Raw genomic sequence first — 59381 nt, 5'->3', positions numbered from 1 at the left:
TTTAAGCCCACTGTTTGATTAAATGGGTAAGACACACAAATACTCAAGAGGGCCCTCCACGCTGTGTTAAAAATGAAATGACAGTGAGTGCCTGTGTGACTGGTGCACGTTGTCTCTCCTCCCTGCTGCAGCGAACATGCACAGCAAGTGTTTATCGCGCTGTCTGTACTGAAGCTGCAACATAATTACAGCCATTTTGTTTCTTACTTGTTTCTGACTCAATAGTTCTGTTACCGAAATACCTCATTTGTTTAGGAAAATCATTCCCTATTCCCTCAACCCTTGCTCTCTTTACGTGGAAAAATTATTTTTGACCAATGGGGTCTACCTATAACCTATCATAATCTCATCAATAAATTGGTTATAACAAACTCTACATATTGACAGCAAAATGGATGCGAGGCTGAAAAAGAATCGAACGCCAAAAGTCGATCTGTGAAACATTTGACTTAGTTGTAGAAACTACTGGAGATCAAGAAAAAGGAGGTATAGGAGCAAGCGTTGCATTGTATTGTGTGTCCAAACAGTTGATGTTAGATTCCAATATAATTATTTTCTGACCATTTGGAACAGTGTAACAACACTAAATAAATAAGTGTACCATAGTCTGTTCCAACGAAGAATATTATATACTCTATAACTTTATTCAGCAGATAACATTATATCATTCGTGAATTGCTTAATTTTTGCCTAATTTTTAACTCCCGTTGTTATTTAATTTAAAAACTAAAATGTTTAAACTCGGGTATGGAGCGAGCTGCGTCTTTATTATGTGTGACAAACAGGTGCTGTTAGATTACAATATAATTTTTCTGCTGTTTGATCTGTAAACAACACTAGATAAATTATAATTAATACCATCTGTTCTAACCCAAAACAATTTTATGCTTTATTACAGCATAGCTGGATTAAAAACAGCCGACCTGTGGGGTTGCTTTACCCGACATTTTGCCGTTGCATGAGGCTTGGTGCTCATGGAAGTCAGTAGGCTATTAAATAACACTCAACAGGCAACCGGGTTCTGTCTTATTTCTTTGGAAATACATTCCTCAAATATTTAAACACCTACTCATTCAAGGGTTTTTATTTCATTTTTTCTCTTTTCTACATGAAGATGGCCCTATTTGTAAAAACCAATCCATATTATGCAAGAACAACTCAAAATAAGCAAAGAGACATGAAGGATCTTTAAACATAAGGTCTTTAAACATGAAGTTCAGTCAGTCGGAACATTTCAAAACTTTAAGTTTCTTCAAGTGCATTCGCAAAAACCATCAAGCCCTTGATAAACTGTCTCTCATGAGGACACGCCACAGATGAAACCCAAGTTACACTCTGCTGCGGGATAGGTTCGTTAAGTTACCAGCCTCAGAAATTGCAGTCAAATAAATGCTTCACATGTTCAAGTAACAGACATCTCTACATCCTGTTCAAGGGACTGTGTGAATCGGCCTTCCGGTCGTTGCTGCAAAAAACCACTACTAAAACACCAATAAAATATCTTGCTTGGACCAAAAAACACAAGCAATGACATTAGACTGGTTTAAATTGTCCTTTGGTCTGGAGTCCCAAATTTGAGATTTTTGGTTTCCAACCGCTGTGTCTTTGTGAACCTCGGTGTGGGTGAGGCGGATGATCTCCGCATGTGTATTTCCCACCATAAAGCATGGAGGAGGAGGTGTTGTGGTGTGGGGGGTGCTTTGCTGGTACACTGTCTGTGATTTATTTAGAATTCACCTCCCTTAACCACATCTACCACACATTCTACGATCGCCATCCCATCTGGTTTACTTAGTGACTATCATTTGTTTTTCAACAGGACTATACCTAACCCTCCAGGCTGTGTCCGCGCTATTTTACCAAGGGGTGATGGGTGCTGCATCAATACCTCCCTCCACAATCCCCCCACCTCAGCCAATTGAGATGGTTTGGGATGAGTCGGACGGAGAGTGGAGAAAAGCAGCCAACAAGTGCTCACATATGCTGAACTCCTTCAAGACTGTTGAAAAAGCATTCCAGGTGAGGCTGGTTGAGAGAATGCCAAGAGTGTACAAACTGTCATCAAGGCAAAGGGTGGCTATTTGAAGAATGTCAAATATAAAATCCATTTTGATTTGTTTAACGCTTTTTGGTTACTACATGATTCCATATGTGTTATTTCATAGTTTTGATGTCTTCACTATTATTCTACAATGTAGAAAATATAAAAATAAAAAAAACATTGAAGGTAGGTGTTCTAACTTTTTCGTTAGTTATATATATTTCCGCACATTTAGAGTTAAGCTATTGATGATTATTGGGGCTGCATTTAGTGGTTAAGTTGTGCCATAACCGGTCCTTTCTTATCCCCACCATGGTGAAAAAATCTGTCGATGTGTCCCTTGAGCAAGGCACTTAACTCTAATTACTCCTGTAAGTCGCTCTGATAGAGTTTCTGCTAAATACCAAATGTTTATACTTAGTTAGTTGGGGTTTCCTCTCCTCAATTTTCTTAGACAATTAGGCTAAGGCAAGGGCTGTTTCCTCTTCTCTCTACTGCTGCCTCCATCGCATTGTTCTCAATCCCAATATGCTGGTTAACTTTGCTATTATTCACGTAACAGGAAAAGCGCCAATTCTATGCCCTGAAGATTTTTCAGAACTACGGACAGCGACGTATCCAATCCTGGAGAACGTTTGTTATAAAATAATATTCATTTATTAGTTTTTCACTATTATTTTTACATAATATATCTATATCATTTCACATCACATGTCAAGTGATAGGCGGTGCCATCCCCTTGGCCTCCCAATGTTATCCCACTGAGCGGCGTAATCAACATTCTTGTCCCTTAATTTTTTAAATTTTGCGACTGCTCGATTAAAGAAAATATTGGTCCACCAACCCTTTCAACCAACAATCAGCCAGTCGACTAAATGGGTCAGCCCTGTTGACATGCTTAAGTACATGGTGTGTGTGCAGGTGTCTGTACATACAGTATGTTCTGTGTTCTGATGAAGTGTGTTTACATGTGCATCCTCTGTCCCACCCGCCTTCTTCCTGCTCCCTGTGAGGAGTTTGTATCGGAGGGTCTGGGGGTCCTGGACCCTGATGGCAGAGGGGGCTACGGGGGGGCTGCTCGGCCCCACATCCTGCCAGCAAGGGCCCTCTTCCTCACCTCCTACCGCATCATCTTCAGGGGCTCCCCCCATGACCCACTATAAATCATCCAGCTAGCATTTAATTATATCTGTCCCTGTTGAGAGAGTGCACTTTGGAATTCCCAATGTAGTTCACTATATGGGTATCATTTTGAATGCCCTGTTTAATTGTTGTGTGGATGAGGTACATTAGCATAGAAGTGTATGTTGAGGTGTTGTCCTGTGTGTGGGGCAGTGGGCGGCGTATCGACTTCCCAGTGTCCACCTTGACAAGAAGATTAGCATCCAGACCACTGCACAAACATGCAGGAGGATGCAGCTCCGCTCGCATCCTTCCAGGTAACACACACACACCTACTCCTGATGATGTGGATGATAATGAATGAAGGTACAAATTATTGATTTTGATGCTACAGGCTTTTCCATTATTCATTTCTCGTGGAGGGGACTGTGGATCTGTCTCCGTTAGATCGTTAGTCGCGATATCTCAGACAGCACTGGGCCGATTTTGACTAAGCTTGGGTGAATGATTCTTGCCATAACTTTACAACTTGCCCAGTTGGCTATTATTACTTAAATATGTTGGTCACACGTGCCTCTGCATCATTCTGGGCGACGACATGTTTACTGTTCCCTTGTCTCTCGTATAAGTACACAGTCATATTTCTTAGATGCTAAATAAATCTAACATAGTTTGTCTAATATGTGAGTGTTCCTCCTTTCCCAACCAGTATAAGATTGCTAGAACATGTATAACAGATTCACGAGAACCCAGAATTACTGATCGTTGTGACTTTGGAGAGATTAAAGGAATGAATATGCTCCAGACTCTTCCCTCATCCCCTAATACATTTCTTGGGGTTATTCGAGTACCTATTTATTTGATTTGAAGGAAAAAAAAGGCAACCGTGCACATGTTTTTGGTCTTTCACAATTCATGTAGTGCTGTAAAAATGTTATGGTTCATTCCTATCTTTTTAGTAACCGACATAACCCTTTATTGGGGGGGGGATCACTTGGCCTCCTGGGCCTGTGTGTGCGAGCTGGGTGTGTGTGGCGAGTGGTGTGTGTTTGTGTGTGAGCGGGCTGGGTGTGTGTTTGTGTGTGGGCGAGCTATGTGTGCGAATGTGTTGCTAAGCCTGCCAGAGGGCTGTGTCTACGTCTGGGGTCGTTATTAGCCTTCATTGAGGCTGCAGGCTGCTGGGGATCCACAGGAGGGGGAGGGGGGCTAGTCTCCTCTCTTCTCATCGGAACTGGTGGGATGTTGGGGGAGGGATGGATGGGGGTGGAGGGACTCCGGGTCGGGCAGTCAATGGACGGACCTCACTCTGGAAAGACATTCTGTGTGAAATATGTGAACATTCCGTACTTTCTGTTTCCGATTTGCAATTATTAGTATTTGCCTCCCTGCAAGAAAAAAATTAAACAGAATTTTTGGCCTTCACAGATGTGCGTATCTGCAGAGCCATTTAGATTTATGAATGCATTATTATTTTCCACCATTCCATGAAGTCCATTTTTTAATCTGGGGCAATGGCTCACATGTTCCCTGATGCTTCCTGTGTCCTCTTCAGTTGATCAAGTGGCATTTGATGGGGAGGTGAGCTCAGAGATGGTGGAGATCTTCAGGAAACACATCCAGAGAATCCGCTACCCTCAGTCCATCTTCGCACATTCGCTTCCACTTGCGGGCCAGACCCTCCCCCAACTCATCCTTCCCAAACAGAAGGAGAGAACACGTTTCAGGTCAGTCCCACCTCTCTCTACCTCTACCTCACTGTTCTACCTCAAAGTTGTTTTAGATGGCAAATCCCATTTGTGTTGAAAGGTTCCTGTAATAACTCCCACAACCGGCCCCCTGAAAGTGTTGAGAAATCTTCCTTATCTGATGCTGGAATCAACTATATTATGTTATGGTCTCCTCATCCTCCTCCTTCAGACCCTGTCCAAGACCATTGTGAGAGGAGCCAAGAGAGCTGGGATGATCACCATGGGCCGTCAGAGTCGACCACGCTGAAGAAGAGCGACAGAGAGTCGATACCTGGCCCGGATATACATCTCGGTATGCAACTATGTTAAACTCCTACAAGGAGAAGAGGGGGGGGGGTTTTGACAAGCTGGAGTCTACCTGACCAGTTACCTGACCTTGGCTCTCTCTCTCTCTCTCTCTCCTCTCTCTCCCCTCTCTCTCTCTCTCTCTCTCTCTCTCTCTCTCTCTCTCTCTCTCTCTCTCTCTCTCTCTCTCTCTCTCTCTCTCTCTCTCTCTCTCTCTCTCTCTCTCTCTCTCTCTCTCTCTCTCTCTCTCTCTCTCTCTCTCTCTCTCTCTCTCTCTCTCTCTCTCTCTCTCTCTCTCTCTCTCTCTCTCTCTCTCTCTCTCTCTCTCTCTCTCTCTCTCTCTCTCTCTCTCTCTCTCTCTCTCTCTCTCTCTCTCTCTCTCTCTCTCTCTCTCTCTCTCTCTCTCTCTCTCTCTCTCTCTCTCTCTCTCTCTCTCTCTCTCTCTCTCTCTCTCTCTCTCTCTCTCTCTCTCTCTCTCTCTCTCTCTCTCTCTCTCTCTCTCTCTCTCTCTCTCTCTCTCTCTCTCTCTCTCTCTCTCTCTCTCTCTCTCTCTCTCTCTCTCTCTCTCTCTCTCTCTCTCTCTCTCTCTCTCTCTCTCTCTCTCTCTCTCTCTCTCTCTCTCTCTCTCTCTCTCTCTCTCTCTCTCTCTCTCTCTCTCTCTCTCTCTCTCTCTCTCTCTCTCTCTCTCTCTCTCTCTCTCTCTCTCTCTCTCTCTCTCTCTCTCTCTCTCTCTCTCTCTCTCTCTCTCTCTCTCTCTCTCTCTCTCTCTCTCTCTCTCTCTCTCTCTCTCTCTCTCTCTCTCTCTCTCTCTCTCTCTCTCTCTCTCTCTCTCTCTCTCTCTCTCTCTCTCTCTCTCTCTCTCTCTCTCTCTCTCTCTCTCTCTCTCTCTCTCTCTCTCTCTCTCTCTCTCTCTCTCTCTCTCTCTCTCTCTCTCTCTCTCTCTCTCTCTCTCTCTCTCTCTCTCTCTCTCTCTCTCTCTCTCTCTCTCTCTCTCTCTCTCTCTCTCTCTCTCTCTCTCTCTCTCTCTCTCTCTCTCTCTCTCTCTCTCTCTCTCTCTCTCTCTCTCTCTCTCTCTCTCTCTCTCTCTCTCTCTCTCTCTCTCTCTCTCTCTCTCTCTCTCTCTCTCTCTCTCTCTCTCTCTCTCTCTCTCTCTCTCTCTCTCTCTCTCTCTCTCTCTCTCTCTCTCTCTTCCTCTTCCAGTGTCAGATGAGGGCGAGCCACCCCCCAGCAGCACGTTGAGGGCGTCGGAGAAGTCCACCATGGAGCAGCTGGTGGAGCGGGCGTGTTTCCGTGACTACCAGCGGCTGGGCCTGGGAACCATCACAGCCAGCTCCTCCCGCTCTAAGACCGGAGGGCAGTTCAGAGTCACTGCAGTCAACAGACTCTACTCCCTCTGCCGCAGGTACACACAATACACATATACTTTGTCATGTCAGATATTGGCGCTCTGATCAATGTAGAAGAGGTGTATTCAGTGTTCATGTATTGGTTGTATCAGATCAAACTGCCATCATAGGTGTCCCAATAGTGGTCTTCATCATAGGCTGATGGTGTGTGTACCCCACAGTTACCCAGGGCTCCTGGTGGTTCCCCAGTCGGTGCAGGACAGCAGCCTGCAGAAGGTGGCCCGTTGTTACAGACACAACCGCCTGCCAGTGGTGTGTTGGAAACACCCCCGCACCAAAGCTGTGCTGCTACGATCCGGAGGCATCCACGGCAAGAGTGTTGTGGGACTCTTTAAGTCCCAGAACCAATCTTCAACAGGTACAGTACAAACACACATGACTTACTTACACACACCTGTAGAAACCTTTTGATACCATTCTCGTAAGGCGTACACCGTACAGAATTTAAAGGACTTACATTAGATAGTCATGTTCTAAAATTGAAGACAGTTGATGTTGAATATGTCTAATGACTGGTCTCCTCTCCCTCTAGCCCCTGCCAACTCTTCAGAGTTGTCCAGTAGTCTGGAGCAGGAGAAGTATCTACAGGCCATCCTCAACTCCATCCCCGTCTACTTCAAACTGAACGGCAGTAACACTCTGTCCAACCGCTCTCTCATCGGCCTCTCACCAGGTACCCCCTGCTCTGGGCTCTGCTCTGGGCTCTGCTCTAGGCTCTGCTCTGGGCTCTGTCCTGCTCTAGACTGGTGGTGTTTTTCCCACTCTGTCACTATTGTTTTTGTGTGTTTGTCCTCGTTCCTTCAGTGTTATTCTGCTGATTATCTTAGTGAGGTTTCCTCTGGGCCGCTGCCTGTTATTTATGTTGTGTCCGTTGTGTTTGGAAGGAACTGTGGCACAATGTTATGGTTATGTAAGAGGAACAGGACACCCAGGGGTCACCATCCATCCATCTCCCCAGACTTCACCCGACCGCCAAGTGCCAGTCCAGAGAGCTGTGTGACCAGCACATACCCTACGCAAAGTCAGCGGGATTCTGTTTCCCATGTAACCGCAATAGATCTTTAGTCTCTGGGAACTGGGTCAAAACACACCCGGAATCAATGTCAATGGCATCCATCTCCATCTCCCAGCTTTAAGATCTACGTCTGCAGGGATCAAATAGTCTTAATGGGGGAAATAGGATTCCCAAGGCTTGATAGCTTCAGACTTTCTGATTATGTTCAGATAAGCTAATTGGAATTTAAGCAACGGGACACGATTGCCGAGTGTGAGCCCAAGGCTTAGGCCTAATTGAAACACAGCAATCAGTGTTTGCCCCCCTAAATGTAGGTAATGCAACTCTCTGTTAGCTCGCCTCATTTAACTCTTAAGTAATCCCTCCTTGCATTATCATTGAAAAATCTGGCCTAATCTCCCAGGTCTGTGTCCATTTTGTGTAAAATCTGAGACACACTGTGGGGTAGTTATGTTCTCAGATGCTGTGTCTGACAAATATAGATGGTTAGTCATCCAGGCATGGTTTTCATTCGCTATGCTCTCTGGGTGTGTGTTACTGTGTTTGTCCTGGTTACAGCTGAATGGTGGTGTTATCCCCGTTTCATGTCTGTGTGTACTCTTCAGGCAGTGAAAGGAGGACATCTAGAATACCAAAGATGGCCCCCGTCCATTTGGACATGCCCTTCTCCAACAGCTTTGCCAGAGGAGGTGAGTGCTGTACCCACGTGTCACTTCCTCAAAGTCCTATATATCACACTGCAACCGCAGTTCTGGAAATAAACTGGCCCCCTTTTGGTCTATGACTCAGCTATTTGTCATCTGTATTTGCCATTAATACACATGGTGATGGTCTGTGTGTTACATGATTATTAAGGCAGCAGATGTGCCCCACTAGAGCACTATGCTAGTAGGTCACAACTTCATACAAACAGGTTGACACATTTCAACTTCAACATTGTAAAAATCCTATAGGAGGAGCACGTGGAGTTCACTGGCGTTTTCTGACAGTTTACAGTAATGGTATGAAGTGGAATGACACGCTAGGCAAATTACTGTACATGGCCCAGTTCAATACACTGAGCAGTTTCCATTTCAAATATTGCACAAGCTGTGACTCCAAAATCCATCTTTAAGAGCATCTTTAGTGTAATGTTAACAACGAGGTTGATCTGCTTATTCATTTAAACACATTAATCTGTTGATCATTACTCTTATTCAACATGGCCTATTTGTAGCTTGTCAAATAAATGTGACCTAGTAGTCTGGTATGACCAGTGAAGATGTCTCCATATCTGGAAGATGTCTGTCATTGGCATGCAGCTGTCTGCATCATGATTTGAGAGAAGTCTTCTCTGGAAGTTGAAGTGCATAAGTGTATTATTGGGTTAGTTGCCACAGTTCCTGTAATATTCAACCACAAGATTGCAACACCCAAAGATGACTTTCAATGTCATTCACAGCAGCATTAAGTGGATTTCGATTAGTCTTCTAAGAAATGTTCAAATATTTCCAATAACATGGGGCTTCTTTGGGATTTTGATAATCGTCTCTTCATTTTTACACAACATCATGGTCTGTACTATGTCATGCATGTTAACCCCCATTCTGTTCATCTCAAGACTGAATTACAAATGAATATTTTCCTTTGGTATTCATATCTTTCCACCACCCAACCCTGTTGGTCCTCTGTAGCTCAGCTGGTAGAGCACGGCGTTTGTAACGCCAAGGTAGTGGGTTCGATCCCCGGGACCACCCATACACAAAAATGTATGCACGCATGACTGTAAGTCGCTTTGGATAAAAGCGTCTGCTAAATGGCATATATATATATATATATATATATATATATATTAAGTCTGAAGCCTAGCTCCCCATGCCCTGGTCCCTTGCTGTAACCCCTCAGGTGACCTTTTGACTACGTGCGACGTTATGTCGCCCCTACGGTTGGGGTGTGTGCCGGTATGTTATGTCCATCTGATATTGTGATCTTTCTGTACCCCCCTCCACCTCACCCATAACCTGCCAGTGCTTGGGTACAGGGATAAGCTATTCACTCATTCAAACCAAAAACCTACCGCTAAGGGGAGAATCCAAAATCAAGGTATAGTGAAAATGTTTACTCTCTTCAGATCTCACCCCACCGTTCTTCCTCCACCCCTCTTTATTAACATCTTAATCTTATTTCCTGGTCATTGATCCTATCTAACCCGCACTCGTGCCTCTGTAACAGTTAGACATGTATCCTGTGTTCGGTGTGCTCATCTCTTTCGAGTAATAGGGAGTATCTCTGTGGAGATTCCTGGTATCACTCATGGCTTCCTCTTTTGGCGCGCTTGGGCAAGGCTGAGGTTCTCCTCTGCTGGAAAATAATCTGACTGTGGTCCACTTCAGGGTAAATGTAGTCCACTTGTCACTGAATGTGATGTCTCTGAAGTTGTGGATGTGGTCAGTCAGCAGTCTTGGCCCAATGGGAGGTACTGTGGGCTCAGCTCGGTCATGACAGGCAGCTCGGGAATGAGGCCTCCGTGGCCTAACCTCTGAATTGTATTCAATGTGTGTCTAGCCTTCTTAAGGCGAGATAGGATTTAGAATGTAAGGTACCTGCCTATTGGTTGATGGTTTGATTGGTTGAGAGCTCACTCAAAATTGTTGTAATTGATATCCGGCGGTTTAATTCGACAATGTACTCAATGCCAAAGCTGCTTAAACACTAAATGTGGTGTCCTTTCCCTTATCTACCAACAGCCTGGCTCAGACCGGGCCCCTGAGGGCATTACAGCAGCATAAGCAAAGCGGAGGAAGTATGGTTTATCACAAAAAGTTATTGCATATACAGATCTGTATTGTAGTTATCTTGGTGGTAGTGGTTTGTCAGAGAGAAATGAGCATCCCTCAGTTTCTTCCCCTTGGATTAGTGAATGAATAGATCTGTGCCCATAGATTTTGTGTCCAAATTCTATTTCTGTGTCTGCACCCTTCAATGTGTCAATGTGCTATAGTCTTTATGTCGCTATGTGCCATTCTGTCATCTGTTTCCCCAGTATGGTGGTCTAGGCTGTTAGTGCTTAACCAACCCCTCTCTGTGGTCATTCATTGTCATGCCAAACATAACAGAGGAGCACGAGTATTGGACCAGGCTAGCTAGCACCTTTTGTGTTCCAGCCCTCTACAGGCCTGCGGTGCCAACTCTAACTGTACCTCTCTCGCTGTGTTGTTGCAGGTGTCTGGGCCAGCCTGCGTTCCAGCAGCCGCTTCAGCCAGCACCCGTCTGCAGCCGATGTTGGCGCCAGGCTGGCAGGGAAGGATTTGGCGCCCCCTGCAGGCAGCGAGAGCCTGCATGCCCAGCTCCTCAAACAGCAGGCTGCCCTCTACATTTTTGGAGAGAAGTCCCACCTCAGGGTAAGACGAAAGTTATAAGAGTATTTGTCTATGGGAGGGCTGGTACATTTTTACAAGATACTGTGTAGGGGAATCAGGTCACTCCAGTCTAGAATGTGTAACCACTGTTTTGTTCCAGCAGACTGTACATTTCCAAACTGATAAGGGGACTTGATTGCAATTAATCAAAATTATGATTTATTATTAATACAGTCCCACATCTCTGATAATATTACATTTGGACTGCTGTTGGAACATTCTGCTCATTTCAGTCACTTGTTCAAGTGGAGCAGTGTGTCTGTGTGTGTTGAATGTGAAATTGATATTATTTTCATTGGCTAAAAGAGGTTATAAATAAATGTGAGCGTGGTGGAGTCGCCAGCTGTGTGGGTGGCTGTAATTGGCCAGTGGCCACATTGACAGAGACAGTCTTCTCTTAAATGAAACTTCTACTTCATTTCCTAACAGAAGGCCTATTTTTACCTCATACGTCCCAAGTATTTAAGATATTCCCTATCTGTGTCTTCTGTTTGAATTTTATTTATTTATTTGTCAGTCAGAGTTTTACGTGTCTTTTAATCAGTCTTTCAGAGTCTTATTTTAATGTCTGCGTCTACTAGTGATAGTTGACTCTCAGGGACTGTTAATTTTCAATGACGTTTCTCCGCTTTTGTCAGGGCTTCAAACTGGACTCTACGCTGAACTGTGAACTGGTGCCTGTGGACTTTGCTGACACGCGGCAGATCAAAGGTGCCTTTAAGAAGCTGCTGAGGGCATGTGCTCCGAGCGCTACGTCTTCAGACACAGAGGACTCCTTCCTCAAAGCCCTGGAGGACTCTGAGTGGATCCTTCAAGTGAGCTCCCGTCATATACACAAATACATACTCACCAATATACATATAGTTGAAGTCGGAAGTTTACATACACTTACTTAGGTTGGAGTCATTAAAACTTGTTTTTCAACCACTCCACAAATGTCTTGTTAACAAACTATAGTTTTGGCAAGTCAATTAGGACATCTACTTTGTGCATGACACAAGTCATTTTTCCAACAATTGTTTACAGACAGATTATTTCACTTATAATTCACTGTATCACAATTCCAGTGGGTCAGAAGTTTACATACACTAAGTTGACTGTGCCTTTAAACAGCTTGGAAAATTCCAGAAAATGATGTCATGGCTTTAGAAGCTTGTGATAGGCTAATTGATATCATTTCAGTCAATTGGAGGTGTACCTGTGGATGTATTTCAAGGCCTACCTTCAAACTCAATGCCTCTTTGCTTGACATCATGGGAAAATCCAAAGAAATCAGCCTGAAGGTACCACGTTCATCTGTACAAACAATAGTACGCAAGTATAAACACCATGGGACCACGCAGTCGTCATACCGCTCAGGAAGGAGACGCGTTCTGTCTCCTAGAGATGAACGTACTTTGGTGCGAAAAGTGCAAATCAATCCCAGAACAACAGCAAAGGACCTTGTGAAGATGCTGGAGGAAACAGGTACAAAAGTATCGATATCCACAGTATAACGAGTCCTATATCGACATTAACCTGAAAGGCCGCTCAGCAAAGAAGAAGCAACCGCTCCAAAACCGCCATAAGAAAGCCAGACTACGGTTTGCAACTGCACATGGGGACAAAGAGGGTACTTTTTGGAGAAATGTCCTCTGGTCTGAGGAAACAAAAATAGAACTGTTAGACCATAATGACCATTGTTATATTTGGAGGAAAAAGGGGGGGCTTGCAAGCCGAAGAACACCATCCCAACCGTGAAGCATGGGGGTGGCAGCATCATGCTGTGGGGGTGCTTTGCTGCAGGAGGGACTGGTGCACTTCACAAAATAGATGGCATCATGAGGAAGGAAAATTATGTGGATATATATTGAAGCAATAGCTCAAGACATCAGTCAGGAAGTTAAAGCTTGGTCGCAAATGGGTCTTCCAAATGGACAATGACCCCAAGCATACTTCCAAAGTTGTGGCAAAATGGCTTAAGGACGTCAAAGTCAAGGTATTGGAGTGGCCATCACAAATACCTGACCTCAATCCTATAGAACATTTGTGGGCAGAACTGAAAAAGCGTGTGCGAGCAAGGAAGCCTACAAACCTGACTCAGTTACACCAGCTCTGTCAGGAGGAATGGGCCAAAATTCACCCAACTTATTGTGGGAAGCTTGTGGAAGGCTACCCGAAACGTTTGACCCAAGTTAAACAATTTAAAGGCTACCAAATACTAATTGAGTGTATGTAAACTTATGACCCACTGGGAATGTGATGAAAGAAATAAAAGCTGAAATAAATCATTTTCTCTACTATTATTCTGACATTTCACATTCTTAAAATAAAGTGGTGATCCTAACTGACCTAAGACGGGGAATTTACTAGGATTAAATGTCAGGAATTGTGAAAAACTGAGTTTAAATGTATTTGGCTAAGGTGTATGTAAACTTCCGACTTCAACTGTACATACACACCCTCCTACGGTTTCCACAACAACAACTCACTGACCCTCGGTGAGAGATCTGTGAGAACGAACCAGCGACGTGCTCTCCATGATCTTGCTGTGTGACTCTGACCTCATCCTTTATTCTCTCCTCATCCTATAAGCTTCTTTCCCAAGGGAAATGATAACGATTCAAACAGACATGGGAGAACCACTAAATTGCTTATCATGGTAGTTATCATAGTGACAACCACAGCCTATGGCCCTGCATTAAATGTGTCATAAACAACAGAACAATATTATCTGGGAGAAGCCCTGCTCAGGCTCCACAGTCTTAACTCAGCACTCTTTTGAGTCTGTGGCCAGTAGACTAAAAATAACAATGAATCCACAGGAACAGCTTAACGGCATGAACTGACAGTGTATTATTGTGTGTGTATGTGTTCCCGGCAGCTTCACAAGCTCCTGCAGCTGGCCCTGATTCTGGTGGAGCTGCTGGACAGTGGCTCATCTGTCCTGCTGAGTCTGGAGGATGGCTGGGATATCACCACACAGGTGAGCCTCACACACACACACACTGTCTCTACCCCAGCAGGAGTAGTGGAAGAAGGGGACTGGGGATGTAGGAGAGTTGGAGAGAGAGGGGGACTGGGGATGTAGGAGGGTAGGAGAGAGAGTGGGACTGGGAATGTAGGAGAGAGAGGGGGACTGGGGATGTAGGAGGGTAGGAGAGAGAGGGGGACTGGGGATGTAGGAGGGTAGGAGAGAGAGGGGGAAGAAAAGGAAAAGAGAGAGACATCTCGGCTGAAACTGACAAGTGAAACGTCTACACCAGGGGTGTCAAACATACAGCCCGCGGGCCAGGGTCCAATCCAGGCCGCGGGTGGTTTGAGTAAAATAAAAAAAGCCAGGCTGTAGGTACAGTGAGTGAAAAAAGTATTTCATTCCCTGCTGATTTTGTACGTTTGCCCACTGACAAAGAAATGATCAATCTATAATTTTAATGGTAGGTTTATTTGAAGTGAGAGACAGAATAACAACAAAATAATCCAGAAAAACGCATGTCAAAAATTTTATAAATTGATTTGCATTTTAATGAGGGAAATAAGTATTTGACCCCCTCTCAATCAGAAAGATTTCTGGCTCCCAGATGTCTTTTTATACAGGTAATGAGCTGAGATTAGGAGCACACTCTTAAAGGGAGTGCTCCTAATCTCAGTTTGTTACCTGTATAAAAGACACCTGTCCACAGAAGCAATCAATCAATCAGATTCCAAACTCTCCACCATGGCCAAGACCAAAGAGCTCTCAAAGGATGTCAGGGACAAGATTGTAGACCTACACAAGGCTGGAATGGGCTACAAGACCATCGCCAAGCAGCTTGGTGAGAAGGTGACAACAGTTAGTGTGATTATTCGCAAATGGAAGAAACACAAAGTAACTGTCAATCTCCCTCTGCCTGGGGCTCCATGCAAGATCTCACCTGGTGGAGTTGCAATGATCATGAGAACGATGAGGAATCAGCCCAGAACTACACGGGAGGATCTTGTCAATGATCTCAAGGCAGCTGGGACCATAGTCACCAAGAAAACCATTGGTAACACACTACGCCGTGAAGGACTGAAATCCTGCAGCGCCCGCAAGGTCCCCCTGCTCAAGAAAGCACATATACAGTGGGGAGAACAAGTATTTGATACACTGCCGATTTTGCAGGTTTTCCTACTTACAAAGCATGTAGAGGTCTGTAATTTTTATCATAGGTACACTTCAACTGTGAGAGACAAAAATCCAGAAAATCACATTGTATGATTTTTAAGTAATTCATTTGCATTTTATTGCATAACATAAGTATTTGATACATCAGAAAAGCAGAACTTAATATTTGGTACAGAAACCTTTGTTTGCAATTACAGAGATCACACGTTTCCTGTAGGTCTTGACCAGGTTTGCACACACTGCAGCAAGGATTTTGGCCCACTCCTCCATACAGACATTTTCCAGATCCTTCAGGTTTCGGGGCTGTCACTTGGCAATACGGACTTTCAGCTCTCTCCAAATATTTTCTATTGGGTTCAGGTCTGGAGACTGGCTAGGCCACTCCAGGACCTTGAGATGATTCTTACGGAGCCACTCCTTAGTTGCCCTGGCTGTGTGTTTCGGGTCATTGTCATGCTGGAAGACCCAGCCACGACCCATCTTCAATGCTCTTACTGAGGGAAGGAGGTTGTTGGCCAAGATCTCGCGATACATGGCCCCATCCATCCTCCCCTCAATACGGTGCAGTCGTCCTGTCCCCTTTGCAGAAAAGCATCCCCAAAGAATTATGTTTCCACCTCCATCCTTCACGGTTGGGATGGTGTTTTTGGGGTTGTACTCATCCTTCTTCTTCCTCCAAACACGGCGAGTGGAGTTTAGACCAAAAAGCTCTATTTTTGTCTCATCAGACCACATGACCTTCTCCCATTCCTCCTCTGGATCATCCAGATGGTCATTGGCAAACTTCAGATGGGCCTGGACATGCGCTGGCTTGAGCAGGGGGACCTTGCGTGCGCTGCAGGATTTTAATCCATGACGGCGTAGTGTGTTACTAATGGTTTTCTTTGAGACTGTGGTCCCAGCTCTCTTCAGGTCATTGACCAGGTCCTGCCGTGTAGTTCTGGGCTGATCCCTCACCTTCCTCATGATCATTGATGCCCCACGAGGTGAGATCTTGCATGGAGCCCCAGACCGAGGGTGATTGACCGTCATCTTGAACTTTTTCCATTTTTTAATAATTAATCCAACAGTTGTTACCTTCTCACCAAGCTGCTTGCCTATTGTCCTGTAGCCCATCCCAGCCTTGTGCAGGTCTACAATTCTATCCCTGATGTCCTTACACAGCTCTCTGGTCTTGGCCATTGTGGAGAGGTTGGAGTCTGTTTGATTGAGTGTGTGGACAGGTGTCTTTTATACAGGTAACGAGTTCAAACAGGTGCAGTTAATACAGGTAATGAGTGGAGAACAGGAGGGCTTCTTAAAGAAAAACTAACAGGTCTGTGAGAGCCGGAATTCTTACTGGTTGGTAGGTGATCAAATACTTATGTCATGCAATAAAATGCAAATTAATGTGATTTTCTGGATTTTTGTGAAATTCTGTCTCTCACAGTTGAAGTGTACCTATGAAAAAAAATTCAGACCTCTACATGCTTTGTAAGTAGGAAAACCTGCAAATAGGCAGTGTATCATATACTTGTTCTCCCCACTGTACATGCCCGTCTGAAGTTTGCCAATGAATATATGAATGATTCAGAGGAGAACTGGGTGAAAGTGTTGTGGTCAGGTGAGACCAAAATGGAGCTCTTTGGCATCAACTCAACTCGCCGTGTTTGGAGGAGGAGGAATGCTGCCTATGACCCCAAGAACACCATCCCCACCGTCAAACATGGAGGTGGAAACATTATGCTTTGGGGGTGTTTTTCTGCTAAGGGGACAGGACAACTTCACCGCATCAAAGGGACGATGGATGGGGCCATGTACCGTCAAATCTTGGGTGAGAGCCTCCTTCCCTCAGCTAGGGCATTGAAAATGGGTCGTGGATGGGTATTCCAGCATGACAATGATCCAAAAGACACGGCCAAGGCAACAAAGGAGTGGCTCAAGAAGAAGCACATTAAGGTCCTGGAGTGGCCTAGCCAGTCTCCAGACCTTAATCCCATAGAAAATCTGTGGAGGGAGCTGAAGGTTTGAGTTGCCAAACATCAGCCTCGAAACCTTAATGACTTGGAGAAGATCTGCAAAGAGGAGTGGGACAAAATCCCTCCTGAAATGTGTGCAAACCTCGTGGCCAACTACAAGAAACGTCTGACCTCTGTGATTGCCAACAAGGGTTTTGCCACCAAGTACTAAGTCATGTTTTGCAGAGGGGTCAAATACTTATTTCCCTCATTAAAATGCAAATCAATTTATAACATTTTTGACATGCGTTTTTCTGGATTATTTTGTTGTTATTCGGTCTCTCACTGTTCAAATAAACCTACCATTAAAATTATAGACCAATCATTTCTTTGTCAGTGGGCAAACGTACAAAATCAGCAGGGGATCAAATACTTTTTCCCCTCACTGTAGATAAGGGAAAGGACACCACATTTAGTGCTTTGGCATTGAGTACATTGTCCAATTAAACTGCCGGATATCAATTACAACAATTTAGTGTATATGTATTGTTTGGAATGTGTTGAAACGATGCTGAGACTGTAGGGCCCTATGTCACTATGTACTGATTTCAATCCTGAAAGCACATGATTCTGGTTTTTAGGAGAGTAAAAACAAGCTTGTTTTTATCCTCATACATTTTCTGTTCCTGTTCGCTCTGCTGCAGCGCTCAGCGTTTTGTCACATTTTTGCACTGTGAGCTCACATTTTCCACGCCAACCTGTTAAGTGAGCGTGTGTTATTGGGGATGGCATTGTGTGTGTGCGCGTGGCCTCCAAATGTGTTTACTGGGCCCGTAAAGCCCAGGGCTGCCGTGTAAAAGCACAGGCGCAGCCTCGCTTCCCGTGCCAGGCACGTGTCAGGCCCAGAGCATCTTGCTCATCACGGTGGGGCCTGATCAGCCTTGCTCCAGGAGATGGGCTCCATATGCCTTGGCTCTTCAGTCTCCTGACCAACTCATAGACAGACACCCAGCAGAGGAGAAGCAGAACCCTGTGTTTCTCGCTCTCCCCTCCTCTTTCCTTTCTGATGGCCTCCTTCAGTGATGGTGCTGTGGTCATTTTGGAGCTCAGGTCTGTACTGGGGAGGACCGCTGGGCTGTGATGAAGAGGACTTTTCACCAACTCCAGAAAGCCCATAGCTTTTTGGGAGGATATTGTGGTGCACTAGAGAGGAACTGCACTCTGTTTCCTCCATTCAAATCAGCCATAGCCGGCCCCAATGCATATAGAGGGAGAGGATTCAAACCACAGACAGGAAAGGAAGTGTAACCACATACCAGGGAGAACAGACATGGTGTCCTGAGGTTACTGGTTTGGAAAACAGGGTCACTGGAGCCCTCTCCTGGTCACCTACCCCTCTGTCACAGAACTCTGAAGTCCTTGTCACGCCATCAACAGTTGGCAGCTTTCAGAGTTTTAAAGAACTTCTGATTGTTTTTTCTCTCACTCCCCACCCTCTCCCCCCCCTGTATCTCTCGTTCTCTCTCTCTCGGTGTCTCTCTCGCCGATGTTCTCTCTCTTTCTCCCTCTCCCTTTCTCTCTCCCTCCAGGTGGTGTCCCTGGTCCAGCTGCTGAGTGACCCGTTCTACCGGACCCTGGAGGGCTTCCAGGTGCTGCTGGAGAAGGAGTGGCTGTCCTTCGGCCACAAGTTCAGCCAGCGCTCCAACCTGACCCCCAGCAGCCAGGGCAGCGGCTTCACGCCCATCTTTCTGCAGTTCCTGGACTGCGTGCACCAGGCAAGCCTTGCACACCCTCCTCCGAGGCCCACACCCCTTTCACTATCCCCCGTCCGCACACCTCTTCACCCCCTCCCCTCCCTCCCACCATACCTCCTCCATGAGCTCATCACATTCCTTCAGCGAAGAGAAGAGGAGGAGAGAGACTCAGCTATCATTATCTATGCACTCGGTTGAGTTTTGTACTCTGCAATCCCCCCCATCGGATAAGTAATTTAGACAGAGTTGTACGCTGGGGAGTTTCAGCTGCAGGGCTGTTGCCCAGATGGTCTGTGAACCCTACGGTCAGCGCTGTGCTTTCCGTGCTATTGTGTTTCACCATCCCCTCCGCATTTCCTCCTTCAGTGTTTAGAGCGCAGAGTGGAAAATTGCAGTTTTGGGGATTAAAAGTGTCTTTCCTCAGAAGGCGAGGTGGGGAGGTAGTGAGGTTGGGGGGGTGGGGTGTGCAGCTGAAGTGGTCTGGGTTTTACATGCTCAAATGCTAACTTTAGAGAACGTTGTGTTTTCTGTCTCCCCCAGGGTCCGGCAGTCCCACTCCCATACACTTACATCAACACATAGTTTAGGAGTTTGTCTTTTGAAATTGGAGGGGCGTCTGCCAAGGCGGCCTGACGGAGGCTCTCTGGGGCTCGAAGTGCGATAAACAGGGGGAGAGGGAATTTGATGAGTTTCTGAAAATAGAAGTTCCTCATCTCAGAAACAGCTGTTGTTTTCGCCAGTACGCCCAGGTGGCCCAAAACATGCAAAAGAGCGGCAAGGTCCTCTCGCTTGGCCGCTGCTGCACATTGCTGGACCGGGATACTGCCTTCTAGCTCTGCCCAGCTTTTGTCTGAGAATGATGATGTCAGTCACTGGCCTTTGCTCCCTGGTCTCCATTTGATTCTGCCGGTAATGGGGAGCGTATGTAGTCATAACGGACCCATCTGTAGTCATAACACAGGGCCATGCTCCAGCCATCACAATGTGTCACCTTTCCCTCTCTCTCTCTCTCTCTCCCTCCATCTCCTCTCATTGCAGATCCAGGACCAGTGCCCCTTGGAGTTTGAGTTTAATCAGCACTATCTGAAGTTCCTGGCATACCACTACATCTCCAACCGCTTCAAGAACTTCCTCCTGGACTCCGACTACGAACGCCTGGAGCATGGTCAGTATATTACAAATACAGTGTAAAGGGATGATTTAACAGTAAGGCCATTTAAGATCTGTACGTGTATTAAAAGTATTTGGCAGAGTTGCCGGCTTCAACAAGCAGAGTGTTGAAACAACTGTTCTGTTTGTGAAATGATAGTGTTTAATGATAGTGTAATGGGTCAGGTATTTCAGGATACTGACATGTTGCAGTGAAGCACTTCTAAATTACCTAGATCTTATCTCTTATCTTAGATCAGGGATTTGTCAGCTAATAGTGGTAGTGTGTCTTAGCCTGTTGAACAACCTCTTCTTTGTCTGTCTCTTCAAAAGGCACATTGTTCGAGGACAAGCCGGGTGACAAGCAGGCCAGGAGGGGGGTCTGTATCTGGGAGTGTATCAGCAGAATGCACCGAAGGAGTCCGCTGTTCTTCAACTACCTGTACAGTCCCACAGAGGCTGAGGTGACTGCTTGTCTGTGCCGTCTTTGTTTGTGTGTCTTGTGTGTTGCAACTCCCCAAGCAGTTTGCTGCCATCTCGGATACATAGCAATGGTACTTCATTCTTTTTGTGTATGTCAGCCAGATCCCCAATGGCCTTTTCTCTAGTTCACTCACTGACTCACATTTACTCACACCCAAGTTCTCCTGTTCTGGACATCCTCAGTAGAACATCCTCAGTAGAGATACAGGGATCTTCCCACTCCCCAGAGCAGCCAGTCCAGCTCCTAGAACTTCAGATGATCTCTCCCAGATAATCTCTCCCACTCTCTTGCACAAGATGATGCCTTATTGTGGTGACCTTCCAGTGTTCCTCTCCCAGTCCTTCTGAATGTTCTGTAGCAGACTGTTGATGTTGGTGACGACCGTGAGTAACAGGCCCAGGAGAGTCCAGCTGAACTCTGGACCAGTTCCTTATCAGTGTTGTTTGGGATCTTTAATAAGGATCGTACCCTTTTTTAAAATGTTTGCCTAAAATGACATACCCAAATCTAACTGCCTGTAGTGCAGGACCTGAAGCAAGGATATGCATATTCTTGGTACCATTTGAAAGGAAACACTTTGAAGTTTGTGGAAATGTGAAATTAATGTAGGAGAATATAACACGTTAGATCTGGTAAAAGATACGTTTTTTTGTTGCATCATCTTTGAAATGCAAGAGAAAGGGTAGACAGTGATGTGGGAATCTAGGTGTAATTTAGATTATGTCCACAAGATGGCAGCATTGTGTATACAAAGTTTCAGACTGATCCAGTGAAGAATGACATTACTATACAATATTTTGTATCAAGTCTGCCAGGAGTTTTCCCAAATTTTCCGAATTGGTCAATTTATAAATTTTCAAGTACATAACTATAGAGAAAATACAAAAATGGTATGGTAATACAAAAATTATGTTTACACACTCCCCGGAATGTCATGGATCATTAGCTTCCCTACAGAAAATACACTAACCTTCACACATCTAGATGGCCGTGTGGGGGTTGGGGGTGGGGGTGGAGCCAGAGACAGCAGGGGGTCAAACTGTAGAACCCAGTTCCTACATTTGAATAGAAAAATGGATTTTATCAAACAAAATGATGCTACATTTTATCTCTGAGACCCTCAGGATGACAAATCAGAGCAAGATTACTGAATGTAAGTACATTATTTACCTTCAGAGGTGAATGTATCAAACCAGTTGCAATGACAAAAGTGTTTTGTTGTTGTGCACTATCCTCAAACAATAGCATGGTATTTTTTTGCTGTAATAGCTACTGTAAATTGGACACTGCAGTTAGAATAACAATAATTTAAGCTTTCTGCCCATATAAGACATGTCTTTGTCCCGGAAAGTTGGCGTTGTTTCTAGTCACATATCGCATATGGAGCAGCAACCGTCCCGGTATAGGGACACCGATCCCGTAGAGGTTAATATCTGTGGTCGTAAAGGAAGCATCTCGCTTAGCCTCTTCCAACTCCCTGACAGGGACTTTCTAATGTTGCTGTTTAACCCTCTCTTGGCATACGTCTGGTCTTCAACTTCAAAGTCCATGGGTTAGTAGTGTTCATGGGAACTGTAAATCCTCTTCCCACTGGCCAGCGATCGCGGCGGCTGTGCCCATTATTCCAGGGGCGTATAAATCAGAAGGAGGAGGTGAAGGAAAACAGCCCGCGTGTTTGTGCACCCCGGCTCCGACGTGATTAAGTGTTCAGTGGAGTGTTAGGTCCGGTGGGCCGCATTCTTTCCCACTGGCTGTATACAGTGGTGTGCTCACTGAGAGATTGGACAGATTCACATCATTGGGGAGAGAACTCTACTCTACAGACTTGATTTCAAACAAGCCAAAAGAGATATTTGTCTCATGTATTATCAATGTAAACTTATCAGATTATCATGTTATTCATTTGTTGTTGTTTCATATGTTATTTAGCCGGTGCTCAAGCCCTCTATTAGCATCCCTGCTTTGAGGAAGTGGGACTTCTTCACGGGGGAGACCCTGTGCACAGGCCCGTCCTATGACTGGAGGATGCTGGCTGTCAGGTCGGAGAGCATGGAGGAGACAGACACTATCGCCACCAGCAAGAGGAGGATCGTGTGGCCCTGCTACAGCAGTGTGGGGCGCGCCCAGCCTGACGCCATCACCAAGCTCCTGGCTGTGAGTTCTATAAATCTGAGTTGGGATGATGTTATCCATGCCTGACTGTGTGCCTGATACTGATGAGAACCCTATTGATGTTGCAGGACATAGAGCGGCTGGAGGGGGAGATGAGCCAAGCACCAGAGAGGTGGCAGGCCACTCTGGAGAGGGTCAGAGTCAGCATCCAGGAGGACCTCAAACAGGAGGGAAATGTAAGACAAAAACAACACACTTTCCCATGTTTTCTCCTCTCCCCCTGACTCCTGTTTCCCATAAACCTTACTTAGCCTTAAGTCACCTCTTGTTTACTGGAAGGTTCAGCAAGACAGCATTGCTTCACTCGTCAATCTGTTTGTGAGTCAAAACATCCTCCCGATGTTCTGTGTGCTTTCATGGCTTTTCTTATTCCATCTGTCTGTCTCTGTGTCTGATTTGCAGCTCCGCAAGCAGTCTGCGTCCATCTCGGGGCTGATCCCCACGTCCAGTCTGCAGGCATTCCAGAGACGCTCCATGCTGCACCTGCCTGACAGTGGCCTGGGGGAGGACAGCAGCCCCACCGCCACTAACGGGGTCAACCGCCGGGCCGCCACGCTCTACAACCAGTTCACCCCCAAGAACGAGGAAAACAGGTGGGTCTCCACTCCCAGCACTGATACAGCAAACGGGCCAGGACTTCTAATTACTGCTGTTTCCTCACCCAACTCTCTGTAAAGCTTTTGACAGATAGACAGAATGTCTCTACCAAGCAGAGGTTTTAAATTCATCTTAATGGTGTGTTTTTCAGATCCTTTGAGGGGATTCTGTACAAACGAGGAGCACTGCTGAAAGGATGGAAACCTCGCTGGTTTGTTTTGGACATTACAAAACACCAGGTGAGTATTACAGCATGTTGTATGTTGCTACCAGTCTGTTCCAGGTCATTTTTCCGCTCCTATGCCAGTGGTGTTATGTGTGTGTGTGTTGTCCCAGCTGAGGTACTACGACACGGGGGAGGACACTAACTGCAGGGGCCAAATTGACCTGGCAGAGGTGGAGTCAGCTCTGATCACAACCCCCACCATAGGAGCTCCTAAACACATCAGTGAGAAGGCCTTCTTCGACGTGAGTCTCTCTGGTTCTCCATTCCTCTGTCTGCTTGTGATCTTATGTGTTCTGTGGTAGAATACACTCCAGCCATGGCAATATCAGGCTCTGTATGTCACATCCCATTTCTCCAGTCACTGTTTAACCATTGTTTGGGTGTTGTCATTCCAGCTGAAGACCACCAAGCGAGTGTACAACTTCTGCGCCTCGGATGCCCAGAGCGCCCATCAGTGGATGGACAAGATCCAGAGCTGCATCTCTGATGCATGACCTCTGAACTCCTCAGCCACGGCTCGGTCGGGGTGTGGTCAGATCACAGCATTAACACTAGGTGCAGCAACGTGGCTGAGAGCAGAGACTGTGGGCACATATATACAGTACATATTCAGCTCAGTCACCATGGGAGTGGCTTTACCATGAGGACCACAGTGATCTAAGTGCCTGTAGGGTGGAGGATATGTTATCATGTTATCTATCAATCCATCCTGCTGCCTTGCAGGACTTCAGGCAGTCATCACTCTGTCTGTCTGTCTGCCTGACAGCTTTAGTAAGAGTTGATGAATGTGTCCTGGTCTCTGCTGTCAGCTCTCTCTGTACTGTACCTTGTTACTGCTACAGGGATCAACACTTATAGCGAAAAATAAATGGCAAAAACTGATGCCTGAGCACTACTAAGGATAGTTTATGCCATTTCAGTTGTAAATAGATCAAAAGCAATAGCACTGGCCATTTTAAACTGTGGGTTCTATATATAAACTAAGATATATATATATATATATATATATATACAGTGGGGAAAAAAAGTATTTAGTCAGCCACCAATTGTGCAAGTTCTCCCACTTAAAAAGATGAGAGAGGCCTTTAATTGTTATCATAGGTACACGTCAACTATGACAGACAAAATGAGAAAAAAAATTCCAGAAAATCACATTGTAGGATTTTTTATGAATTTATTTGCAAATTATGGTGGAAAATAAGTATTTGGTCAATAACAAAAGTTTCTCAATACTTTGTTATATACCCTTTGTTGGCAATGACACAGGTCAAACGTTTTCTGTAAGTCTTCACAAGGTTTTCACACACTATTTTGGCCCATTCCTCCATGCAGATCTCCTCTAGAGCAGTGATGTTTTGGGGCTGTCGCTGGGCAACACGGACTTTCAACTCCCTCAAATATTTTCTATGGGGTTGAGATCTGGAGACTGGCTAGGCCACTCCAGGACCTTGAAATGCTTCTTACGAAGCCACTCCTTCGTTGCCCGGGCAGTGTGTTTGGGATCATTGTCATGCTGAAAGACCCAGCCACGTTTCATCTTCAATGCCCTTGCTGATGGAAGGAGGTTTTCACTCAAAATCTCACGATACATGGCCCCATTCATTCTTTCCTTTACACGGATCAGTCGTCCTGGTCCCTTTGCAGAAAAACAGCCCCAAAGCATGATGTTTCCACCCCCATGCTTCACAGTAGGTATGGTGTTCTTTGGATGCAACTCAGCATTCTTTGTCCTCCAAACACGACGAGTTGAGTTTTTACCAAAAAGTTATATTTTGGTTTCATCTGACCATATGACATTCTCCCAATCCTCTTCTGGATCATCCAAATGCACTCTAGCAAACTTCAGACGGGCCTGGACATGTACTGGCTTAAGCAGGGGGACACGTCTGGAACTGCTGGATTTGAGTCCCTGGCGGCGTAGTGTGTTACTGATGGTAGGCTTTGTTACTTTGGTCCCAGCTCTCTGCAGGTCATTCACTAGGTCCCCCTGTGTGGTTCTGGGATTTTTGCTCACCGTTCTTGTGATAATTTTGACCCCACGGGGTGAGATCTTGCGTGGAGCCCCAGATCGAGGGAGATTATCAGTGGACTTGTATGTCTTCCATTTCCTAATAATTGCTGCCACAGTTGATTTCTTCAAACCAAGCTGCTCACCTATTGCAGATTCAGTCTTCCCAGCCTGGTGCAGGTCTACAATTTAGTTTTTGGTGTCCTTTGACAGCTCTTTGGTCTTGGCCATAGTGGAGTTTGGAGTGTGACTGTTTGAGGTTGTGGACAGGTGTCTTTTATACTGATAACAAGTTCAAACAGGTGCTATTAATACAGGTAACGAGTGGAGGACAGAGGAGCCTCTTAAAGAAGAAGTTACAGGTCTGTGAGAGCCAGAAATCTTGCTTGTTTGTAGGTGACCAAATACTTATTTTCCACCATAATTTGCAAATAAATTCATTAAAAATCCTACAGTGTGATTTTCTGGATTTTTTTTTCTTAATTTGTCTGTCATAGTTGACGTGTACCTATGATGAAAATTACAGGCCTCTCTCATCTTTTTAAGTGGGAGAACTTGCACAATTGGTGGCTGACTAAATACTTTTTTTCCCCACTGTATATATATATATATATATAAAGCATACAAGATAATTTATATCAGATATTTTACAATGAGGAAAAGGTATTGCTGCTTGACGAAAGGTATTAACCACCAAAAACTCAGAGGTTTTAAAAATGCACAATATGACAAGGCAATTTGTTTGCACTTAGTTCTATAATATGCACTTCATATAGAATTATAGATTTTCTAACTGAAGCGAACAGCCAGGCAAAAAGCATTACTTTATAATGATTTACATAATTACCTTTTCCTTATCAAGACAAAATGGAAGAAAAAAACACACTAAAGTTCAAAAAAATTTCCTGACATATATTTAAGTAAGTGATGTCCTCTATTTTTTAAAATACACTATGAATGTTTTGACTCATGGATAACAGTTTGTTTGTTCTTGTGATGTAAATTATTTTTTTTATTAAAAGAGTAAATCATGTTGTTAAAGTGTGGTGGCTTAACGTTTTATGTAAATACTCATGTGATATTTCAAATTTTATATATATATAACATGTGTATGCTTTTCTAACCTTAACTGTAATAAGACCAACTTTACAATTCTGCATTTTTGTATGTATTGTCTTATATGTGCAAATATAGTAACCCTGTTTCCTATCTTTGATGAAACTGACCGAGACATTGTGTGTTAGATGAAGGGGAGTCGACTATATTTCTCAGAATATCCAGAAAGGCTCCATGTCTTAAGGGCTTTTAAATAAATCAGTCGGACAGTGTGGTTTGTTTTTAAAGATATGTGTCTCATCTGTTGTCTGCATCTTCCAGTCTGATAAAACAAAGCAAAAAAGAGCATCAAAGTCATTTCAGAAGCTATTTGAGAAGATATCTGTTACTGTATCTTTTGTACCATGTTTTGTATTGATACTAATGTTTTTTTTGAAAATAAATCAAGAGTACTTGAACTAGCCAGATGATTATTGCGTGATTATTTTACAGTACATATGACGGCGGCATATATTTGAGATTAAGAGAATTTACTAATTATGAATTATGTGGCTACTGACGAGTGCTTTTTTTTATTTTACACTAATAGCCCTTTAGATGCCACCTACATCTAAAAGGGATGAGAGCATACTCTGGCGCCATAACAGTCTCTATTGTAGGTTGCAAAATACCTCATTTATTTGCAGATAATAGGTTACAAGATATAGGGAACAAACCTGAACCTAACCTAAGCCACTTGTAATAGGTTTGGCTTGTCATGAACACCTCTCCTCTTGTTAAAAATAGTCTCTCTTTTCTCAATGAAAGGTAAGCAGACACCACCGCAGCAGAATAGTTCATATGGCCCGAGCCAAAGCTGGGCTTGGCAAGGATTTTTCACTTCCAACAATGAGTAAGGAACTGGGCAAGAAACCCAACATAGAGCCACTGGCGCCTGCTTGGCGGGACTCGAAGGCACTCCTGGTCCTGGAGAGACCCGTCCCGCAGCAGGAAGGCGGGAAAGCCCTGAACTGAAGTTCTCTAGAAGACATTGGGGACGTGTTCCTGATCCTGAGCATTCTCTCCCAGCTGGCTTGTACTGCGAGCAGGTGCAGTGCTGGCTAACATCTGGACAGACTCTTCTCTGGCAGGTCTCCGTATTTAGCTGCCCCCTGGAGGAGGGGATTTACGCCTCCGCCCATGACGAGAGGGATGAGGCGGAAGTGGAGATCCGGCTGGATTTTCAGGAATGGAGCCGTTGGGACTCCTCAGTGCCTTAAGGAGAGTTAGTGGTTTAAGACTCACTCAACAGGACGACGAAGAGTCCATCATCACTTGTTCACCGCTGTGATTGTAGTTTAATAGACTGTACTATGACTATTTCACAAATAGATTGTCTGTGTTAGATGATGATTTACTATCTATTACATGATGATGAGCAGGACATGAGGCCTTGTTAATGTTACGCAATTCTCCAGGTGCAACAGTATACAGTGTATTCGGATAGTATTCAGACCCCTTCCCCCTTTCCACATTTTGTTACGTTAGACTTATTCTAAAATGGATTTTTTTTTTATCCTCATTGATCTACACACAATATCCCATAATGACAAAGTGAATACAGGTTATTAGACATTTTAGCAAATGTATAAAAAAAAAAAAACAGATACCTTATTTACATAAGTATTCAGACCCTATGCTATGAGACTAGAAATTGAGCTAAGGTGCATCCTGTTTCCACTGATCATCCTTGAGATGTTTCTACAACTTGATTGGAGTCCACCTGTGGTAAATTCAATTGATCGTAAATTATTTGGAAAGGCACACACCTGTCTATATAAGGTCCCACAGTTGACAGTGCATGTCAGAGCAAAAACCAAGCCATGAGGTCAAAGGAATTGTCCGTAGAGCTCCAAGACAGGATTGTGTTGAGGCACAGATAGGTACCAAAAGATTTCTACAACATTGAAGGTCCCCAAGAACACAGTGGCCTCCCATCATTCTTAAACGGAAGAAGTCTGAGGTCCTGAGCGGTCTGGAGCAGGTTTTCATCAAGGATCTCTCTATAGTTTGCTCCGTTCATCTTTCCCTCGATCCTGACTAGTCTCCCAGTCCCTGCCGCTGAAAAACATCCCCACAGCATGATGCTGCCACCATCATGCTTCACCGTAGGGATGGTGGCAGGTTCCCATTTTAGAATAAGGTGTGACATAACAAAATGTGGAAAATGTAAACGGATCTGAATACTTTCCGAATGCACTGTAACTGCAAATGGTGCAAGGGAAATAAAACTATTATTTTTTGTGCTGCAACTGTTGAGCCAAACAGTGTTTCATTGTAAAGTATATAATACAGTAAGATATCATTATAGTTTTGTGCATTCTGAATGTTTTCCACATTAGCTCATAGTAATTAGTCCTGGTGGTTTAGGAGAATAATGCCTCGAATCAAAATGGAAATCAAAACCTACTGCAAATTCATGATTATCTGGTTAATTTGGATCATATCTAGTGTCATAGTTAGTTCTTGCTCCCATCCAAAGAATTGTATTCTAAATATAAGTTCTAATTGTAGGACTATGGACCTAAAATTTGTTAACTCCCTATCGAATGGCAGGCGATAAACACAAAACAAATGTTTTTTATTGGCCTCCCAAATCCCCAGGTTCCCATGGCTGTTTTTCGTTTACAGGGCACATCAGCAATGTGGGCTATGTCCAGTGTTGGGAAGCTACTCTGAGAATGTAGTTTACTTAACTAAAGTTACTTTGAAAAAGTAGTTCACTACATCCAAACTACTTTGTGAAAGATTATCATACCTAAATCTGAAATGTCATAGACTACAAATTGCAAGAACAGATCACTCTGGAGTCAGATGTTAATAGAATATGTAATTTAGCCTACTAAACAAAAACTATGTTTCAAGTGAGAATTAGGCAGGTCAGACTTTATTTCTGCAAAAAAAGTAGTGTGTAATTCCAGTAGTCAGCTACATGGTAAAAAAAAAAAAGTATCTAAAAAGTAATGATCTACTGAAAACACTACCAAGATTTGAATGTAGTTCAACTACTACTAAGCTTCAGCAAAATGTAATGAAATTACTAGTTAAACCACATGTAGTTCATTACTTACCAAAACTGGCTATTTCAGTGTGACCCAGGATTGTACATGGGTGATTCATAGCTATGAGAACCCCATAGTTTAAGGGGGCTTTGGCCCTCACAATGCACCTGCTCCAACGCTCACTAAATACTCCTCCCACCATTGATCTCAACTGTGGGCAATACATTTCCGCCCTTCAGAAAGGATGAGAATGTATTGTATATCAAAGCCATGACGTTCAGGTGAATCATGTTTGTGAATCATTAGGACAGTCATGGAATGATCTTATCGGGACCTCACCCCTCGACCCCTATTTTGAGCACGAATTTAACGTTAATTTATAGCCATGACAGGCAGATTCTCCTTGGCTTGGGGGGTAAGACAAGAGTTTGCTGTGTTGACTTTTCCTCGGCCCACTTGGTGCCATTTGTCTGAGGCCATCCATGTATTTATGTCAATCCGCCCACATTGTTAGTGACCCTAAACTTCTACCCTACGGAGCCCAGGGTCCACCATGTGCACTACTCAGAGCTGTGAGGTCACTCTGGGAAGACATCTCAACCAGAAACCAGGCATCTGCGAGAGATTTATTAATTACCAGACCATCTGAAAGAATGTTCCCATTTCAAATCTATTTAGATGAGAATCTGTTGGACATGAGTCAGATAAACTGGATGCGGGTATTAAGGTTCTTTAGGACACAAGGGGCCGGTGTTAGATGGGTCAGAGATATTTTTGCCTTATTTTTGGAATGTAGAGGCTTGTGCAATTAAGTCACGGAGATTAAGTCCTCCATTCCCTGACGGTGAGTACTGACAACAGCCTGAATCCCTGCTGAATCACGTGTCTGCATTTTTCACAGATCTGGATATTATGTTTATTTGTTTATTTAAATCCCCATTAGCTTTTGCAGACACAGCAGCTACTCTTCCTGGTGTCCACAAAAACACAACACATGACATGTAACAAAACACTGATAGACAAGGATAGTCACACTAATGTAAAATGCGACATACAAACACTGCCCTATCCCATCTAGACAAGAGGAATACCTATGTAAGAATGCTGTTCATTGACTATAGCTCAGCATTCAACACCATAGTACCCTCCAAGCTCATCATTAAGCTCGAGGCCCTGGGTCTGAACCCCACCCTGTTCAACTGGGTCCTGGACTTCCTGTCGGGCCGCCCTGCAGGTGGTGAAGGTAGGAAACAACATCTCCACTTCGCTGATCCTCAACACTGGGCCCCACAATGGTGCGTGCTCAGACCCCTCCTGTAGTCCTTGTTCACCCATGACTGCATGGCCAAGCACGCCTCCAACTCCAGTGATGCTATCTCTTTCATTGTTACCCAACGCTTAGGTTTACCTCAACTGTACTCATATCCTTCCATATCCTTTTCTGTACATAATGCCCTGAATCTTTTCTACAAAGCCCGGAAATCTGCCCCCTTTATTCTCTGAACCCAACGCACTAGAAGACCAGTTCTTAAAGCCTTTAGTCGTATCCATATTCTACTCCTCCTCTGTTCCTCTGGTGATGTAGAGGTTAACCCCTGCAACCCCCAGTATCACTCCTACTCCCCAGGAGCTATCATTTGTTGACTTCTGTAACCGTAAAAGCCTTGGTTTTCTGCACGTAAATATCAGAAGCCTCCTTCCTAAGTTTGAGTTATTCACTGCGTTAGCACACTCCGCCAACCCTGACGTTCTAGCAGTGTCTGAATCCTGGCTTAGGAAGGCCACCAAAAATTATGAAATTTCCATCCCCAACTATAACATTTTCCCTCCTAGATAGAATTGCCGAAGGGTGTGGAGTTGCAATCTACTGTAGCGATAGCCTGCAGAGCTCTATCATACTATCCAGGTCTGTGCCCAAACAGTTTGAGCTTCTACTTCTAAAAATCCACCTTTCCAGAAATAAGTCTCTCACTGTTGCCGCTTGCTACAGACCCCCCTCAGCCACCCAGCTGTGCCCTGGACACCATATGTGAACTGATTGCCCCCCATTTATCCTCAGAGTTCGTACTGCTTGGTGACCTAAATTGGGATATGCTTAACACCCCGGCCATCCTACAATCCAAACTAGATGCCCTCAATCTCACACAAATTATCAACGAACCTACCAGGTACAACCCTAAATCCGTAAACATGGGTACCCTCATAGATATCATCCTGACTAACTTACCCTCTAAATACACCTCCGCTGTCTTCAACCAGGATCTCAGCGATCACTGCCTTATTGCCTGCGTCCGTAACGGGTCCGCGGTCAAACGACCACCCCTCATCACTGTCAAACGCTCCCTAAAACACTTCAGCGAGCAGGCCTTCCTAATTGACCTGGCCCAGGTATCCTGGATGGATAAAGATCTCATTCCATCAGTAGAGGGTGCCTGATTGTTCTTTAAAAGTAATTTCCTCTCAATCTTAAATAAACATGCCCCATTCAAAAAATACAGAACTAAGAACAGATATAGCCCCTGGTTCTCCTCAGACTTGACTGCCCTTGACCAGCACAAAAACATCCTGTGGCGTACTGCATTAGCATCAAATAGCCCCCGCGATATGCAACTTTTCAGGGAAGTTAGGAACCAATTAGGAAAGCAAAGTTAGGAAAGCAAAGGCTAACTTTTTCAAACAGAAATTTGCATCCTGTAGCACTAACTCCAAAAAGTTTTGGGACACTGTAAAGTCCATGGAGAATAAGAGCACTTCCTCCCAGCTGCCCACTGCACTGAGGCTAGGAAACACTATCACCACCGATAAATCTACAATAATCGAGAATTTCAACAAGCATTTTGCTACGGCTGGCCATGCTTTCCACCTGGCTACCACTACCCCGGCCACCAGCTCTGCACCCTCCGCTGCAACTTGCCCATGCCCCCCCAAAATTGTCGCAACCCCTATTACTAGCCTGTTCAACCTCTCTTTTGTAACGTCTGAGATCCCCAGAGATTGGAAAGCTGCCGCGGTCATCCCCCTCTTCAAAGGGGGTGACACTCTAGATCCAAACTGTTACAGACCTATATCCATCCTGCCCTGCCTTTCGAAAGTTTTTGAAAGCCAAGTTAACAAACAGATCACCGACCATTTCGAATCGCACCGTACCTTCTCCGCTATGCAATCCGGTTTCCGAGCTGGTCATGGGTGCACTTCAGCCACGCTCAAGGTCCTAAACGATATTATAACCGCGATCGATAATAGACAGTACTGTGCAGCCGTCTTCATCGACCTGGCCAAGGCTTTCGACTCTGTCAACCACCGCATTCTTATTGGCAGACTAAATAGCCTTGGTTTCTCAAATGACTGCCTCGCCTGGTTCACCAACTACTTCTCAGATAGAGTTCAATGTGTCAAATCGGAGGGCCTGTTGTCTGGACCTATGGCAGTCTCTATGGGGGTGCCACAGGGTTCAATTCTTGGGCCGACTCTTTTCTCCGTGTATATCAATGATGTCGCTCTTGCTGCTGGTGACTCTCAGATCCACCTCTACGCAGACGACAACTTTTGTATAGATCTGGCCCTTCATTGGACACTGTGTTAACAAACCTCCAAACAAGCTTCAATGCCATACAACACTCCTTCAGTAGCCTCCAACTGCTCTTAAACACTAGTAAAACTAAATGCATGCTCTTCAATCGAACGCTGCTGGCACCCGCCCACCCGACTAGAATCACTACTCTCGACGGGTCTGACCTAGAGTATGTGGACAACTACAAATACCTAGGTGTCTTGTTAGACTGTAAACTCTCCTTCCAGACTCACATTAAGAATCTCCAATCCAAAGTTAAATCTAGAATCGGTTTCCTATTTCGCAACAAAGCCTCCTTCACTCATGCTGCCAAACATGCCCTCGTAAAACTGACTATCCTACCGATCCTTGACTTCGGCGATGTCATTTACAAAATAGCCTCCAACACTCTACTCAGCAATTTGGATGTAGTCTATCACAGTGCCATCCGTTTTGTCTCCAAAGCCCCATATACTACCCACCACTGTGACCTGTACGCTCTTGTTGGCTGGTCCTCACTACATATTCGTCGCCAAACCCACTGGCTCCAGGCCATCTATAAATCACTGCTAGGCAAATCCCGCCTTATCTTAGCTCATTGGTCACCATAGCAACACCCACCCGTAGTATGCGCTCCAGCAGGTATATCTCACTGGTCATCCCCAAAGCCAACACCTCCTTTGGCCGCCATTCCTTCCAGTTCTCTGCTGCCAATGACTGGAACAAATTGCAAAAATCTCTGAAGCTGGAGACTCTTTTCTCCCTCACTAACTTTAAGCATCAGTTGTCAGAGCACCTTACCGATCACTGCACCTGTACACAGCCCATCTGAAATTAGCCCACCCAACTACCTCATACCCATATTGTTATTTATTTTGCTAATTTGCACCCCAGTATCTCTATTTGCACATCATCTCTTGCACATCTATCATTCCAGTGTTAATACTAATTGTAATTATTTTGCACTATAGCCTATTTATTGCCTTACCTCCATAACTTGCTACATTTGCACACACTGTATATATATTTTCTGTTGTATTTTTTTGACTTTATGTTTTGTTTTACCCCATATGTAACTCTGTGTTGTTGTTTTTATCGCACTGCTTTGCTTTATCTTGGCCAGGTCGCAGTTGTAAATGAGAACTTGTTCTCAACTGGCTTACCTGGTTAAATAAAGGTGAAAAAAAAAAAACACACAAAAAACTCAATCATCAAGTATGCAGACAACACAACAGTAGTAGGCTTGATTACCAACAATGACGAGACAGCCTACGGGGAGGAGGTGAGGGCTCTGGGAGTGTAGTGCCAGGAAAATAACCTCTCACTCAACTTCAACAAAACAAAGGAGATGATTGTGGACTTCAGGAAACAGCACAGTGTGCACCCCCCTATCCACATTGACGGGACCGCAGTGGAGAAGGTGGAAAGCTTCAAGTTCCTTGGCGTACACATCGCTGACAAACTGAAATGGTGCACCCAAGCAGACAGTGTGGTGAAGAAGGCGCAACAGAGACTCTTCAACCTCAGGAGGCTGAAGAAATTTGGCTTGGCACCTAAAACCTACACATATCTTTACAGATGCACAATTGAGAACGCATTACCGGGGGTTGAGAACGCATTACCGGGGGCACACTACCCGCCCTCCAGGACACCTACAGCACCCAATGTCACAGGAAGGCCAAATAGATCATCAAGGACATCAACCACCCGAGCCACTGCCTGTTCACCCCGCTATCATCCAGAAAGTGAGGTCAGTACAGTTGCATCAAAGCTGGGACAGAAAGAATGAAAAACAGCTTCTCTCTCAAGGCCATCCGACTGTTAAATAGCCATCACTAGCACATTAGAGGCTGCTGCTGCCTATTGAAATCACTGGCCACTTAAGAAATGGAACACTAGTCACTTTAATAATGTTTACATGTCTTGCACTACTCACCTCATATGTATATACTGTATTCTATAATATTTTACTGTATCTTAGTCCATGCCGCTCTGTCATTGCTTGTCCATATATGTATATATTCTTAAATTCCATTCCTTACTTAGATTTGTGTGTATTGGGTATATGTTGTGAAATTGTTAGCTATTACTTGTTAGATATTACTGCACTGTCGGAGCTAGAAGCTCAAGCATTTCACTACAACTGCAATAACATCTGCTAAACACGTGTATGTGACAAATATATTTTGATTTGATTTGATTTGATACAACTAAAAAAGTATACAACAAAAATAATGTCTGTGTGTGCGTGTGTTTGTGTGTGTGTCCCCTCACAGTCACTGCCGTTCCATAAAATGTTGTTTAATTCATTTTTTTAAAGGTAATTTTGTTGTTTGTTTGAGTAATTGGAGATGGATGCGATCATGGCTCTGTATAATACTGTGCGTTGCCGTGAATTCGTTTTGGACTTGAGAACTGTAAAGAGACGCCTGGTGGCATGTCTTATGGGGTATGTATGGGTGTCTGAGATCCCTGTTATTTGATTATGCAGACAATCTGGAATTTTCATCACAGTAATATTTCTTATAAAAACTATAAGAGAAGCATCTCTCCTCAACCCTTAACTAGGAAAGACTGGCATGCATGTTGTTGATGTTAGTTCTGTATGTTCAGTTAAGGGCAAGGAGTGCTGCTCTGTTTTGAGCCAGCTGCAGCTTTGCTAGCTACACTACATGGCCAAACGTATGTGAACACCTGCTCGTCGAACATCTCATTCCAAAATCATGGGCATTAATATGGAGTTGGTCCCCCCTTTGCTGCTATAACAGCCTCCACTCTTCTGGAAAGGCTTTCCACTAGATGTTGGAACATTGCTGCGGGGACTTGCTTCCATTCAGCCACAAGAGCATTAGTTAGGTCGGGCACTGATGTTGGGCGATTAGGCCTGGCTTGCAGTCGGCGTTCCAATTCATCCCAAAGGTGTTCGATGGGGTTGAGGTCAGGGCTCTGTGCAGGCCAGTCAAGTTCTCCCACACCAATCAAACACAAACCATTTCTGTATAGAACTCGCTTTGTGCACGGGGGCATTGTCATGCTGAAACAGGAAAGGGCCTTCCCCAAGCTATTGCCACAAATAATAATCTAGAATGTTATTGTATGCTGTAGCATTAAGATCTCCCTTCACTGGAACAAAACATTATTCCTCCTCCACCAAACTTTACAGTTGGCACAATGCATTGGGGCAGGTAGCGTTCTCCTGGCAACCGCCAAACCCAGATTCGTCCGTCGGACTGCCAGATGCTGAAGTGTGATTCATCACTCCAGAGAACGTGTTTCCACTGCTCTAGAGTCCAATGGTGGCAATCTTTACACCACTCCAGCCGACGGTTGGCATTGCGCACGGTGATCTTAGGCTTGTGTGTGGCTGCTCGGCCATGGAAACCCATTTCATGAAGCTCCCGACGAACAGTTATTGTGCTGATGTTGCTTCCTGAGGCAGTTTGGAACTCGGTAGTGAGTGTTGCAACCGAGGACAGACGATTTTTATGTGCTATGTACTTCAGCACTCGGCGGTCCCGTTCTGTGAGCTTGTATGGCCTATCACTTCGCGGCTGAGCCGTTGTTGCTCCTAGACGTTTCCACTTCACAAAAACAGCACTTACAGTTGACCGGGGCAGCTCTACCAGGGCAGAAATTTGACGAACTGACTTGTTGGAAAGGTGGCGTCCTATGACGGTGCCACGTTGAAAGTCACTGAGCTCTTCAGTAAGGCCATTCTACTGCCAATGTTTGTCTATGGAGATTGCATGGCTGTGTGCTCGATTATATACACCTGTCAGCAACAGGTGTGGCTGAAATAGCCAAATCCAATCATTTGAAGGGGTGTCCACATACTGTTGGCCATGTAGTGTATTTCTTTGTTGCACTTGACCACATTACTAGACAGTAATCAAGATGCCCTCATAGACCTTTAACTGGATAAATGTTAGAAGCAAATCTATTTATATTCAAAGGGAATTAAACAATGGGTACAAAAATGGTGTTGTAAAACATTATTTAAGGAAGAACATGGTTGCATGTTTGTGTGTAGTGGTGTTTGCCCATTTACTGCTAAATGACAGTTGGCACTAGTCATTGTGTTTAGGAAAAAAAGAGAAAAGTAACGGAAAAAGTTACTCCATCATTGTGAAAGACAAAGCCTTGAGGCATACAATTTGAATGATGGCCAATCATACAAACAAACCATGCCATAAATGGAGCTGGTGTAATTTGTTGCATTTTCTTTTGATGCGCCACATTCCAGGTTGATGTGACAACCAAGAGCTGGAGGTTCAGTTTCTGAGTGAGAGCACAGGCCTGTATTTTTATGTGTTGTCTGTTGCCCACACTAGTGCAGGTTCCTATCTCTATTGATGGCCCTGACTGGCGTATGGTAGTAGTAATTGGCAGATTGGTGCAAGGATGCCTGTCATTATCGCCAATCCTGACCCTCTGGCCTTGGGATGAACTGTCTGTTCCCGTAGAATATGGCAGAAAGTACTGCACTTTGCCCCATGATGTCAAGGCCCCAATTGGGTGCATGGATGCTGGCTGATGCCCAAACATGATAGTTTAACAGTCCTTCTCTGTTACCGCTGACTTCAGACGTGAAGGAAGAGACGCTCCAGTGAAGAGAGGGGGGCAGAAAGGTGTGTATCTGGGCGACTCCCCTGCCAGATGCCAGGAACACAGTGATGTTATTGTCCCGTCTTCCGATTCTTCATAAAGAAGCCTGGCCCCTGCATGTCATGTGTGCTGCTTAAATGATGCATCATTGTAGCTATACAGTTTCACATCATTTAAGGCCAAGTGTCCTTGGTTTATGATAACTAGCTACTTTGTCAACATGCTTTTTAACTGATGCCTGGGATAGTTTGGGGGACTTACCATATATATTTTCCATTTGAAGCCCAAGCAATAATTCAAGCCTCAAAAGCTGGAATAGCAGCATTGTCGTCCCTTAGATTTCAGAGGGTCATGAGAGAGTCTGGGAATAGGTCACGAGATGGTTGCAAATAATACCTAGCATTTTTCTGTTTGACCAATTTGGACATAAAAGCAAGAGGTTTGTTTTCCTATAATTATTAATGGGCAAGAGACATTTTAGAGGACTCATATTTCAGACATGGATGACATGGGCAACAGAGCGGCAGTAGCATAGACTTAAATTAAAGGGCAATAGCCATCAACAGTCACAAGATGTAAACCTCAGTCTGTATCCATTCGAGTCTATCTGATCTCATCCATCAATCCAGCTACAGTGGGGAAAAAAAGTATTTAGTCAGCCACCAATTGTGCAAGTTCTCCCACTTAAAAAGATGAGAGAGGCCTGTAATTTTCATCATAGGTACACGTCAACTATGACAGACAAATTGAGAATTTTTTTCTCCAGAAAATTACATTGTAGGATTTTTTATGAATTTATTTGCAAATTATGGTGGAAAATAAGCATTTCGTCACCTACAAACAAGCAAGATTTCTGGCTCTCACAGACCTGTAACTTCTTCTTTAAGAGGCTCCTCTGTCCTCCACTCGTTACCTGTATTAATGGCACCTGTTTGAACTTGTTATCAGTATAAAAGACACCTGTCCACAACCTCAAACAGTCACACTCCAAACTCCACTATGGCCAAGACCAAAGAGCTGTCAAAGGACACCAGAAACAAAATTGTAGACCTGCACCAGGCTGGGAAGACTGAATCTGCAATAGGTAAGCAGCTTGGTTTGAAGAAATCAACTGTGGGAGCAATTATTAGGAAATGGAAAATAAATAAAAAATAAATCTGGAAGACATACAAGTTAGCTAGAGTGCATTTGGATGATCCAGAAGAGGATTGGGAGAATGTCATATGGTCAGATGAAACCAAAATATAACTTTTTGGTAAAAACTCAACTCGTCGTGTTTGGAGGACAAAGAATGCTGAGTTGCATCCAAAGAACACCATACCTACTGTGAAGCATGGGGGTGGAAACATCATGCTTTGGGGCTGTTTTTCTGCAAAGGGACCAGGACGACTGATCCGTGTAAAGGAAAGAATGAATGGGGCCATGTATCGTGAGATTTTGAGTGAAAACCTCCTTCCATCAGCAAGGGCATTGAAGATGAAATGTGGCTGGGTCTTTCAGCATGACAATGATCCCAAACACACCGCCCGGGCAATGAAGGAGTGGCTTCGTAAGAAGCATTTCAAGGTCCTGGAGTGGCCTAGCCAGTCTCCAGATCTCAACCCCATAGAAAATCTTTGGAGGGAGTTGAAAGTCCGTGTTGCCCAGCGACAGCCCCAAAACATCACTGCTCTAGAGGAGATCTGCATGGAGGAATGGGCCAAAATACCAGCAACAGTGTGTGAAAACCTTGTGAAGACTTACAGAAAACGTTTGACCTGTGTCATTGCCAACAAAGGGTATATAACAAAGTATTGAGAAACTTTTGTTATTGACCAAATACTTATTTTCCACCATAATTTACAAATAAAGATTTTCTGGAATTTCTTTTCTCATTTTGTCTGTCATAGTTGACGTGTACCTATGATGAAAATTACAGGCCTCTCTCATCTTTTTAAGTGGGAGAACTTGCACAATTGGTGGCTGACTAAATACTTTTTTCCCCACTGTAAGTATTCACACAGTAATGGCCTGGTCCATGCTGGGACAGTAAAACATCAAACTCACTACCAATGACAGTGTTTACACCCAAACACAGATTGTAGTGACTGGTTAGGGATCCTACAGACTGACTGAGGACAGACCTAGATATGAATGGGGAAACAGCCAGTAAGGACCAGTCAGGCCACATCTGGAGGTCCTCCTCACAGCACAGCTGTGTCCAGGCTCAGCGCCGGGCTGTCTCCTAGTATACCCCTTCAGAGGGATGTGGAAAGGACACACTGAGCCCTGGAAGATCCCACTGAGCCCTTTGACTTTCATGCATTTTCCCCTGCAGGAGTCACCAGCAATGCCCCAGTGGGTCCGGCAGACTCCGGCAGAATCCTGCTCATGGTGGCCCGGGTGGAGACACACTAAACCTCTGCCAGGGCGAAGACAATCGCTGGCCTGGAAGACTCAGACCTGGCAGGGCCACAGATGGAGTGTGCTCGTCTCCACTCATTCATTACTAAGTATTGGTTTCCAAGATGCAATAAAATAACATTTTTAAGAACCAGCCAGAAATCTTGATGAGACAAAAATGCATCAGGATATTCATTTGGGAAGATGTGTGTTTCAACATCAGCTAGATTTATTATGCAGCCCAAAGGACCAAGCAAAACCATTAATCAAACTGGAGGTAAACTCCCTAATATATTGGGTACTATTTTATCTAAATCTTTTTGACACATACTAGGTTTACTGTCAAGAAACATATGTTTTAAAGCATTCTAAACAGGTCATAAGTCATCACTGTTGAACTTGCACAGGCCTAATGCACCAAATCCCTTCGCTACCTTCAGTGAAATCAAACCATGTTCTGACCATTGTCTTATTTAGATTCCATGTTGTACTGAGCATGGTGCTTGCTTATCCATGCCAATCATGACACCTAGTGGTCACAAAGCCTCAAAGATTCATGTAGTTACAGCAAGAAATGCTTTTCACCTAAATATATATATTTTTAATAATCACACATTTATGTATAGTTACCGCTCACTTTCAGACAAAAGTTAATCATATTCAATGTTTTCTCAGCAGTTTCACCAATTATCAAAGAAACAAACATCAAGCAGTACTCTCTCTGAGCCGACAGTTAAGCGCAGTTACCTGCAGCTACCTGGAGTTAGGGTTGAACCGGGATGTGGACATGAAGCTAGGGTTAGGGTTAGGTTTACGGTTGCGCTTGTGGTTGAGGGTTAGGGTTGAACCGGGATGTGGACATGAAGCTAGGATTAGGGTTAGAGTTAAGGTTGTGATTGAGGCTAGGGCTAGGGGTTCCAACAGAATCCAAGTTCTCTAGAATCTACTGTATGGTGCCGGAGTCTTGTGCAGCGGTAACGCCTCCGACTCTGGACCACACATACCCCCATGGCGACGGGGGTTCGAGCCCCATCTCGGCCACTCAGTCTTTGTCCCTACTACTGTCTATCCTCTCTCTGTATTTCCCACTGTCTCTGTGATAAAACAGTGCAATGCTTACTGTAAGGAGGTCGGTAAATCAGATCTCCTTTTAAACATTTAAAAAGGGGGGAAGGGGGATATTCTGTATGATCTGATCTGTACACCCACTTACCAGTGACCCATTTCTCTCCCCCTCACAAAACATTTCATTACCATTTTTTTGTCAATTCTATACAGAACAATACATAAAGATCAATATTTGGGCATTTGTGAACTATTGTGACATATGTTATGATTTACACTGTAAATCAGGGATGGGCCCGCGAGTGATTTTGTATAAAGAAATAATTGAAAACAGTTTTTTGGGTGTTTAAAATACACTCCAGGCCACACTTGAACGTCTAACTAGATAGAAAGTATATAAAAATGATAATGGACCAATATATTTTCAAATTACTGCCCTCTTTCTGGCCCACAAATTGATTTGAATGAACAAATCGGTCCCCCAAAAAAGTATATGCAGCCCTTTATTGAATTTCAAAATACTAATGTGGCCCTCAAGCCAAAGACTTTGCCAACCACTGCTGTAAGTGATGGCAGCTGGAACCTCATTTTCTCTTTGTAGATGGCTCTGTCCTTTAAAGAACAGTTACTGGCTGACCAGTTCTACATTGATCCTGTGGCTGTGTCATCAGCCAAGTGAGTCCTGCCATCGATCTACAGAGAGAAGCTACCTGTCTACCTGTCACCCAACCTGTCTTTGACCTCCTCAGGGTGTATGTCATCATGTGGTATTAGTCATAATCACTCTTTATACTGTCTGGCAAAGTCATTCCCAGACCTTTCTCCCCGTCAGGGTTCAGTGGGCACGCGCTGCGCATCGGGCACATGCACTGGTGGATTCTGGGGCCGCGGGAAACCTGATGGACGCGGGGCTGGCCCAAGGGTGGAGCATTCCGTTACTCTCCCTCGCCGAGCCGGTTCCGGTCATGGGCCTGGACGGCAGGCCGTTGGGGTCGGGTTTCATTACACGGCGTACTGTCCTGGTGATGAAGGGGGATACTTGCGCCCAGTGGCGGCTCCTGAAAAAATTCTCAGGGGGGGCAATTTTTCTGATGATTTAGGTGACCTACACACATTTAAAAAAAGATATGTCCAGCAACAACATGAAGACAGGGGCAGCATATAAGTCAATACTGATATACACATTACTTGCTTCAAAAAGGCCTCATGGTTGAATTGGAAATATGTGCACCTGAGCATAATTCACAACAAGCAAGCAGGAGCTTTTGATAGAGGCTACTGAAAACATTGATGCAAGTTATTGGTAATAAGAAATTTTTATAGACTTCCATATTCTTCCCTCTTGTATAGATTTGTGAAAATGAACAGTGATAGACATTTTGCCTGAAAACAGAATTTGAAAATAATTTCTAGAAAAGGTAAACACAGCTATCTGTATGGCTTTGTAAAAATTAACAACCATATTCTGGCCAATTGTATAGATTTGTAAATATGATGATGTCTCCTTTCATGCATACATTTTCAAATAAAGCTCTGCTTTGAGAAAGATCGAATGATATTGTTTAATCTTACCTTATGGCCTGCACACTCCTTGTGAAGCTGTCGAGGGCACGTTTGATGAAGACAGCATCGATGTCCTTCTTCTGTAGCTTCTGGTACAGAATGTCGACGTGGGGCATGATTTTGTGAAAAAGCCCCAGGAAAAAAATAAAATCTTCTTGCTATCTATGTACCTCAGCACAAGCACCAGCTGTGTCTGTGTAGAAACGTCCGTGGTCTCGTCAGCTTGGATAGCTACGAAGTTCGCCGACTTCACCTCCTCCACAATATGTTCCCTCATGACCGCTAGCATACACTCCAATAGCTCGTTTTGAATGGTCTTTGATGTGCCCTTGAAAACTTTAGCATTTTTAAGATGGTCATCAAACACCTCATCTAATTGTGCCACAAAGTTGACAAGTCCAAGAAAAATACCAGGGTTGGTGGAGCCCTCCGTTTCATCTTTGCCTCGCAAAGCTAACTCAAACACTCCGCAAAACTTCACACACTGGATTAGCCGGCTGAGGATGTGGCGGTTCTTGCTAACCTCATCGTTGTGGCGGCGGACAGCTAGCCTGTATCCCTCATCCAGTTGAGTGGCAATGTTCACTCTCCCCAAAGCAGACAATCTCAAACAGCTATCCATGTGGGTCTTTGACAGCCCAAATTTTTGGAAAATCCTCGCGTGTAGGACTTTCCCCCTTTAGTAGAAACCTGTTGAATTATTAAATTTGGTCTGGGAGGTCCTAATTGTTTCGTTGCCAATTTATCTTGATTTGTTCGCCGACAAAAACGAACTTCTTTCAAAGAGACAATCGAGTTGCACTGAACGCTAGCCATCTTGATTGACGCTGCTACCCGCTTTTTTCTTAGTTATGTTACGTATGACGAAAGCGCGTAAGTGCAAGCCCTCCCGGAACCCATAGAGATTGTATTGAAAGCTCTGATATTTGAAAAATAAAAGATTTTACATGAGAGGCTATGAGACACTTCTGGGCGATTTTCAACCTGACTGAAATCGCCCCAAAACGGGCGGGGCCATTTGAAGCACGACTTTAGCCTGATTTGACATTTAGTGGCAGATCAGACGTCTAGATTAGAACACTAATAACTACTGTTGCCGTGATATAATTGATTAGAAAAAAAATCCCTTCCTTTTCTCGTTTGGCAGTGCGTCGCCCATATCGCCCTAATGAACACACCGCCCCTGCTTGCGCCTTCGTGGCTGCTTGCCCGGTGTGCGCGCACACGAAGAGCTCACGTCAGCCCGCGGCAGTGCTGCTCCGACCCCTGCCTATCCCCAAGCGCCCCTGGTCCCACATCTAGCTGGATTTCATTTCCACCCTACCCCCCTCTGATTGATACACAGTCATCCTGGTCGTTGTGGACCGGTTCTCGAAGGCTGCCCACTTCATTCCCCTTCCCAAACTCCCGTCGGCCCGGGAAACGGCTAAGTTGGTGGTGCAGCACGTTTTCCGGGTCCATGGCCTTCCCCAAGATGTGGTGTCGGACGGGGCCACCTCCGTCAGCTTGTCTTCCGGCTTCCATCCCCAATCGAACGGGCAGACGGAGCGCGTCAACCAGGATCTGGAGGGGCTGCTGAGGTGCTACGCCTCCAGCAACCCAGCTACGTGGAGTCAGCGACTGGTGTGGGTGGAGTACGCCCACAACACCCTTCTATGCTCGTCCACCGGCCTGTCCCCCTTCCAGTGCCAATACGGGTTCCAAAACCCCCTATTCCCCGAGCAAGAGGAGGAGGCGGCGGTCCTGTCAGTCCCACATCAGTAGCTGTCGCCGCACCTGGAGGCAGGTACAGGCGGCGCTTAAGCAGGCCTCGGTCAGGTCTCAACATCAGGCCAACCGCAGGCGTCGCCCAGCCCCAGTCTTTCGCCCGGGACAGAGGGTGTGGCTCTCCAGGAAGCTGTCCCCCGGTTCGTCGGGCCATTCAGAGTGGTCCGGCGAGTCAACCCAGTGGCCTACAGCCTGCAATTTCCCCCCACCATGCGGATACACCCCACATTCCTCGTCGGAGGGCAGCCGGCTTTTACTGTGGACCGGATCCTGGACTGCCAGCGGGTGGGGAGGAGTCTCCAATTTCTGATGGACTGGGAGGGTTATGGGCCAGAGGAGCAGTCCTGGGTGCCCAGGAGGGACATTCTGGACCCAGGGCTGATAACAACATTCCGTTGCCGGACGAACGGCTGGGGCCGTGTGCAGTACAGTTAAATTGTTACAGGAGGGGATCGCAGTTCCGGAGCGACCCACTAGGTGTCATCCTCCGACAACCTTAGGCACCTCCTCACTCACAGTCGGGACTAATCATCCTATTGTTGTCACCTGTGTCTATCGGTTCATCTGTGTATTTTCACCTGTGTACTTCCCTGTGTTCCCTTGCTCCGTTTTCTCTGCTAGTTTCTCTATGTCCAGCAGTACTAATCAGTGTCTGATCGGAGCTCTATGTACAGGTACTTGAGAAGTGTTCTCCCTGTTTCGTTTTTGTTTCAGTCTTAGGTAGTATTTCGTATTTTGGCTGAAAATACTTATTTTCCACCATAATTTGCAAAGAAATTCATTAAAAATCCTACAATGTAATTTTCTGGAATTTTTTTTCTCAATTTGTCTGTCATAGTTGACGTGTACCTATGATGAATATTACAGGCCTCTCTCATCTTTTTAGGTGGGAGAACTTGCACAATTGGTGGCTGACTAAATACTTTTTTTCCCCACTGTAGGTCGTAATATGGCATTTTATTCAAGCTTGGCTTCCCCAGTGATTTTACCCACGCACCTCTACTGCCCTTAACTGCACTCACCGAACTAACATTAACAACATGGTTGAGGGTTGAGGAGAAATTGACTCCTTCTCTTCAAGATTCTTTAAATAAACATTTGTGTGTTGAAAAGGCCTAACCACTTGTATAATCTATTTGCATACACTTCAAACAGACATACATACCCCACCAGACACACCACTATGGGTTTCTTCACGGTACCCAAACCAAAAGCTGATTGAATGCGTTGCTCAGTTATGTATAGAGCCATGTCATCGTGGAATGTTCTGTTTAAAAAAAAAATGTTTAGCTTTAAAAAACATTGTATCACCTCTTTCTATAGATCTAATTTAACGGTACTGTATATAAGAAGACGAATATGTATATATGAATAGTGTGTAAATATAATTTTTGTTGTCTCTTGGTGTCTTTCCTATATATTTTTTATTTTGAATGTAATGTAATATCTTATGTTGCTCTTGTCTATAACTGTTCTGTACTTTGTCATGTATTTGTATGTTTTATGTGGACCCAAGGAAGAGTAGCTGCTACATGTGCAGTAGGTAATGGGGATCCTAATATACAACAACAACAGAAAATATGTGGACCATGTACACTAATATTCAGCCAAACTCTGTGTCTCCCCTGAGACACCTACTCACTGACCTTTACTCTCCGTCCACCGGCCTCTTACTAATTAGTTATTTCTGGGGGTGGTGGGGTAGGGGGAAGAAACCTCTCTCTTAAATACAGCTGTCCCCTCAAGGTGAGTCACCTCCCTCTGTGTCTTTACCCGCCTTGCCAAGAGCCAAGGTTATTGATCTTCCCTTACTCTGCTTCCGCTCATAACCAGGATCAATAAGTGTGATGTTCGCAGAGAGAGAGAGAGAGAGAGAAAGAGAGTGAGCGAGCGAGTGAGTGTCTGGTGCAGCTCCAGCTGGTCTGTATTGCCTGTATGAGTCCAGCTAATGGACAGACAGCTACCAGGGACTGGATCCACTTCCTATTATGGCCACTCTAGAACTTATAATTATGATAATTGGTGTGTTGCTGTGGATAGATATGGATGATGTTCGCAATGTGAGAATACTGAAAGGGGGTCATGACGTACTGTATTTTATATGAGAGTGTGTTGACTCTTGAATAACACGTCTTATTAACTATATTTGAAGACATGTCTTTCTTTGCTGTCTCTTTTAATGGGTGAACCTTTAGAAGGTGACAGCGAGTTAGCCTTCAGCAATAGTTGATACTTGCTCTACAAATATGCAGAGATATCCAAAACCTTTTGGAGGTATTTGCATTCCATGCTACTTTCTCAAATCCTGTGAATCGCTCTAATTTTACCATAATCCTGAAACCTATACTCCTGTTTAGATGTAGTGCAGGCAACAGTATGTTTCTACTGTGCAGTGTAAGCACGGGTTCACACAGAGTTAAGGGAATGAGAACATATAATCAAACACCCATTAAGATACCTTGCCTGGGAAAGTGGCAGATTAGAGAAATGAAAAATGAAATAATGACATTGTGGTATCACGTGAAGGGCTTTCATAGAAATCACAGATCAAACCTTACCTTCACTGTTTACATTGGCATGTTTTATTTCTACTAGATTAAACCCATATAGAATTAATATTTTTTCTAACTCTCAACTCCTACTCCAGCATAGACCATTCAACAGTAAATATGTCCTGTCTGTCACATTCAATATAAGTGCTATATAAGTGATTGAGCTATAAATTGATATCCGGAACCACAATTTCAGTGTGGGGGCCGCACATACAGTAGTAGAAAGATCAGTAGAGCTGTGCGACTCATTGAGTTGGCATGATGCAGATAATTAAGTGAGATCTCTTTTCAGCTGACTAACCCTCTGAGATACAAAAATATCCCACATGTATTTACAAATTGTGATGGCTCTCTGAATAATCATCAATCATGACATAAGAGCACCCTAGGTGTTGGAATACATCATCTTTGCACTTTAAACTCAATCTATGTGTAACCGGTGTGAAATGGCTAGCTAGTTAGCGGTGCGCGCTAGTAGCATTTCAATCAGTGACGTCACTCACTCTGAGACCTTGAAGTAGTTGTAGTGTGTGGAGCGACAGCTAATGATGCTTCGTGTAAGGCAGTTGTTGATGTGTTCAGAGGGTCCCTGGTTTGAGCCCAGGTTGGGGCAAGGAGAGGGAGGGAAGCAACACTGGTACATATGGATATTTAGATCCATCAAAAGGCATGCCATCAGCACTACATAAGAAACGATGGAGCTAAACTGAAGATTTACAAGTTTTCCAAACATCTCTTTCCATATCAGGCATTTTACTCCACTAGTCAACTGTGGTATTCTTTCTTGTAATAATGTTAGGTGCATGTAATATTCTAGTGCATGGTACATATACTATCTGTAAATATGACAGAGCATATGGTATCTTCATCACATCACTTTAATTCCGAGTTATATGTCAACTGTGAGAGCTTTCTCTGTTAAAAAGCAAAGGCATAAATATGCAATTTTAGCAATACAAGACAGGCATTCCATTTGTCAATGCTGATTAAAAGAAATGAAAGTCCCATGACAGAATGTGTACAGTATAAGTCCCTTAAAAAGGCATGCCTACATAGTTACAGTAATCAATTGATGGCTGATTGATGAATGCAAATCATTTTCAGACTCCTGTCTTCATGAAGGTGTTTGGAGTGGTTCCCTGGTACAGGCTTGATCATATCCAGGTAAAGATTTATGGTATGTAATGATTCAGGAAAACACCTACACAAGTACTGTACATATGTCTGTTATCATCCTGCGACTGCTCCTGGAGAGCCACAGTGGATGGTGGATGAGTAGCGCATGACAGAGTATAGCACATGACGATCAATGTCACTTTTTCAATAACGCTAATGTCTGGCAAAGATCCCAATCATGCAAGTAGCACAGACCAAAAGTACCACAAGAGCACATCACAAACAAAGCAAGCAGAGATCACTGCTGAGGACAAATACTGACACAGAACGTCACAGTAAACCACAAGTAGAAGTGTTTTGGCCATGACTCAATAAGTGTTTTGGCCATGACTCAATAAGTGTTTTGGCCATGATTTAAGAATCATTGACAGTAGAGCAAATTCAGACAATGGTCCTTAAAGTTGAAATCCCTAGTTGCTACATCCATTTTTGCACATATCAATTAATGATACAGTATATACCCATTGATTCTTGAAAAATCTAATTTGTAAATGCCTCATGAGCTTATTTCAACTGTCATACTCCATCAGAACCCAAAATACAAGCTTGTTTTACTCCATGTTTGTAAACAATGTAAATGTAAACAAACACTGTATAGCCTCAAAACATGGTTCGAATTATACTTTTTATATCATGGATGTTCAGTCCTGACTATGAATTTGAGAGTGGTTATCTTTCTCCAGGCTCATCCCTCAGCGTTTTACCAAAACACAGGTGGAGGGCCACTTTGCTGTTGTTTCAATTAAGGATTCCAGCTTTAAAGATGTGTGAGACTGACAGATTTTTCTCTAGGATACAAACAACACCAATATTTAACACAAATCCATGCAAATGGTATCATACAGCAGTAGTGGCAGTCTGTCCTGTGGCCTGTATCTCACTGTTAGGGCAGTGTGGAACAGTAAGTATCAGATACTACAAGTCTAAATACAATGACATCACAATATGTTTACAGACGCCACCACCGATTGTCCATTTGCTGTCCGTCCTTTGTGTGTGTCCCATTAGTCTGGCAAGCCCTCTATCACCTGTCCTCTCTCCAGCAACGTCCTGACCCTCCTGACACCTCCATAAGGTCCGTTCTAAAGTCTTAAAAGACTTCTGGTGTGATGGGGTGCCAGTGCGCTGTCTCCACCTGTCCCTGACTGCACATGTCCCTCCAGTGTCCCTGTCCTGCCTCCGGGGCCTCGCAGCCAATCAACACACGGCCCAGCATGCTGCTCTTCGTGTAGAGCCGCCCCTGTTGGAGAGATAGCTGTTTCATTGGTTGCTCTCTGACCATATACAGTAAGTCTGAGACATTTATTTTGTAGAAAAAGAACATACAGATAGTTGTAAGACGCAAATGCACAGAAGACACATTTGATGGAAGACTTGTAACATAATTGAGGATGTAATAAAAACTGTGGACAAACAAGTTATTACATTATCTGTTATTACATTATCCGTGGTTGCACTCTCCTAATTCTTCACCACTGAGTCATTCCTACCTGCATGATGATGAACTCCAGAGCAAGAGGCAGCTGAGTGATGTCACCAACAGGCAGGTCAAAGAGAAAGGGAGCGTTCCACACAGCGTTGTGTCCTCCCGCCCCTTTGGTCACCTTAGTACTGATCACCTTCCCATCCTGACGCAGGTTGATGACTACGTAGTGATCTGTAGGGACATGAGAGCAACAATCAACATGAGAGAGAGAGAGAGAGAGAGAGAGAGAGAGAGAGAGAGAGAGAGAGAGAGAGAGAGAGAGAGAGAGAGAGAGAGAGAGAGAGAGAGAGAGAGAGAGAGAGAGAGAGAGAGAGAGAGAGAGAGAGAGAGAGAGAGAGAGAGAGAGAGAGAGAGAGAGAGAGAGAGAAAATTACAGGAAATTACAGGAGGCCCATCAGTATCTGCAATCTCATAAGGAGCTCAATCAGGGCGGCAGGGGCCTGGGAATATGACTGTAACTAAGGCTTGTACTGTGGCTGGGACTGGATATGGGATTGTGAGGTCGAGGGCTTAACTGGGGTGGTTCTAAATAATGGCTCAGTGGCTTTAAGCATAGTGCTGGCAACCCCAGAGTTGTGGTATTGATTCCTGCATGTGTATCACTGTCAATGTGGACAGTTCTGTATGTTGCTTGGGGTAAAAGCTAAATGAACATGTCATACCTGCTGCTCCTGGCATCCGGGAGAGTTTGGCCAGATTCTCAGCCTTGCGGACCATCACTTTGATGCGGTGGGCCAGTGTCTGGTACTGCAGCAGAATGAAGAGCTGACCCAGGGCCCGTGGAGAAGCACAGAGCGAACTCTTCCTACGACCCAACGTCTCCTGGGAACTCGTACTCTGGGAGGGGAGAGGCTGAGTTAAGAACAGGAAAAGAGGAACACAGTGTTGTTGTTGTGTTGTTTTATTAAGCAGATGTTCTTTCTTTGTGTCCCGAGGTGACTGAAGTACAAAACACAGGATAAAAATAATGACATGTTGTTGGCGCTAAACACTAGAGCGCTACAAGGGTATCATCCTTAACATGTTGATCTAGTCTTTTACAGTGTCCATGAGATTCATTTCACAAAAAGCATAATGAATCTCATTAGTTGCTTATTTAGAGCCGACAGCACCCTGGGCCCAGACCTAGTGAGCATGCAGCTGTGAGCCTGCCAGTGTTTGTGACACCAGTGGAGTCTAATGGGAGATCACCCAACAAGGGAGATTCACGTCACTCGCTCTGTCTCTCAGTCAGTAGTCATTTTGCTCAAGAGACCCCACTCTGTGTCACTCAACTCAACACAGTATTTTCTAATAGTTTTTTCCCACAACCACACACTAGCATGTTCATCCAATTCCAATAATTGTATTGACTGCCTCTGTCTGTATCTCTGTGACTCAGCCAGGACAAGGGCCACCGATGTCCCCTCGGACTAAAGCATGACATTGCAGAGTCAAATGCTGAGTAACCTGTAAGTGGGCTGACGAACCCATTGGTTCCGGACGTCACAAAGCTAAAGTGACCACCCTGTCTGTGAGGGTACATTACTTTGGTCCCTTGGTACTCTGCACCAGCTCCAAAACCCTGCCACGTCAGTCCCTGGCCTCCCATATGATGTCAACAATAGGGTTATAATGCTAACGGATTACAGTAATATGGCGACATTAATCTGATCTCATTGCACCACTACAGTACCATTAGAAATCACAACAACATCATCACCTCACCTATCAGCTACCATCTCTCAACTTCTATTCATTTTCTCATTGGATGATAACTCATTGAGCTTCATACACGTGACGTTTCCCACATTCACATGGTCAGTATGGATGACATCTCTCTGTGCCTTGTAGCTGAGATCAGAGGTGCCTGCATGCTGCCATCCAGCTTCATGCAGAGATCCACTAATATGACATGGTGTCTACAGAATGTCCATTCATACATCACCAAGCCCGCTCAGCCCAGCGCCAGAGGCCTAGCTCTGTCCCTCTCACCCACACCCTCGCCAGCTCAGGCTGTCAGTAATGCCTTCTGGCACATCCGCCACAGCACCACAGAGGACACGGCACACTGCTCACTGCACTCCACATGTTTGCTCTCCAGTCACAAACTACAATGTCACCATGTCCAACAACAGTGGAAAAACTGCTAATGGCCGCTGGCCCAGACCTTGTTCTGATTAGACTAGCCTGACACACTCCCTCATTGATAAAACATGATATGGGCTATTCATAGCCCCAGTGTGTGTAGTTTTGCTGTGCGTAAAGTTAACTGAAAAAAGAGGTCTAAGATTGTGGGGAAATGTTTTGATAGTGATTGTGAGGCTATAGTGCCCATAGATATAGAATGACTATCTATCTATCTATGTTGTTCTATTTCTATGATAGTACCCTAGACTTGTATAATGACAGGCATAATGTGTTACCTTTTTCAGCCTACTCCTGGTGGGGGTGAGCTCCCTGGTGTAGGTGACAGTTGTGTCAGGCTCCCAGTCCATCTCCCCACAAGGCATCTCCAGCTCCCCCAGCGCTGTCTCTCTCAGGCCTGAGAAGTCCCTGCCGAACACAGCCAGCCGGAGGGTGCAGGCACGGAGCTCCTCCACAGAGCCCACCTGTAGCACAAGGCTCTGGCACTGTATCTCTGGGCTGAGGCTGGGCCGCCGAGACGCCCCCTGCTGGGGTGAGGGGCAGAGCGGGGGCAGGCTGGCTCGTACGATCACCCCACTGCGCCGCCGTGCCGCCCCGGACAGACCCATGATGTTGGTGGTCAGAGTGCCCCGTGCCGGGGAGAAGAGCAGGGAGAAGTGCAGGAGAGGAGCAGGCTTGGTGGGGATGGATATGGAGCTGGAGCTGGAGCCATACTGTGGCTGGGACAGCTCCCCCTGAGGGCCAGGAGGGTGCATGGCACTGCCAGGGCTGGTCAGGCGGCTCTGTTCGCTGTACAAGAAGTTGTCACCGGTCACAGTGCAGCGGCGTTCCAGCGCCCGACGGGTCTTGGAGACTAGGCCCAGTTTGGGGATGGAGGGCAGGGAGGCACGGCCATGGCCTGAAGGCTTGTAGTGGGAGGAGGAGGACACAGCCGGGGTGCTGAGGCGACGCATGGGGAAGCAGGACCTGGGGGAGGACCTCAGCTCGGAGGAGGACGACCGGGGGCGAGGTTCAAAGGGCAGGGCGGTGAGGTCATCCTCAGAGGGGGAGGAGCTGCTATTGGGGGAGGGGAGGTCCAGGACATCCCCATCTAGCTCCTCATACTGCTGCTTGATGGGTAAGGTGCCAGAGGAGGGGGTCAGGGTCACAGTGACCCGTTCACACGTGGCTGAGGAAGTGGACAGTGCAGCCTCTTTGTCCTCTGGTGGATGATACTTCCCTCTCCGCCAACATAGTAGACAGCCCAGCACCAGGCAGAAGCAGAACACTGCCAGACCCACTGCCAGCAGAATCTGCAGGTGGACTGGACACAGGAGGGGTTACGTTTCAATTACATTAGTGACTCAAAAATGCAGAGAGTGAGAGAGAGCGAGAGAGCGAGAGAGTGAGCGAGAGAGAGAGAGAGAGGCCCCCATTAATTTGCTCCTATTCATTATGAATCATTGAACATAATTCTATTTACCTTATTTATTTACCAATACAGCCCTTAACTTATTATGTTTCTACACCCGTCATCCATTATGAGATTAAACAGGAAATGTCTTTGGGTCCTAATCCTAACTAATTGTTCTCTTTTGAAAATGGAAATTGGCACCGTTATGGGCTTTGATATAAACCAGAGCAGCAGACTGAACTGAATGCGGTGGAGTCACATTTCCTGCTTTCAATGAGGCTTAGTAAATGTGTAGGAGGCGATATCAGCTCTCATCTCATCTCACTGACTACAGATTTATAAGCAATGTAATCGGGACACCAAGGGATGTCTGAAATGGCACCCTATTACCTTTGTAGTGCACTACTTTTGACCAGGGCCCTATTCAAAATCAATGCACTATAAGGAGAAAAGGGTGCCATTTCAGACACCGAAAAGTAACTTGTTCTGTAACGTAAACACTTGGTGACAGACAGTCTCTGACTATGACTCATCCATCAGGCCCAATCTGTTTGATTGAGAATGAGAAGCTCTGCAAAAATTGTCATTTTCAAGGAGAATGTGAACCAGAGATCACCCTGATCATGACTCACCAGGGCATGGGCAATTCAGAGACATTATCATGGCCAGATGGTGGATGGAAAAGGTTAAGGCTCTCTACTGTGGACAGTGAGCCGATGATCCTTATCAGGAAAAATATTATTGCTTGGTGTAATTTATTGCCTGGGTCCATTTCAGTCATTGATGAGACCCAGTCATTGATAAGATAGCTACTAGCCTAATAGAACACTTGTTATGCGGTCGCTGTTACCACAAATGAAATACAGTATGCTTCAACCTGGTGTTATTAGACTTTACTGGGTCAGGAATGATGATGTTTAGCCAGTTTACATAAATCTCTAAAGTGGAGGCAATGACTCATATTAATTTCTTGATGGAGGACCTTATAATGAACTGCTCCAACTAATTCCTATGCTAATATGATTCCAATGAAATCTATTGGTCTCTCTAAATTCTAACAGAGCCCTTTGATTCCCTGTGACAGGTGTTACATGGGCTGCTAAACCACTACATATAAAAAAGAGAAAGAAAAAGCCCAACTAAAATAAATACTATTTAATAAATAAATAAAATTTGCAACATTTATGCATTTATAACCTGATTTATATAAGCTACACCAGAACATTTCCACCAGTTATTTTTAGCTTACACAATCGAACTTGTATATTTTCATGATTTAAAATGATTTAGTTCATTCTTAAATTAAACCCATTAAAAGGTGTACCACATCGTTAATGTATTAGACGTTATCTTCATGCTGTTGATATTTCCTGCTCTTTGCAACCTGTTGGTCCTCGATATCTTCATCAAATGTTTACATAGCCACGTAAAAATGTGTTTTCATTAGTATGCAGACTATGCACCACCATAACAGAAGTTGAATTTAAATGAATAAATTGGTTTTCATAAAGTTTAAGCTCATTTTTCAACCTTAAGATGAAGACAAGCAAATGCAGTTATTTCACAGTAGGATGTAGCTCATAGAGCCACTGTGCGAAGGAAATTCCCATTGCGATATTATCAACTTAACTTGACTTTCAAAGTGGAACAGAACTGACCAAAATTATAACTACGTTTCTTACCTCCAATAGCATATTGCGTCATTTTCCTGATATTTTTTTTTATATCCCACCGGCATCAACGTGAACGCGGTTTGTGAGTGAGTTCCATTCCTGCTTTATCCTGCACGCGCACTGGGAATTTCCTTCGCACAGTGGCTCTCTGCATTGACGTGACAGCCGGCTCCCTTTAAGCCAATCAAAGGGGTCGGTGACTAAGCTTGTATTCCTTTTCTATTCGTGGGAGTCCGTGGGAGGATATGATGGACTAAAAAGTAAACCATTGCGGCTAATTAGCATCGTATATCTTATTGACAATATGACCTAATAAAAAAAGTAGCTTGATCCAAATGAAGTCAGATAAAGTTATTAATTAAGAAACATCTGACATTTTAAGACATCAAATCAATAATCTTTAAATAGTGTAGCCTAATTAGAGAATACACATACGCACAAACACACACTCTCTGTGTATGACTCACAGTGAAAGACCAAAGATTGCGCCAAGAAAGCTGTCTTTCCTCAGATCTCACTTATCCTTTATTAAATGGTACAGGCATTTTGCCCACATAGTACCCATTACTTAGAGATTGCCATGTCCCATTATCTGCAACTACCTCTCCCACGCTCTGTCCTGTGTCAACCTCCTCCCCATGTCCATCTCACATTCGACATGGACACACACACAAACACACACACACACACACAGTATGATCCCCTTTATAATTCATCTCCCCCTTGTATAGGGAAAGGAATATCTATTTAGAGTATGCAGGCTCTTCGCTTTGGGCAGAAAATGCATCCTATTCCTTTTTGTGAAGACGCTTCCCTGACTTTGAGATGTGGATGAGTAATCATTGTAACTGTCTGTTTGTTTGTGCGTCCATGCGTGTGCATGCTTGCGTGTGTTGTCAGTCCCTCTCAGATCTCTTTATTTCTCCATATAAGACAGAGCAAATCCAATGAGTTATCACGTATTCACATAAAGACACTCCATCACGTCATCTTCATATGCCATCACCACTGGCCAGCCTTCTAGACTGCATTTGCCCAAGCAACTACTGTATGGTTGTTATAATTTCATAAGAAGATGCCTTCCAACTACATCCACTTTCATACTCTGTAAACCTTTATGAGGATGAATAGGTCAATATTTCCTTATCTCTAATGATCTACATTGAAAGAATGCACAAGCCTGCCTGCTGATGGCATCACACATCATATAGTTTAGAGTTAGAGTTTGATTGTCTATGAAGCATGTGTGTTGTGCTATGGATATAATCCTTTGAATATTATCACGGCCATATAGTAAAAACATTAAATCAGTAAGATCAACAGAACAACACTGCCTTGCCTAAAGCATTTTGTGAACATTTTGTGAACAAGTGTTTGCGTGGGAGCTAGATAATATGTTCAGTGAGTACAGATTAATAGGCAGGCATAAATCTAACTATAACCATTTTAGCTCAGTTTAACAGTGTGAGTAAAATGTTTGTTCTTATTGCTCAATCAGCAGAGCTACCAGACAAGCAGTCACTGTTGTGTGAAAGGTACATCATGCACATTAGAGCAATGTCAACAATATCCAGGAACCTAGTTAACACTCATACTACTAACTGGGGTCATATTGATCCCAGATGCATATGTTTGATCATAGACCAAATTCTTCAAAGTTTTCATGACTTTGTCAATCAACTTGTTCTTAATAAATCTAAATCATTGTTTAGTTTTTCTGAACCAAAATATGCACTTATAAAAAATCTAGTCCTTTGGGGTCATTTTGACACCAGCCAAAAATACAGAATTCTGCCTAATTTGATAAATAGGAACTTTATTTGAATCTACAGTTAACTGCCAAAATAAAGGAAACACCAATATAACGTTTCTTAGTAGGGCGTTGGGCCACCATGAGCCACCAGAACAGCTTCAATGCGCCTTGGCATAGATTCTAGATTCCGGAACTCTATTGGAGGGATTCGACATCATTCTTCGACCAGAAATTCCATAAATTGTTTTTTTTTGCTGATGGTGGTTGAAAACGCTGTCTCCAGCGCCTCTCCAGAAAGTTTCGCTGAGCAGCTATCGTCATTTACGGCAGTCACACCTGGTATGTACCAAGGTTATAATACTAAACTAAAACTGAAACTAAAACGAAAACTAATCATCAAAAAACGATTTAGTAAACTGAAACAAAATAATTGACAAACCCGTTTGAAAAACTAAAACAACACTGAAACTATTATCTTTGACTCAAAAACGAACTAAAAAAAATAAAAATAAAAATCTAATAGGGCTTTCAAGCTTTTTTTCTAATTGGGTTTCCCAGTCTCTGAATCTGGCGTATCACATTGAGATTTACTTTATAAATTAAAGGTTGACTCAGCTAGATGATGTTGCCATGAGCAGTACCACATACTGTGCATTCGGGAAGTATTCAGACCCCTTGACTTTTTCCATATTTTGTTACGTTACAGCCTTTTTCTAAAATGGATAAAAATTATTTTAAAAATCGAATCAATCTACACACAATACCTCATAATGACAAAGTGAAAACAGGTTTTTAGACATTTTTGCTAATATAAAAAAAACATAACAGAAATACCTTATTTACATACATATTCAGACCCTTTGCTATGAGACTCGAAATTGAGGTGCATCCTGTTTCCATTGATCATCCTTGAGATGTTTCTACAACTTGATTGGAGTCCACCTGTGGTAAATTCAATTGTTTGGACATGATTAGGAAAGGCACACACCTGTCTATATAAGGTCCCACAGTTGACAGTGCATGAACTGTCAACTGTGGCTAAGCCATGAGATCGAAGGATTTGTCCGTAGAGCTCAGAGACAGGATTGTGTCGAGGCCCAGATCTGGGGAAGGGTACCAGAACATTTCTGCAGCATTGAAGGTCCCCAAGAATACAGTGGCCTCCATCATTCTTAAATTGAAATAGTTTGGAACCACCAAGACTCTTCCTAGAGCTGGCTGCCCAGCCAAACGGAACAATCGGGGGAGAAGGGCCTTGGTCAGGGAGGTGACCAAGAACCCAATGGTCACTCTGACAGAGCTCCTGAGTTCCTCTGTGGAGATGGGAGAACCTTCCAGAAGGACAACCATCTCTGCAGCACTCCACCAATCAGGCCTTTATGGTAGAGTGGCCAGACGGAAGCCACTCCTCAGTAAAAGGCACATGACAGCACGCTTGGAGTTTGCCAAAAGGCACCTAAAGGACTCTCAGACCATGAGAAACAAGATTCTCTGTTCTGATGAAATCAAAGATTGAACTCTTTGGCCTGAATGCCAAGCGTCACGTCTGGAGGAAACCTGGCACCATCCCTATGGTGTAGCATGATGGTGGCAGCATCATGCTGTGGGGATGTTTTTCAGTGGCAGGGAATGGGAGACTAGTCAGGATCAAGGGAAAGATGAACGGAGCAAACTACAGAGAGATCGTTGATGAAAACCTGCTCCAGAGTGCTCAGGACCTCAGACTGGGGTGAAGGTTCACCTTCCAACAGGACAACGACCCTAAGCACACAGCCAAGACAACGCAGGAGTGACTTCGGGACAAGTCTCTGAATGTCCTTGAGTGGCCCAGCCAGAGCCCGGACTTGAACCTGATCGAACATCTCTGGAGAGACCTGAAAATAGCTGTGCAGCGATGCTCCCCATCCAACCTGAAAGAGCTTGAGAGGATCTGCAGAGAAGAATGGGAGAAACTCCCCAAACACAGGTGTGCCTAGCTTGTGGTGTCATACCCAAGAAGACTCAAGGCTGTAATCGCTGCCAAAGGTGTTTCAACAAAGTACTGAGTAAATAACTTTTGTAAAACATCACAGTACGGTTGAAATATATATGGCAAATAGAAATCCTATATGGATGGTGTTAAGAGATAGATGGGAGGTATTGAATAGAGTTGAAGGATGGGACTAATAACAAATAACAACAAATAATAACAAAGATAGCTAATAATGTAAGCATACTGTGTCCATAATAAGTATATAGGTTGTATGTTGGGAGCTTTTGGGAAAGAGCACAGTTAGAAAGATATGGCATATAGAAGCAAATCGGATGGACATCATGAAAATGATCGGAGAGGTTGAGAGTAGAAAAACAAAAAAACAAAAAAAAACATATATATATATATATATAATAGAATTATTGTAAAATTAACTGTGTCCATAAGGTGTAGATAGTAAGTATAGACCGGAAGTAGAGGCCTGGGCATTGTTGTTCACTAATTTACTCCAAGTAGGGAAAGGATGGCGGGGTTGAAAAGTAATAAAGGGGAGTATATATATAAAAAACATGGGGGATTGGAAGTGATGCAGACAATTACATTGATAGAGGATACAATCTATCTGCAATATTAAGCTGATCCACCCCCCCCCCCCCAAAAAAAAAAAAAAAAAAACGGAATAAAGGGACTGAATACTTATGTAAATGTAATATTTCCGTTTTTAATTTTGTATAAATGTGCAAAACTTTGTC

General features: G+C 44.3%; 2 protein-coding genes across 3 annotated transcripts; one reads left to right on the top strand and one right to left on the bottom strand.

The window, feature by feature from the left end:
* The first annotated feature begins 3519 nt into the window (after positions 1–3519).
* LOC123487204 (myotubularin-related protein 13-like) lies at positions 3520–24474 on the top strand. Its single transcript, XM_045218351.1, has 20 exons — positions 3520–3529; positions 4716–4880; positions 5081–5203; positions 6397–6598; positions 6764–6960; positions 7135–7275; positions 8223–8306; positions 9625–9699; positions 10819–10997; positions 11654–11830; positions 13879–13980; positions 18668–18853; positions 19871–19997; positions 20315–20445; positions 22395–22619; positions 22706–22813; positions 23040–23230; positions 23386–23473; positions 23571–23702; positions 23856–24474. The coding sequence occupies exons 1-20, from the start codon at positions 3520–3522 to the stop codon at positions 23952–23954; spliced, it is 2742 nt and encodes a 913-aa protein (XP_045074286.1). The 3' UTR covers positions 23955–24474.
* Positions 24475–48768: 24294 nt separating this feature from the next.
* Positions 48769–55008, bottom strand: LOC121555737 (synaptotagmin-5-like). Of its 2 annotated transcripts, none has more exons than XM_041869566.1 (5): positions 54914–55008; positions 52117–53141; positions 50374–50563; positions 49716–49882; positions 48769–49465 (listed from the first exon to the last, which is right to left on the bottom strand). In XM_041869566.1, exons 1-5 carry the CDS (start codon positions 54933–54935, stop codon positions 49316–49318), a joined length of 1554 nt encoding a protein of 517 aa, XP_041725500.1. In that variant the 5' UTR covers positions 54936–55008; the 3' UTR covers positions 48769–49315. The 2 variants fall into 2 exon arrangements, with proteins under 2 accessions (XP_041725500.1, XP_041725501.1); XM_041869567.1 differs by having other exon boundaries at positions 50374–50548.
* Positions 55009–59381: the final 4373 nt, after the last annotated feature.

Source organism: Coregonus clupeaformis, unplaced genomic scaffold, assembly GCF_020615455.1.
Source record: "Coregonus clupeaformis isolate EN_2021a unplaced genomic scaffold, ASM2061545v1 scaf1521, whole genome shotgun sequence".
In the NCBI taxonomy this organism is placed as follows: domain Eukaryota; kingdom Metazoa; phylum Chordata; class Actinopteri; order Salmoniformes; family Salmonidae; genus Coregonus; species Coregonus clupeaformis.
The sequence above is the reverse complement of the archived record's forward strand: the minus strand, read 5'-3'. Positions and strand labels throughout refer to the sequence as shown.

Excerpts from the sequence above, each read along its gene's own strand:
- LOC123487204 (XM_045218351.1), top strand. Across the intron at positions 9,700-10,818 it reads GGGGAGAATCCAAAATCAAG|GTGTCTGGGCCAGCCTGCGT; the intron begins GTATAGTGAAAA and ends GTGTTGTTGCAG. Across the intron at positions 11,831-13,878 it reads ACTCTGAGTGGATCCTTCAA|CTTCACAAGCTCCTGCAGCT; the intron begins GTGAGCTCCCGT and ends TGTTCCCGGCAG.
- LOC121555737 (XM_041869566.1), bottom strand. The coding sequence starts at position 54,935 with ATGACGCAATATGCTATTGGAG. Across the intron at positions 53,142-54,913 it reads GACGCAATATGCTATTGGAG|TCCACCTGCAGATTCTGCTG; the intron begins GTAAGAAACGTA and ends TCCTGTGTCCAG. Across the intron at positions 49,883-50,373 it reads CCGGATGCCAGGAGCAGCAG|ATCACTACGTAGTCATCAAC; the intron begins GTATGACATGTT and ends ATGTCCCTACAG.